This window comes from Triticum urartu, chromosome 6A, assembly GCF_056163025.1.
Source record: "Triticum urartu cultivar PI428250 chromosome 6A, HENAU_Tu73, whole genome shotgun sequence".
In the NCBI taxonomy this organism is placed as follows: domain Eukaryota; kingdom Viridiplantae; phylum Streptophyta; class Magnoliopsida; order Poales; family Poaceae; genus Triticum; species Triticum urartu.
This window is the reverse complement of record NC_141878.1, coordinates 31,153,750-31,225,838: the sequence shown is the minus strand read 5'-3', so window position 1 is coordinate 31,225,838 and position 72,089 is coordinate 31,153,750. Positions and strand designations below refer to the sequence as shown.

The 72,089-nt window shown below is 43.4% G+C and overlaps 2 long non-coding RNA genes across 2 annotated transcripts; both read right to left on the bottom strand.

The window, feature by feature from the left end:
* Positions 1-30,797: 30,797 nt before the first annotated feature.
* On the bottom strand, positions 30,798-31,311 carry LOC147963525 (uncharacterized). Its single transcript, XR_015609387.1, has 2 exons — positions 31,209-31,311; positions 30,798-31,123 (listed from the first exon to the last, which is right to left on the bottom strand). It is a non-coding gene; the product is annotated as an uncharacterized LOC147963525 (long non-coding RNA).
* Positions 31,312-36,574: 5,263 nt separating this feature from the next.
* On the bottom strand, positions 36,575-37,089 carry LOC147963524 (uncharacterized). The gene is made up of 2 exons (XR_015609247.1): positions 36,987-37,089; positions 36,575-36,901 (listed from the first exon to the last, which is right to left on the bottom strand). It is a non-coding gene; the product is annotated as an uncharacterized LOC147963524 (long non-coding RNA).
* Between the last annotated feature and the right edge of the window lie 35,000 nt (positions 37,090-72,089).

Here is a 72,089-nt window from a genome sequence, read left to right as displayed (position 1 = left end):
ATTGGGAAGTAATAAGTAGATGATGGGTTGCTAGAGTGATAGAAGCTTAAACCCTAGTTTATGCGTTGCTTCGTAAGGGGCTGATTTGGATCCATATGTTTCATGCTATGGTTAGGTTTACCTTAATTCTTCTTTCATAGTTGCGGATGTTACGAGGGGGGTTAATCATAAGTGGGATGCTTGTCCAAGGAAGGGCAATACCCAAGCACCGGTCCACCCACATATCAAATTATCAATGTAACGAACGCGAATCATATGAGCATGATGAAAACTAGCTTGACGATTATTCCCATGTGTCCTCGGGGGCGCTTTCCTTTATATAAGAGTTTGTCCAGGCTTGTCCTTTGCTACAAAAAGGATTGGACCACCTTGCTGCACCTTTTTTACTTTTGTTACTTGTTACCCGTTACGAATTACCTTATCACAAAACTATCTATTACTGATAATTTCAGTGCTTGCAGAGAATACCTTACTGAAAACTGCTTGTCATTTCCTTCTGCTCCTCGTTGGGTTCGACACTCATACTTATCGAAAGGATTATGATAGATCCCCTATACTTGTGCGTCATCAAGACTCTTTTCTGGCACCATTTCCGAGGAGTGAAGCCCTTTTGGTAGGTGGAATTTGGTAAGGAAAATTTTATATAGTGTGCTGAAATTTACTATCACTTGTTACTATGGAAAATAATCCTTTGAGGGCCTTGTTCGGGGTATCATCACCCGACCAGTAGAGCAAAGAGTTGCTCCTCAACGTACTGAACCTACTGAAAATGTTTACTTTGAAATTCCTTCTGGTATGATAGAGAAACTGCTAGCTAATCCTTTTACAGGAGATGGAACATTACATCCCCATATGCACCTAATCTATGTGGATGAAGTTTGTGGGTTATTTAAGCTTGCAGGTATGCCTGAGGATGTTATCAAAAAGAAGGTCTTCCCTTTATCTTTGAAGGGAAAGGCACTGACATGGTTTAGGCTATGTGATGATAGTGGATCATGGGACTACAACCGATTGAAATTAGAATTTCATCAGAAGTTTTATCCTATGCATCTGGTTCATCGTGATCATAATTATATATATAATGTTTGGTCTCATGAAGGAGAAAGTATCACCCAAGCTTGGGGGAGGCTTAAGTCAATGTTATATTCATGTCCCAATCATGAGCTCTCAAGAGAAATTATCATTCAAAATTTTTATGCTTAGCTTTCTCTCAATAATCGCTCCATGCTCGATACTTCTTGTACTGGTTCTTTTATGATGAAGACTATTGAATTCAGATGGGATTTATTGGAAAGAATTAAATAGAACTCTAAAGATTGGGAACTCGATGAAGGTGCGGAGTTAGCTATAACACCTAAGTTTGATTGTGTTAAATCTTTTCTGGATACCGATGCTTTTCGTGAATTTAGCACTAAATATGGACTTGACTCTGAGATAGTAGCTTCTTTCTATGAATCATTTGCTAATCATGTTGATCTCCCTAAGGATAAGCGGTTTAAATATCATCCTCCCATTGAAGTAAAAGTAGTCGAACCTATTAATGTTGAAGAAAAGACTATCACTTATTATGTTGATCCTATTGTTCCTACCGCTTATATTGAGAAACCACCTTTCCCTGTTAGAATAAAGGATCATGCTAAAGCTTCAACTGTGGTTCGTAAGAGTAATGCTAGAACACCTACACCCTCTGAGAAAATTAAAGTTGAACCTAGTATTGCTATGGTTAAGGATCTCTTGGTCGATAATATTGATGGGCATGTTATTTACTTCTGTGATGAAGCTGCTAGAATTGCTAGACCCGATACTAAAAATAAACATAGACCTGTTGTTGGCATGCCTGTTGTTTCTGTTAAAATAGGAGATCACTGTTATCATGGCTTATGTGATATGGGTGCTAGTGACGGTGCAATACCTTATACTTTATATAAAGAAATTATGCAAGATATTGCACCTGCAGAGATAAAAGATATTGATGTTACTATTAAGCTTGCCAATAGAGATACTATTTCACCTGTTGGGATTGTTAAAGATGTTGAAGTCTTGTGTGGGAAAATTTAATATCCTACTAATTTTCTTGTTCTTTCTTCCCCACAAGATGACTTTTGTCCCATTATATTTGTTAGACCCTTCTTGAATACTGTTAATGCTAAGATAGCCTGCGAAATGGATATTGTTACTATTGGTTTAGGGGATATGTCTCATGATTTTAATTTTGCTAAATTTCATAGACAAATCCATGATAAAGAATTGCCTAGTAAATAAGAAATTATTGGTCTTGCTTCTATTGCCGTGATTCCTAATGATCCTTTAGAACAATATTTTCTAGACCATGAAAATGATATGTTTATGAATGAAAGAAGGGAAATAGACGAAGTATTCTTTAAACAGGGACCTCTTTTGAAACAGAACTTGCCTGTTGAAATTCTAGGGGATCCTCCTTCACCCAAGGGTGATCCCGTGTTTGAACTTAAACCATTACCTGATACTCTTAAATATGCTTATCTTGATGAAAAGAAGATATATCCTATTATTATTAGTGCTAAACTTTCACAGGAGGAAGAAGAGAAATTATTCAAGACTCTGAAGAAGCACCGTGCTGCTATTGGATATACTCTTGATGATCTTAAGTGCGTTAGTCCCACTCTATGCCAGCACAAAATAAAATTGGAGAAAGATGCTAAACCGGTTGTTGATCACCAATGACGGTTAAATCCTAAGATGAAAGAAGTGGTAACAAATGAAATACTAAAGCTTCAGGAGGCAGGTATAATTTATCCTGTTGCTGATATTCAGTGGGTAAGTCCTCTCCATTGTGTCCCTGAGAAGGGAGGTATTACTGTTGTTCCTAATGATAAAGATGAATTGATCCCACAAAGAATTGTTACTGGTTATAGAATGGTAATTGACTTCCGCAAATGAAATAAAGCTACTAGAGAGGATCATTACCCTTTGCCTTTTATTGATCAAATGCTAGAAAGATTATCCAAACATACACATTTTTCCTTTCTAGACGGTTATTCTGGTTTCTCTCAAATACCTGTGTCGAAAGAGGATTAGGAAAAGACCACTTTTGCTTGCCCTTTCGGTACTTTTGCTTATAGACGTATGACTTATAGTTTATGTAATGCACCTGCTATCTTTCAAAGATGTATGACTGGTATATTCTCTGACTTCTGTGAAAAGATTGTTGAGGATTTCATGGATGATTTCTCCATGTATGGAACTTCTTTTGATGATTGCTTAAGCAACCTTGATCGAGTTTTGCAGAGATGTGAAGAAACTAATCTTGTCTTGAATTGGGAGAAGTGCCACTTTATGGTTAATGAAGGTATTGTCTTGGGGCATAAAATTTCTGAAAAAGGTATTGAAGTTGATAAAGCTAAATTTGATGCTATTGAAAAGATGCCGTGTCCTAAGGACATTAAAGGTATAAGTAGTTTCCTTGGTCATGCCGGTTTTATAGGAGGTTCATTAAAGACTTTTAAAAAATTTCTAGGCATGTGACTAATGTCTTACAAAAAGATGTTCCTTTTGTCTTTGATGATGATTGTGTAGAAGCATTTGAAATACTTAAGAAAGCCTTGATTTCTGCACCTATTGTTGAGCCACCTGATTGGAATTTACCCTTTGAAATTATGTGCGATGCTAATGATTATGCTGTAGGTGCTGTTCTAGGACAAAGAGTTGATAAGAAATTAAATGTTATCCAATATGCTAGTAAAACTCTAGACAATGCCCAGAGAAATTATGCTACTACTGAAAAAGAATTTTTAGCAGTTGTATTTGCTTGTGATAAGTTTAGACCTTATATTGTTGATTCTAAAGTAACTGTTCACATTGATCATGCTGCTCTTAAATATCTTATGGAAAAGAAAGATGCTAAACATAGACTTATTAGATGGGTTCTCTTGCTACAAGAATTTGATTTGCATATTATTGATAGAAAGGGAGCTGAGAACCCCGTTGCAGACAACTTATCTAGGTTAGAGAATGTCCTTGATGACCCACTACCTATTGATGATAGTTTTCCTTATGAAGAATTAGCTGAAATAATTGCTTCTCGTATTGCTCCATGGTATGCTGATTATGCTAATTACATTGTTGCTAAATTTATACCACCTAGTTTCACATGCCTGCAAAAGAAAAAGTTTTTCTATGATTTAAGACATTACTTCTGGGATGACCCACACGTTTATAAAGAAGGAGTAGATGGTGTTATTAGATGTTGTGTACCTGAGCATGAATAGGAACAGATCCTACTCAAGTGTCACTCCGAGTCTTATGGAGGACACCACGCTGGAGATAGAACTGCACATAAGGTATTGCAATCCGGTTTTTATTGGCCTACTGAAGGAAATATACCCTAGAGGCAATAATAAAGTTGTTATTTATATTTCCTTATATCATGATAAATGTTTATTATTCATGCTAGAATTGTATTAACCGGAAATTTAGTACATGTGTGAATACATAGACAAACAGAGTGTTCCTAGTATGCCTCTACTTGACTAGCTCGTTAATCAAAGACGGTTAAGTTTCCTAGCCATGGACATGTGTTGTCATTTGATGAACGGGATCACATCATTAGAGAATGATGTGATGGACAAGACCCATCCGTTAGCTTAGCATAATGATCGTTCAGTTTTATTGCTACTGCTTTCTTCATGACTTATACATGTTCCTCTGACTATGAGATTATGCAACTCCCGAATACCGGAGGAACACCTTGTGTGCCATCAAACATCACAACATAACTGGGTGATTATAAAGATGCTCTACAGGTGTCTCCGATGTTGTTTGTTGAGTTGGCATAGATCGAGATTAGGATTTGTCACTCTGTCTATCAGAGAGGTATCTCTGGGCCCTCTCGGTAATGCACATCACTACAAGACTTGCAAGCAATGTGACTAATGAGTTACTTGCGGGACGATGCATTACAGAATGAGTAAAGAGACTTGCCGGTAATGAGATTGAACTTGGTATTGAGATACCGACGATCGAATCTCGGGCAAGTAACATACCAATGACAAAGGGAACAACATATGTTGTTGTGCAGTTTAACCGATAAAGATCTTCATAGAATATGTAGGAACCAATATGAGCATCCAGGTTCCGCTATTGGTTATTGACCAGAGATGAGTCTCGGTCATGTCTACATAGTTCTCGAACCGGTAGGGTCCGCACGCTTAACGTTCGGTGATGGTCGGTATTATGAGTTTATGTGTTTTGATGTACCGAAGGTAGTTCGGAGTCCCGGATATGATCACTGACATGACGAGGAGTCTCGGAATTGTCGAGACATAAAGATTGATATATTGGATGGCTATATTCAGACAAAATAAGTGTTCCGGGTGATTCGGAGAAAACCGGAGTGCCGGAGGGTTACCGGAACCCCCCTGGGGAACTAGTGGGCCTAGATGGGCCTTAGTGGAGAGAGAGAGGGGCTACCAGGGAGCCCGCGCGCCCCCTCTGAGGGAGTCCTAGACTAAGGGGTCCTCAGGCGTCCGGCCTATTAGCCATGGGCCGGACTGATGGGCTGTGAAGAACACGAAGACCGAAGACTACACCCGTGTCCGGATGGGACTCTCATTGGCGTGGAAGGCAAGATTGGCGACCAATTATGTAGATTCCTTTCTTTGTAACTAACCTTGTGTAACCCTAGATCCTCCCATGTCTATATAAACCGGAGGACTTAGTCCGTAGAGAGAGAGAATCCACATAATGATAGCTTGACTAGACTTTTAGGGTTTAGTCATTACGATCTCGTGGTAGATCAACTCTTGTAATACTCATATTCATCAAGATCAATCAAGCAGGACGTAGGGTATTACCTCTTTAGAGAGGTCCAGAACCTGGGTAAACATCGTGTCCCATGTCTCCTGTTACCATTGACCATAGACGCATAGTTCGGGACCCCCTACCCGAGATCCGCCGGTTTTGACACCGACATTGGTGCTTTCATTGAGAGTTCCACTGTGCCGTCGTCAAGTGGTTCGATGGCTCATCCAATCATCCACAACGATGCTGTCCAAGGGGGAGTCTTCCTCTCCGGACAGATCTTCGTGTTCGGCGGCTTCGCACTGCGGGCCAACTCGCTTGGCCATCTGGAGCAGATCGAAAGCTACGCCCCTGGCCACCAGGTCAGATTTGGGATCTTGAACTATGTTGCGGACATCCGTGGAGACTTGATCTTCACCGGATTCGAGACCGCAGCAACCACTCCTGGTCACCCCGATAGACACAACCTAAATCTGTCATCGGATCACATAGATAGCTCCTGTAACCGCTCTGGCCTTAGATCCGGAGCAGACAGCGCCATCCAAGGACAGGAAGCTCAACCCAGCCACGGAGGCCAAAGATTCCTCGATGTTGGAGCCGCGCATAGACTTGATCTCCCACGATACCTGTGCCACCAGAACTCCGAACTCATCTCCGGTCATAAGTTCCGAACCATGTGAGCCCGCGGACGCCGAACTTGATCGTTTATTGATCTCCGAATTTAGTGCCGCAGACATCTTCCAGCACTCGCCCATGGGCGACATGCTAAAACTCATTAAAAACATGTCCTTGGCGGAGGACTCATAGCTGAACTATATCTGGTTTGAACTAGGGGCTGATAATGGAGAATTTTGCTTCGCACCCGCCACCCACTCCATAGCCATTGTCGAGGCCTTAACCGACATGCTCGATTACGGCTCCGAATACCTCGACAGTATAGACGACGATGCCGATGAGGAGGAGGACCAAAACCCGCCATTTACCGGACTTTGGATGGTCACTTCTTCATACAACGTATACATGGTGGATACACCTAAAGAAACTAACGACGATGACAAAGAAGATCCAGTCAGGGATAAACCTCCTAAGACAAAGCCCAGACACCGGCATCAGCAGCGCCGCTCTAAGTCACGTCATGCAAAAGACAGCAATGCCAGCACCGGAGAAAACAGCACCCCAAACGATGCCGAAGACAATGAAGACCCTGTTGAGGCTACGTCCAAACAAGATGAATGGGAAGACGGGCACGATAGCCTTGATGAACAGGCCATACACGAAGACTTGGAGGACAGTAATTATCTTCCGCTCTCCGAGGATGAGGAGAGCCTCGGTGACCAGGATTTCATCATGCCTAAGGAACCTCTCGAGAAGGAGCACTTTAAACGCCGGCTATTGGCCACTTCAAGGAGCCTGAAAAAGAAGCAGCAGCAACTTCAAGCTGACCAAGACCTGCTCAACGATAGATGGAGAGACATCCTAATAGCCGAAAAATACGGCCTCGAATGCACATTACCCGAAGCGCAGATTGCTACCTCAGTTCGATGAGGAGGCGCCGGAACCTATACCACGCGGTCGGGACAATGTGGCCAACCCACCACCATGCGGTCGGGATAAAGCGGCGGCTCAAGCCAAACAGCAGCCCGCCTCAACCCAAAGAAAAAACAGAGATAAAACAGCTCGGGGTCATACATATGACCCTCAACAGGACTTGGACAGTAGAGCAGAACATACCAGATCGATCTACGGATCGCGAGGACGTGCCTTGACGCGCAACGGCGGCTACCTATTCGGACGTGACAAGTCTAATCATGACCGGACCGAAAACCGCAGACGGACTCCATCTAAGCTATGTCACAACGTGGCCCAATATAGAGGCACCGCACACCCCCTCTGCTTCACTAACGAAGTAATGAAGCATGAATTCCTAGAAGGGTTTAAACCTGTGTATATCGAATCATATGATGGAACAACTGATCCCGCAGTATGGATCGAGGATTTTCTTCTCCATATTCATATGGCTCACGGAGATGACCTCCACGCTATCAAATACCTCCCACTAAAACTCAAAGGACCAGCAAGGTACTGGTTTGTAACACCCCGGATATAACTTTCCCAATTTGTACTCCAACTCTTGCCGTTTCCGGCATTAAGTTATTTTATTTTCTCGGGTTCGGGTCTTTGTCTCCGTGTGTTGTTATCGTTGTCATGCATCTCATATCATGTCATCATGTGCATTGCATTTGCATACGTGTTCGTCTCATGCATCCGAGCATTTTCCCCGTTGTCCGTTTTGCATTCCGGCGTTCGTTCTCCTCCAGTGGTCAATTCTACCTTTCTTTTGTGTGTGGGGATTGAACATTTCTGGATTAGACCGAGACTTGCCAAGCGGCCTTGGTTTACTACCGGTAGACCGCCTGTCAAGTTTCCTACCATTTGGACTTCGTTTGATACTCCAATGGTTAACCGAGGGACCGAAAAGGCCTCGTGTGTGTTGCAGCCCAACACCCCTCCAATTTGGCCCAAAACCCACCTAACGCTGCTCCATCAACTAGAACGTTCGATCACGATCGTGTGGCCGAAAACCGCACCTCATTTGGACTCTCCTAGCTTCCGCTATGCCTATATATAGATCCCTCCAAGAAATCCCGGCTCCCCTTCCCTCCTAACCCTAGATTTTTCCCCTCAGCGCGCCGGACACGTCCGTCCGCGCGCCGGACACCGCCGCCGTCCTCTCTTCCGCCGCCACGTGTCCCGCGGGACCACTTTGCCGCCACCTCGCGCCCCCGGCCCACCAGGCCCAGGGAGGGCCCTCTCCCATGCCGAGCTGGGCCTCCTCACGCCCGCGCTCCCCGCCGCCCAAGTTGCCTCCCCACCGTATCCGGCCGCCGCAGGCCATTGCCGGCCGGCGCCCGAAGCTCCTCGCCGGCCTCGCCGCCTCCGCCCGCCGAACAGCACCAGCCGCCGCCACCGTGCCGCGCCGCCTCGCCCGACCGCGTCGCGCCGCGCCCGCCGACGCCTCACGCCGCACGGCCGCCTCCAACTCCGGCGACCTTGCCCCGCCAGCCGTTTCTTCTCCGGCGACGATCATCTTCGAGAACCGCGCCGCCGGTGAACAGTGCTCTCGCCCGATCCAGATCTGGGGAACAGTAAACCCTAGGTCATTTTTTCCCCCAAGTCCTGAAATTTGCAGATCCATGTGCCCATGTTCTAGGCCTCGTAACTTTGCATCCATAGCTCCGATTCATGCATATATCATATCAAAATGTTCGTCTCAGAGAGTACATCATTTCGTTCCATTGCATCATTTTCATTTGAGTTCATCTTGATGCCCGAAATGCTGTTAGAAGAGGGCTACTTGAGTTAATTGTCAGATTTGCTACTTCATCTTAGACATTTGTCATTTTTGCCATGATTCTTGTGTGGATGATATGCCCATGAGTTCTACATATGTTTTGTTAAGGGTTTTGTCATATTTCCAAAGGTGCAACCCATGTATTTTTGTGATGTGTGTAGTGACTAGTGCAAGCTTGCAAAGTGAGGCACTCGGTAACTCCGTTTTCAGGGACTTAGTAATTTCACCAAGTCCTGGGATTGTTTAGTTCATGATGCCATATGTTCATGTTGTTTCCTAGTGATCCGTGCCTCTTTTGAGGATGATCAGTAAAGGAGTTTTGTTAATATTGTAGTGGTCTATCCATCCATGCCTTTGTTTGCAATTATGGAGCACCCTAGCTTGAGTCAAACGAGCTCTACTTTTGCTTCGTTGTGAATCTGGGCAGATCGTCAACTTGTTTGCGATTTTGCCGATGTTGTTGTAGTTGATCTGTGCATGCTATGCCATTGTTCTTGCCATGTCTAGCTTGCATTTTGTGCCTTCTTAATGGATGTATGCTTGTCTTGCCATGACTGGCACCGTAGTGAGTGCATTGAGCTCGTAAACATGCCTACTTGAGTTATGATTTCAGCATGTCCCAGTTTTTCACCAAGTCTGGAACTGATTATGTTTTTGCTATGTTCACATGCTTGCAAATGTATTTTGTGATCCCTTTTGGCTCAAGGTCACTAAGGGACTTTTGTTAAGCTCTTTGAGTAGCTCCATGCCATGTTTTACTTTGTCATGTTCAGGTCCTGTAGCATGTTGTTTTGTTGCTCCGAAGAGGGCTATATGATCTGAAATTTCAGACAAGTGTTAATTTCACAAAGTCTGAGATCTGTTTACCTTTTGCATTTTTGCCATGCTTGTTTGAACCTGTTAATGGATGAATTGGCCGTGGCTCAGTGCTAGACTTTTGTTAAGCATCTTGAATGCTTCCCTGCCATGTATTTTGATGCCATGTTTGAGTGCTGTAGCATGTTCATCTCATTGCATTTAGATGACTACTTGCTGTAAATCGCAGATCGGTGTCATATTTGAATCGCTTGCCATTTCCAAACCGTAACTCCGATTCCGGTGATCTTTGTATCATTTTCAAGCGATTTCATCTCATCTTTCCAGTGGCACACTTGGTTTTCCAAGTTGAGGCCAGGTTCATGCATTTCCTGTCATATCTTGCATATGCATCCCGCATCGCATCCCGCATAGCATACCATGTTTGCATCTTCTTGTTTGATCCTTGCACATGGTTGATTGTGTTCCTGTTGCTTGTTTGTCTTGTTTGGGTAGAGCCGGGAGACGAGTTCACTAACGAGGAGGCCGTTGAGTTTGCTTTTGAGGATCCAGTCAACTCTGACAACTGTGCAGGCAAGATGATCATACACTCGAAATCACTACTATCTTTGATGTGCTAGTTTGCTCGCTCTTTGCTATGCCAATGCTACGATACCTACCACTTGCTTTCAAGCCTCCCAAATTGCCATGTTCAGCCTCTAACCCACCATTGTCCTAGCAAACCGTTGTTTGGCTATGTGACCACTTTGCTCAGCCTCTCTTATAGCGTTGCTAGTTGCAGGTGAAGATTGGAGACCGTTCCTTGTTGGAACATTTATTTACTTGTTGGGATATCATTATATTGCCATGTTATCTTAATGCATCTATATACTTGGTAAAGGGTGGAAGGCTCGGCATCTCGCCTAGTGTTTTGTTCCACTCTTGCCGCCCTAGTTTCCGTCATATCGGTGTTATGTTCCCGGATTTTTGCGTTGCTTACGCGGTTGGGTTATAATGGGGAACCCCTTGATAGTTCGACTTGATTAAAGCTTTTCCAGCAATGCCCAACCTTGGTTTTACCATTTGCCACCTAGCCTCTTTTTCCCTTGGGTTTCCGGAGCCCGAGGGTCATCTTATTTTGTACCCCCCCCCCCCGGGCCAGTGCTCCTCTGAGTGTTGGTCCGAACTAGAGTCCTGTGCAGCGCCCCCTCGGGGAAACTCGAGGTCTGGTTTTAGTTGTATGGAGCGCTCATCTGAGTGTGCCCTGAGAACGAGATATGTGCAGCTCCTATCGGGATTTGTCGGCACATTCGGGCGGTGTTGCTGGTCTTGTTTTAACCTGTTGAAATGTCTTGAAGAACCGAGGTACCGAGTCTGATCAGAACGTCTCGGGAGGAGGTCTATTCCTTCGTTGACCGTGAGAGCTTGTCATGGGCTAAGTTGGTGAAGGAAATATGCCCTAGAGGCAATAATAAAGTTATTATTTATTTCCTTATATCATGATAAATGTTTATTATTCATGCTAGAATTGTATTAACCGGAAACATAATACATGTGTGAATACATAGACAAACAGAGTGTCACTAGTATGCCTCTACTTGACTAGCTCGTTAATCAAAGATGGTTATGTTTCCTAACCATGAACAAAGAGTTGTTATTTGATTAACGAGGTCACATCATTAGTTGAATGATCTGATTGACATGACCCATTTCATTAGCATTAGCACCCGATCGTTTAGTATGTTGCTATTGCTTTCTTCATGACTTATACATGTTCCTATGACTATGAGATTATGCAACTCCCGTTTACCGGAGGAACACTCTGGGTACTACCAAACGTCACAACGCAACTGGGTGATTATAAAGGAGTACTACAGGTGGCTCCAAAGGTAGATGTTGGGTTGGCGTATTTCGAGATTAGGATTTGTCACTCCGATTGTCGGAGAGGTATCTCTGGGCCCTCTCTGTAATGCACATCACTTAAAGCCTTGCAAGCATTGCAACTAATGAGTTAGTTGCGGGATGATGTATTACGGAACGAGTAAAGAGACTTGCCGGTAACGAGATTGAACTAGGTATTGGATACCGACGATCGAATCTCGGGCAAGTAACATACCGATGACAAAGGGAACAACGTATGTTGTTATGCGGTCTGACCGATAAAGATCTTCGTAGAATATGTAGGAGCCAATATGGACATCCAGGTCCCGCTATTGGTTATTGACCGGAGACGTGTCTCGGTCATGTCTACATTGTTCTCGAACCGTAGGGTCCGCACGCTTAACGTTACGATGACAGTTATTGTGAGTTTATGCATTTTGATGTACCGAAGGTTGTTCGGAGTCCCGGATGTGATCACGGACATGACGAGGAGTCTCGAAATGGTCGAGACGTAAAGATTGATATATTGGAAGCCTATGTTTGGACATCGGAAGTGTTCCGGGTAAAATCATCGGGATTTTACCGGATTACCGGGAGGGTTACCGGAACCCCCCGGGAGCCAAATGGGCCAACATGGGCCTTGGTGGAAAGTTGAAAGGGCAGCCCACATAGGGCTGTGCGCCTCCCCCCTCTCTCTAGTCCTATTAGGACTAGGAGAAGGTGGCCGGCCCCCCTCTCTCCCTTTCCCACTTGGGAATCCTAGTTGGACTAGGATTGGAGGGGGAATCCTACTCCCAGTGGGAGTAGGACTCTCCTGCGCCTCCTCTCCTGGCCGGCCAGCCCTCCCCCTCTCATCCTTTATATACGGGGGCAGGGGACACCTCTAGACACACAAGTTGATCCACGTGATCTATTCCTTAGCCGTGTGCGGTGCCCCCTGCCACCATATTCCTCGATAATACTGTAGTGGAGTTTAGGCGAAACCCTGCTGCTATAGTTCATCAAGATCGTCACCACGCCGTCGTGCTGACGGAACTCTTCCTCAACGCTTTGCTGGATCGGAGCCCGAGGATCGTCATCGAGCTGAACGTGTGCTAAGAACTCGGAGGTGCCGGAGTAACGGTGCTTGGATCGGTCGGATCGGGAAGAAGACGTACGACTACTTCCTCTACGTTGTGTCAACGCTTCCGTTGCGATCTACAAGGGTACGTAGATCAGACTCTGCCCTCGTTGCTATGCATCACCATGATCTTGCGTGTGCGTAGGAAAATTTTCGAAATTACTACGTTCCCCAACAGTTGGGACTCCCCTGCAGGGATTTGAACTTTCGAAAGCCGTGCCCACGGTTATGGGCAGATGGGAATTTGTTAATGTCCAGTTGTAGATAACTTGAACCCTAATTTATTTAAAATGAATCAACCGTGTGTGTTACCGTGATGGCCTCTTCTCGGCGGAGTCCGGGAAGTGGACACGGTGTTGGAGTAATGCTTGCGCAGGTTGTCCTCTAGTTTCTCGCTCGCACTTTGCCTCCTCTTCTCGCTCTCTTTTGCAAATAAGTGAGCCACCATATATGCTAGTCGCTTGCTGCAGCTCCACATATATTTACCTTACCCTACCTATTAAGCTTAAATAGTCTTGATCGCGAGGGTGCGAGATTGCTGAGTCCCTGTGGCTCACAGATTACTATTACACCAGATGCAGGGCCAAATGATACAGCTCTAGATGGCGCGCTTGAGCTCAAGTAGGAGTACGACGAGGACTCTCAGCGATACTATGTTTCTTTTCCTGATGATCAGTAGTGGTGCCCAGTTGGAGTGATCGGGACCATGTCGCTTGTTGGGTTGTCTTTTATTTTGGCGCCGTAGTCGGGCCATGAGTGTTTGGATGATGTATGTTATTTATGTACTTGATTGACGTGGCGAGTGTAAGACAACTATGTTATCCCTTTTATTCATCTATATTACATGGGATGTTTGTGATGATTGCCTGACTTGCGACATATGCCTTCCATGCGATTATGCCTCTAAGTCGTGCCTCGACACGTGCGAGATATAGTCGCGTCGAGGGTGTTACATGGTTAAACAGTCTACATGAAAACTCTATCGACAGCTAGGAGGATTTGGAAGATGCCTTCCGTGACAACTTCCAAGGTACATATGTCCGGCCACCAGATGTCGAGGACTTAAGTCACATCGTCCAGCAGCCAGGAAGCTCTGGACTAGGTTCTTAGTTAAGACGAACCAAATCATAGACTGTCCGGACACGGAAGCCCTAGCTGCCTTTAAACACAGTTTTCGGGACGAGTGGCTCGCCCGCCACCTCGGTTAGGAGAAACCAAAATCCATGTCATCCCTCACCGCTCCGATAACCCGCTTTTGCGCGGGAGAAGACAGCTGGCACGCTCGTAGAAGCAGCAGCGCCAGTGACCCGGGCACCTCTGAAGTTCGAGACGGCAACGGGAAACCACGACGCAATAAACACAAACATGGCAATAGTAATGGGGGAACGCTTGACACAACGGTTAACACCGGATTCAGCGGCCCCAAACCCGATCAACGTAAAGCCATTTATGGCAAATAGAGACGGACCATCCAATTTAGATAAGATATTGGATATGCCCTGCCAGATTCATGGCCACCCCAATAAACCATCTAATCACACTAACAGAAGATGTTGGGTCTTCAAACAGTCCGGCAATTCAAATGCCGAACACAAGGGGAAGTGGCCGCCCGGCGACAGCGATGACGAAGTAACCCGCCAACCAAACGCCGGGGGTCAGAAGCAGTTTCCCCCCGAAGTAAAGATAGTGAACATGGTATACGTGACACACTCCCCTACAGGGGAACGCACGGAGCGCTCCCGCCGCACTGAGGACCATACTACGGCTACCTCATCCGAACTACACAGCGGGGAACTAGCAGTTCGGCTCCCGCCGCTTACCAAATATACCTGCGAAGTCTGTACTGCGCATACATAATTATACACTTAAAATATCCTGGGCGTCCGCGGACCTGCATGTTCTCCCATAACCTCCCCTTTTTTCTAATTACTTTTTCTTCTTCCTTTTTCTCTTTCCTCTCCACGGGTGGCTCAACGGCTGGCCACGGACTCTATCGGAGTTCGGGTGCATACACTCACCCAGGGGCTATTTCTGTCAAGGAGTCCCTTCACCGAGGACAAGCGGCGCAGACGTGCGACAGGAGGTCCAAAATAACTTTTTGTAGACCGCATTCTCTATTTCGAGCCTATAAAGTGCCTTTTCCCCCCGCCTTCGACCCTAGCATGTCAAATAGACGGGGTTGCGCCTTTCCTATCTCTATAAACGATTGGCACATCACTTAGATCCCAGTAAAAATAATCCACTCTTTTCTAAAGAACCGAGTTTTCCCCCTACGGTTGTTTTAAACATACAGGTCGGCTTAACTTGCCAGGGGCGCAGCATGGGAACAAACGAGTTGCCGACAAGTCCGAACAGCTCTATAGCGTACTTCGGCGTCGCGAGTTTGGCCTTATATGCATCAGCTCCGAATCATGTCTTGGGTCAATAGTTAGGTTTCCTGGCTCCTGTGCTTGCTATCCTATGTTCCGCTCTATCGGCTAGGGTAGTAAAGGGATAACTACAGCGATTGTGATTCCGGTTCACCTGGTTAAGCACCTTAGTAGAGAAAGCCAAAAACTGGCTATCGTGATGCGGTGAGAGCTCGTCGACCACTCGATGACTTATTGGAATCTTTCGCGATTCCCTCTGTGTCACAGGAAGGACCTCTTTCCGATCAAATATGTAAATGCATCTTATGAATAAGCCGCATACATACAAGGGGCTATATCGTAGACACACCATAAAACTCCTATGGCTAAGTGAAAGTGTTAACGCCCTATAGTCCGATTGCTTGGTTCACCGCATTGACATCTCCTTTATGGACCAAGATGTTGGGTCCAGAGTGATCAGATGTTTTTCCGAACACCCTCGTATTTCCTACGAGGGGGCGGAAGCCGATGACTGGAAAACTTTCATATTATATACAAACGGCCGCACAGGAGGAACAACAGCCTTTAGGCAAAACTAAAATATATACTGATTATAAAAATTGTCTTTTACAATTCGTACATAATTCATTCGAATATTATGCCTTTCGAGCATTGACCCTCTATCAAGCGGGCAGCCTCCAAGACGTCCTCAAAATAATGCTCTGGTGAGTGATGGTCCTTGCCCTTGGGTGGACCCTTCGCTGCAATATTGATGGCCTTCATCTTCCCCCAGTATGTCTTGACTCGGGCAAAGGCCATCCGTGCACCTTCAATGCACGCCGACCGCTTCACTGTGTCGATTCATGGCACCGCTTGAGTAAGTCGCTGCACCAAGCCGAAGTAGTTATTCGGAATAAGCTCAGTCGGCCATAGCCGGAGTATGACGTTCTTCATGGCAGCGCCAGACATCCTGTGAAGCTCCGCCCATTGGGAGATCTGTTCATTCAGCAGCAGAGGGCGTTTTGATGCACTAAACTGTGACCAGAAAAGCTTCTCCGTTGCATATCCCTCTTGCGCCTGGTAAAATTGCGCCACGTCAGAAGAACTCTTCGGCAGGTCCAAAAACACGTTTGGAGAGCTCCACACTTTGTTAAGCTGAGCATATATAATTCGGATCGCCGAACTTAGTCTGTAATAAAAAGGGCTTACCAGCCGCAATCTCCCCAGCTTGCCGGATCTCCTCATGGGCCGCTCTAGATTCGGACTGCGCTTCTTTTGCCTCTCGCAAGGCCTCGTCAAGATCAGCCGTTTTTCCTTTATTCGCCTTCTCAAGGAATTCACAACGGCTAGTAGCATTCTTTAGTTCGAGCACCATCGCGGATATTTTCCCCGCATCTTGGTGCTGAGCAACTCGTTCGGCCTTTAACGCGGCCGATGCCTTTTCGGCAGACGCATTACTAAACCGGGCCTGCTCCTTGGCCTGGGCCAGCTCCGCCCGAAGAATCTCAACGGCGGCAGCACCATATGCAGCCATATATATCCCAGTATGCAATTTTCTGCGTCACACTTATATTACAAACACGTATGTGTAAGGACTGCTCCGAATACATACCTTGCGACTCGTCAAGACGCCTATTGATTAACGCAATGTCATCCCCTGCCACATCGGGCTTCCACTGCAACTCGACAATATCTGTAGTCCGGGTAGTCGTCAGGGGAGAAACAGCCTGGTTCCAATTAATCAGGTCAGTCCCTAGGCATTTCTTTTGATCCTCTGATTGCCTCCCTTGGGAAGCCAATCAGAATCTCAGGGGCTATTAACTATACACAGGTGCAATTCGTGAATAAAACACAATTGAACATATTATAGTACAAACCTCAAAACCTCTTAGTAGGCCCATAAAAGCCTCATTCAATTTGCGCTTCACGGACAGGACCTTTTTAACCACCGTGTCCATCAAGGTACGATGTTCCTCTGAGACGGTCGCCTACTGCAGCATGTTAGTCAGTATATCTGGCGCCTCTGGATCTCCGGAGGCTGCTGTAGGAGTACGGCCACCCTTTGAAGGGATCCGTTTATTCGTATCCTGCTGTAGACCAGATTGTTCGGGGCCTTCATTATTGGTCCCCGGACCTTGGGCCACCGAAGTATCACCTTCGGGTAATATCTTCATCATCCCTCGCACCGTCTGTTGGTCGGGGAAGACCCTCCGCGATGACACCTCGAAGTCGTTCGCCCTATGGGGCGGAGAGGCCGGTGGAGGCGTCTTGCTTTCCATCATCTCTGTGAGAAGGTCCCCCGAGGAAGAGGATTGTTGAAGAAGACTGCGTGCCAAACTGTAAAAAATATATATTCTAGGCATTACAAGAAAAAGAACGAGACATGTCTAAAACATCCTTGTTTACTTACGATTTGGCCTGAGGCTTGTCCTCGTCATGAGACTACGCGTCGATGTCCTCCAAGCCAGAGCCGCCCGATAGAGGAGTCTTGCCTCTCTTAGGAGCCTTTTCATCCCAATCTTCAGAGGCGACCCTTTTCTTTCCATGGGGGGAAGAGGCGTTCACCTCCCCCTCATTTTTTTCTTCCGACAATGGGATCTTAATTCCTCTGGGCACAATGTTTGATGCACCTTCAGGATGGAGGCCATCTTTGGTCCTCTCCGCCTTACCCCCCTTCACAGGCATCTGGTATGGTACCAGGGCCAGCATCCTTGTTAAAACAGGATTCGATGGGCCTTCGAGCAGGGGGGCCGAGCACATGATTAGTTTCGCTTTCTTTATCCAACCCTTGAAGAAGATAGTTTGCTCAGTACCATATAACAGTATGCGTAACTACAAAGTGTTCGGAAGACAAGCGCTTACCGGGGTATCCGGACGGTTGTAGTCAAGGGTAGCGTCCTCAGTAGTGTCCGGCCAATGTTTTCGCTTCCTGAAAAATAGCTTCCACATCCCTTCATGCTTAGTGCCGAAGAAGTGTTGGAGGGTTTGTGGTCCTTCTGGACTAAACTACCACATGCGGCGAAACCTGCGCTGGCATGGCAGGATTCGGCGAACTAGCATCACTTAAATCATGTTGACAAGATCGATGTCTCTCTCAAGGAGGGTTCGGATGTGGCTCTGTAGAGTTTGCACTTCGTCAACTGATCCCCGGTCCAGCCCCTTGTTAATCCATGATGCAAGCTGTGGCGGAGGGTAGGAATGGAAAGCGGGTATAGGTGCCCACTTGGTGCTACGGGGTTCCGTGACATAAAACCACTCTCGCTGCCATTGGTTGGAGGTTTTAGTGAAAAAGCCTTTTAGCCAGAGAGTGTTGTTAAGCTTGCTCACTACAGCACCACCGCACTCCGCCTGTTCCCCATCGACTACCTTCGGCTTCACACTAAAAGTCTTGAGCCATAAGCCGAAGTGTGGGGGGATTCGGAGGAAGGCTTCGCATATAATGATAAAAATCGAGACGTGGAGGAAAGAGTCCGGAGATACATCATGAAAATCTAGTCCGTATTAAAACATTAGCCCCCGGACGAAGGGGTGAAGAGCAAACCCTGGCCCTCGAAGGAAGTGGGAGATGAATACGACCCTCTCACTAGATCTGGGGGTCGGAATAACCTATCCTTGAGCAGGAAGCCTATGGTGGATCTCCGCGGTCAAGTATTTGGCCTCCCGAAACTTCGCAAAATCCTCCTCTGTGACGGAGGAAGCCACCCATCGGCCTTGAGGGCTGGGTCCGGACATGATGGGGAGGCTTGAAGCAATGTAGTCGAACCTTGGGTGCTAGAACTCGAGGTTGGGAAGGCTGAGGAGAGGTTTGGCATAAAAAAATACGGCCCTTGGTTCCTCTATAAAGGCAGCTGGTATCGAACACCTTCTCCTAAGCCTGATAACCTGCCTATTCCTAAGGAATCTTTCTCGCGGGAAGGTTGGGTTACCCACGCTCGTATTGATGAGAATCCCACGATAAGGGGACACGATCTCTGCTTCGACGGGATGTGCCAACAAAATCCACGCCCCGAAACGTGGAACGGCGGGACGGGAAACAGTTCGAAACAATGACCGGGCAAGCGTGACATCACGTTACTAAAATAGTCAGCAGATTGGATTCATGAAATATTATACTCTCTACGGTTGTGTGTTGCGGATCCGGACACGTTTGTTTCGTCCGAAGACTATCTTGGAGTCCGGAAGGGGGAACCCGCCTTGCAATGCCGAAGACAGATCTACGCGCCGGATACCTTGTCATTGAAGCCAGGTTCAGGGGCTACTGAGAGAGTCCTGGACTAAGGGGTCCTCGGGCGTCCGGCCTGTTAGCCATGGGCCGGACTGATGGGCTGTGAAGAACATGAAGACCGAAGACTGCACCCGTGTCCGGATGGGACTCTCCTTGGAATGGAAGGCAAGCTTGCCGACCAAATATGTAGATTCCTTTCTTTGTAACTGACCTTGTGTAACCCTAGATCCTCCCGGTGTCTATATAAAGCGGAGGACTTAGTCGGTAGAGAGAGAGAATCCTCATAATCATAGCCAGACTAGACTTTTAGGGTTTAGTCATTACGATCTTGTGGTAGATCAACTCCTGTAATAGTCATATTCATAAAGATCAATCAAGCAGGACATAGGGTATTACCTCTTTAGAGAGGGCCCGAACCTGGGTAAACATCGTGTCCCATGTCTCCTGTTACCATCGACCTTAGACGCACAGTTCGGGACCCCCTACCCGAGATCCGCCGGTTTTGACACCGACACCCTCCCCCTTAGGTCCGAATTGGACTAGGAGGGGGGTGGCGCCCCCCCCCTTTCCTTCCCCTCTCCCACTCCTTCCTTCCCCCTCCTAGTAGGACTAGGAAAGGATGAATCCTACTCCTACTAGGAGGAGGATTCCTCCTCTCCTTGGGCGCACCAAGGGCTGGCTGGCCTCCCCCCTTGTTTCCGGCCTTGTTCGGTGCCCCCCTCCACCATAATCCACCTCGGTCATATCGGATAGTGCCTAGGCAAAGCACTGCGCCGGTAACATCATCATCACCGTCATCTTGCCGTCGTGCTGACGAAACTCTCCCTCGACACTCAGCTGGATCAAGATTTCGTGGGACGTCACCGAGCTAAACGTGTGCAGATCGCGGAGATGCCGTACTTTCGGTACTAGGATCGGTCGGCTCGTGAAGACGTATGACTACATCAACCGCGTTGTCATAACGCTTCCGCTTTCGGTCTACGAGGGTACGTGGACACTCTTCCCTATCGTTGCTATGCATCACCATGATCTTGCGTGTGCGTAGGAAATTTTTGAAATTACTGCGTTCCCCAACACCTACTCTTTTCAAAGATGCCCGTAAGTTTGTCTTGTCTTGTGATGAATGGCCAATAATTGGTAATATTAGTAGACGTCAAGAAATGCCTATGAACTATTCACTTGTTATTGAACCGTTTGATGTTTGGGGCTTTGATTATATGAGACCGTTTCCTTCCTCTAATGGGTATACACATATTTTAGTTGTTGTTGATTACATTACTAAGTGGGTAGAAGCTATTCCAACTAGTAGTGCTGATCATAACACCTCTATTAAGATGCTTAAAGAAGTTATTTTTCCGAGGTTTGGAGTCCCTAGATACTTAATGACTGATGGTGGTTCACATTTTATTCATGATGCTTTTCATAAAATGCTTGCTAAGTATGATGTTAATCATAGAATTGCATCTCCATACCACCCACAGTCTAGTGGTCAAGTAGAACTGAGTAATAGACAGATTAAATTAATTTTGCAAAAGGCTGTTAATAGATCTAGAAAGAATTGGTCCAAGAAACTTGATGATGCATTATGGGCCTATAGAACTGCATATAAAAATCCTATGAGCATGTCTCTGTATAAAATGGTTTATGGAAAAGCATGTCACTTACCTCTCGAACTAGAACATAAGGCATATTGGGCCATTAAAGAGCTCAATTATGATTTCAAACTTGGCGGTGAGAAGAGACTATTTGACATTAGCTCACTTGATGAGTGGAGAACCCAGGCCTATGAGAATGGCAAACTGTTTAAAGACAAAGTTAAAAGATGGCATGACAAAAGGATACCAAAGCATGAGTTTAATGTATGTGAGTATGGTTTGTTATACAACTCTCGTTTAAGATTTTTTGCAGGAAAACTTCTCTCTAAATGGGAAGGTCCTTACGTTATCGAGGAAGTCTTTTGTTCCGGTGCCATAAAAATCAACAACTTCGAAAGCACAAATCCGAAGGTGGTGAATGGTCAAAGAATCAAATATTATATCTTAGGTAATTCCATAAATGTTGAAACCAATGTTATTGACACCGTAACCCCGGAGGAGTACATAAGGGACACTTTCCAGAACGTTTTAGACTCAAAAGAGGAATAGGTATGTGATACGGTAAGTAAACCGACTCCAAAACAGTTCTAATAGCAATTTTTCTCCGTTTTGGAATATTTAAGAAAATAGGAAAATACTAGTAAGAAAGCCCGTGTGTTGCAACGGGAGAAAAAAAAACATACCCCTAGCCTAATAAGCATGGCTTAATGGCTCAAGGGCAACCCTTTCCGCGCGCAACTCCGTGTTCTCTATTTGAACATGGCATCCCATTCGTATCGCCAATCCTCATTTCCGCCCTCGATGACGATAGCCGCGGTGTCTATTTGATCACAATGCATAATCAATCCCAAGATGATGATCTTTACTCTCTTTTTTGCGTACCCATTTCAATAATCCATTTGTGTTAACCAAGTGGACTATTTCGGATTTGGATCCGAAGAATCCCCAAAGGAATTGTTAATGTTTTAATTGAACTAATGCTTTATTAGAATTTCTATTATTTGCTGTATAGGACATTGGTTTTGCAACTCAATGCACTTCATCCATTTTTTTCTCAACGCCTGGACAGTTACCACAAAATATTATATTACCCTACTAAAATAAGTCGTAGTTTAATCGGTGGACAAAGAAACAAACATGGGATTGGGTAGGGGCAAGTTGACTGAATATTTGATTTGGGTCAGTCGATCTGTTTTCAACCGTTAGATTCGAAATGAACGGTCAGATTGATTTCCTCAACCTTCAGCTCGATCTACTGTTCATCTTCTTCCCTGTGACCGCCGCACGTACCACCAGCCTAGCCGCCGACCTCCGCCACCCGCGGCCGGCGGCGCTCCCGTGCCAGCCCGGCTGCCCCACCCTCCCCTAAACCGCCGCCCACCGCCGTGCTTCCGCCGCCCCGGGCCATCCCTCTAGCCCCCCCCCCCCCCCCCACGAGCTTTTCTCCGGCGAAGCCACACTGCCACCCCAACCCCCCCCCCCCCCACTGCCGCCGTCTACCACCGCCCCCACCCGAAACCCTAAGATAGATACTGGGGTAGCCTGCCCATCGACCTTCTTCTTCCCCTCCGACGAGTTTCTTCCTCCCCGTGCTTGTTTCTTCCTTCAACCAAAATCGACTGACTCAATATTTGGAAGTCAGGCGATTGATATGTAGCTATTATGAACAAACATATATACCGGACCTGAGTATGTTGTTGTATTTGTAGCAGGCACCCTGAAAGAAGAAAACAAAGCGCCCGCGTATGTCTCTTTCTCATAAACCACATTCGTCATCACAGCCTGCAGCACGAACATACACAAAGATTTAGCTAGGCAAAACATGGTGTGAGAAGCCCAACAAAAAATTAGCTAACGCATAAAGCGGGGTGCACTACAAACAACAGCAATCTTGGTCGTCAGCACCTGCACAAAGCTTCTCCGCCGTATAAAAAATATCTGAAACACATGTAGACAACAGGGAACTTGGAGTTGCAGTTTGAAGATGGATAACCACACATCTTATATATAAAGGGTATAAGATAATACGCCGTGCCTTTGGGCTGGAATAGCACTTAACATGAGGAACAAAACAATTAAAACTAGCAAGAACACAATGAAACACCTTTGAGAAGGCAAGGCGACAACCATGATGGATAGGGATAGGGAGCGCTTCTCCCCCATTGTTACTGCTCTCCCTTGTTCCTCCTGCTCAATTCCTCAAAAAACAAATAGTCTTATGCTCTCCCTCGTGTGCAATTCTTGCCTGTTGTTCCCATATGCGAGCTGTCCTGCTAGCCATGCTGTACCAACTCCTGCGCAGCTTCCGTCGTCTTCACCTTGCCTATACGCAGCCGCCGTCGACCATCGACCAAAAGTTGTCCTACTCGGATTCTGTCCAACGGGAGATCCGATGTCGAGTTGGAGCTACCTCGGCTGCCAATTCCTCCGCGTATCCCTTTGCTTAGTTACAATGGGGAATCACACTCACACTAATTAAAAAAACTGTCAGTGGTTTAGTGAATTAAGAGTTGACTAACAGAACATGTATACACACCTACACTACATGTACATAGAGTCATCGACATGAACTGGGGCTGATGGATAGACAAAAATTATCACGAACTTGCTGAGTAAGTAGCGTCAGATCAGATCACTGGAGAATGATATTACTATGGACTGTATGAAGACGTATTACCCTGGCAACTAACAACCTCACACTATTTGCCAAACATAGTTCATCAACATATTAGCGAACCCATGATAAACAACGGATATTGCTTGATCAAAGTCACACAAATAGTTTGAGCCTTTCGGCATCAAAGTTTTTATATTTTCCTTGAAAGAGTGGCATAGTAAATGTCCTACCTGAAGAAGACTTCTTGAAAATGTTGATCATGTCAGGGGTTGCTGTGGTCAGGACGCAGGACTTAGGTTATTCAATATGTACTACTCAAAATATATTCCATCCGGTTGCTGCCATTCCTGTTCGAAATAAGATACCTTCTACACCTTTTTCCTAGGCTAATTTAAGCAGCTCCTGAAAGAAATATGGTGTGCCCCGACGTGGAACAGTAGAAGATCCAGTAGCGTGCTCCCCAACTACTGATCTCTCTCTCTCTCTCTCTCTCTCTCTCACCCGTGTACTATCTCTCTCTTCTCAATCCTCAATCTCTCCTCTATACTCTAGCCCTCACAGCACAGACCAAGCGGACGGGCTAATCTACGGCGCCACACACCTCCTCCACTACATCTCGCCGTCAGATGCATCACATCTGCCCAACCTCTCTCGGTGTCTCTCTCTCTCTCTCTCCACCGCGCCCTGACTTTCACTCTACCTCATCGCGTGCCACCCAGCCAAGAGAAGCCCCATTAGGCAAGGTCGCAAGAGGCCAACCAAGCTCGAGCATGCCCGCTGGCAACCCAGCCCCACCACACGCGCCCGCATCCCCAACACATGATCTTCTTCCTGCTTGCGCCTCAGCTCTGGCCGCCGGAACCGGAGTTCGTCCCTGTGAGCGCATCCCTGTGATCCTTCCGACCACTCGCTCGACGCCGTCTCTCGTTGCTCGGTGGCGGGGCTGGGTTCATGGGGCGCCTCCTGAGCTGGCTCGCTAACAAACCGGAGGGCATCGACAGGAGCGACGGCCACGGAAGAGAGGGGAAGAGAGATTGGAGGGGATCCCCTCTCTGGGCTGACGTATCCCTGACGGCGGCGGTGGGGTTGAATCGATTGTGGGTGCTGCATACGGGAGGGGAGCATGGGCGCCGAGAGGAAATCACAGAGACGGACCAAGTCAAAGTCACCGACCTTTGTCAATCTGATGAGTGAGGTAGGCGAGGAATTGTTCGAAGCCCGCCGGCGTAGGTGAGCTGGGCGAGGATTCGCGCGAAGCCGAAAGTGGAAGGCGAACGACAGAGGTGCGTGGGAGGATCCGCATCATTGACGTAAAAAAAGGCGAACAACGCAGGTGGGCAATCTTTTTTGGGATCGATCTCTCCTAGCTTTTTTTTTTTTTGAAAAGAATCGATCTCTCCTAGCTGATCGTGCCTGTTCGGGTTGATTCCAAAGAGTTAAATCTCACACATCGATCTGTTGTGATTAACATAAAATCAATGGTTATGAATAATGACGTATGAAGAACTATGAAAGCCTCCGCCTTTTTAATATTAAGTATAGATATAGATATAGATATAGAAGAAGTAGTCCGAAAGGGACACGAGGCATTTACGAGGGTGGAGGGCGCGCCCTACCCCCATGGGCATCTCGTGTGCCCTCCGTACTTCGTTTTCTTGTAAGATACTTCTTTTGGTCGGCAAAAAAGCATTATATAATCTCCTGAAGGTTTTGACCATCGTACCATGACACAATCCTTTGTTTTTGTTTCGAGCTATTTCTGCAGCATATTTAGAGCATGATGTCTTCTCAAGAGTCAGTCAGAGAGAGTCGGGTGTCTCATCCGACACCGGGGCCAGGAACAAACAGTGATGCTGACCACTTTGGGCCATCAATGGAGGAAGGGATGGAGGCTGACTTGAAAAGGATAGATGCCATGGACGAGGATTAAGAAGTTACCTCTCGCCTCCTAGCCAGATTCACGATGGAGGAACTTCAGAGCTCAACAATTCCCAACTCAATATGAAAAAGAGTGTTACTTCTCCTCCCGCAACTATGCAACATCCATGGGTAAAAAGAGCTTTAGCCGTCACGGGTAAGCTCCGTAGGGAAATAATGGATCTCAAGCAGCAAGTCAATAAGCTCGAGGAAGAAAATCTTATCCTAAGGGGCATCATCGCCAAGAATATCACATCACCACCCCCGAAGAAAGAGACATAAATACATGGGTATGGGCACTCCCTTTGGCAACTGCCAAGCTTGGGTGAGGTGCCCCGGTATAGTATCACCATCACAGTTCTATCTTTACCGTTTCTCTTTGTTCGATCCTTTTGATTATATCTTAATCTAGTAGAATAAAGTTTAGTATGATCTAGCTTTGAGGATTTGTGTTCATCCTTATCTATGTAATCGAATCCGTGAGCTATATATAATAAAGATTAGTCTTGAGTCCAGGGCTTGGTTATCTTGCTATGATCTTGAGAGAAAAAAAAGAAAAAAAAGAAAGAATAAAAAGAAATAAAGAGATCATATTGATCTTATGGAGAGTAATGACTTCACATATAAAGAGTATGATGAATAAAAGTTGTTGAGAGTTGACAAACATAGTTTTGGTCATCGTTGCAATTAATAGGAATTAATAAAGAAAGAGATGTTTTCACATATAAATATACTATCTTAGACATCTTTTATGATTGTGAGCACTCATTAAAATATGACATGCTAAAAAGTTGATGTTGGACAAGGAAGACAATGTAATGGGTTATGTTTTCTTATATCCGAAATAAATTATATTTTTACGGATCATCCAACATGTTGAGCTTGTCTTTCCCCCGTTTGCTAGCCAAATTCTTTGCACCAAGTAGACATACTACTTGTGCTTCCAAATATCCTTAAACCTAGTTTTGCCATGAGAGTGCATATCTACCTATGGATTTAATAGGTGTATGATCTATTACTGTGGAGAAAATAAGCTCTATACGAGCTTGTGATACGGAAGAAATAAAAACGACGGACTGCATAATAAAGGTCCCTATCACAAGTGGCAATATAATGTGACTTTTTTTGCATTAAGATTTTGTGCATCAAACCATAAAAGAACATGACAACCTCTGCTTCCCTCTGCGAAGGATCTATCTTTTATTTTTGTCTTATACCTTATACAAGAGTCACGGTGATCTTCACCTTTCCTTTTTAAACTTTATCCTTTGGCAAGCACTATGTGTTGGAAAGATCCTGATATATATATATATATATATATATATATATATATATATAATTGGATATGGGTTTTCATAAAGCATTATTGTTGACTTTACCCTTGACGTAAAAGGTTAGGAGGCAAAACTATAAGTATCTATCTTTCTCTGTGTCCGATTAAAACTTCATACCCATAAGTATTATGTGAGTGTTAGCAATTGTTAAAGACTAAATGATAGTTGAGTATGTGAACTTGCTGAAAAGCTCTATATATTGACTCTTTCCGATGTTATGATAAATTGCAATTGTTTCAATAACTGAGATTATAGTTTGCTAGTTTTTCAATAAGTTTCTGATTCATACTTGACATTATGAATAGATTGTTACTTTAGCATAAGAAAATCACATGACTATATATATATATATATATATATATATATATATATATATATATATATATATATATATATATATATATATAGGAAAATGGTTGTACTCCTGGGAGTACATACTCCCGCTTCTCATATACCACATTGATGAATCTTTTATACCACTTTATTATTTTTAATATACTTTATTAGTAATTATTAGATACCCAAAAATGAGTTCCATGAAAAAATTCATGTGAGTCTACATATTTTTAAATGTTTACATATATACTGATGTGTTTGTACGTGAAAAATGTATATTACAAAAAGTACATCGCAGGTGATATTTTTTCAACAAAACTCGTATTAGGGTATATTAGAATATTTAATGAAGTATATTGAGAATAATAAAGAGGTATAAATAATGCGTATACGAGGTATATTGAGAATGGGAGTACATACTTCCAGAAGTACAAAAGAGGAGTCATATATATATATATATATATATATATATATATATATATATATATATATATATATATATACATATTGCTATTCTAAGAATTATCATGATGCTTTCATGTTCGTATTTTATTTTATCGACACCTTTATCTCTAAACATGTGAACATATTTTTCGATATCGGCTTCCGCTTGAGGACAAGCGAGGTCTAAGCTTGGGGGAGTTGATACGTCCATTTTGCATCATGTTTTTATGTCGATATTTATTGCATTATGGGCTGTTATTACATATTATGTCACAATACTTATGCATTTTCTCTTATTTTACAAGGTTTACATGAAGAGGGAGAATGTCGGCAGCTAGAATTCTGGGCTGGAAAAGGAGCAAATATTAGATACCTATTCTACACAACTCCAAAAGTCCTGAAACTCCACAAAAGTGAGTTTCAAAATATATAAAAAATATTGGGCGAAGGAAGCACTAGAGGTGGGCTACCCACTGTCCACGAGGGTGGAGGGCGCGCCCCCTGCCTCGTGGGCCACTTGGAAGCCCCCCGATGCCCATCTTCTGGTATAAGGTGTCTTTTGCCATGGAAAAAATCAGAAGGAAGCTTTCGGGACGAAGCGCCGCCGTCTCGAGGCAGAACCTTGACGGAACCAATCTAGGGCTCCGGCGGAGCTGTTCTGCCGGGGAAACATCCCTTCCGGAGGGGGAAATCGTCACCATCGATCCTCTCATCGGGAGGGGGTCAATCTTCGTCAATGTGTTCACCAGCACCATCTCCTCTCAAACCCTAGTTCATCTCTTGTATCCGATCTTTGTCTCAAAACCTCAGATTGTTACTTGTGGGTTGCTAGTAGTGTTGATTACTCCTTATAGTTGATGCTAGTTGGTTTATTCGGTGGAGGATTATATGTTCAAATCCTTTACGTACATTAAGACCCCTTTGATTATGAAAATGAATATGATTTGTGAGTAGTTACGTTTGATCCTGAGGACATGGGAGAAGTCTTGTTATAAGTAGTCATGTGAATTTGGTATTCGTTCGATATTTTGATGAGATGTATGTTGTCTTTCCTCTAGTGGTGTTATGTGAACGTCAACTACATGATACTTCACAATTGTTTGGGTCTAGGGGAAGGCATTGGGAAGTAATAAGTAGATGATGGGTTGCTAGAGTGACAGAAACTTAAACCCTAGTTTATGTTTTGCTTCGTAAGGGGCTGATTTGGATCCATATGTTTCATGCTATGGTTAGGTTTACCTTAATTCTTCTTTCGTAGTTGCGGATGCTTGCGAGGGGGTTAATCATAAGTGGGATGCTTGTCCAAGGAAGGGTAGTACCCAAGCACCGGTCCACCCACGTATCAAATTTTCAAATTAACGAATGTGAATCATATGAGCATGATGAAACTAGCTTGACGATAATTCTCATGTGTCCTCGGGAGTGCTTTCCTTTATATAAGAGTTTGTCCGGGCTTGTCCTTTGCTACAAAAAGGACTGGGCCACCTTGCTATACCTTGTTTACTTTTGCTACTTGTTACCCATTACGAATTACCTTATCACAAAACTATCTATTACCGATAATATCAGTGTTTGCAGAGAATACCTTACTGAAAACTGATTGTCATTTCCTTCTGCTCCTCGTTGGGTTCGACAGTCTTACTTATCGAAAGGACTATGATAGATCCCCTATTCTTGTGGGTCATCAGGCCGGAGAAGCGACGCCGCCGCGGGTGGTGCCGGCGGCGAGGGCGGTGTGCTGGACCCGCTGCTTCAGCTTCGTCATCCGACGCTCATGAAGTTTGAGGACCCGCTGCTTCGCTACTATTAGTCATAGTTCTTTTAGATGAGTTGGAAATTTATTATCGAAAAACAGTCTGATGCACTGATAATTCATAGATGATGCTTCCGCTTTAGTACATTTTTATTTGCTATCACATGTATAAAATATAGTTGTTATTTTTTCCTTGCATTTTCTTGCTCACATTTCCCGCCGCAACACACGGGGTACCTTCTAGTTTAATAATTAAAAAATGCCAATATTGACTTACTGTACTATCTTGGCATTGGGGACATTAAAAACAATTGACCATAAAATATTCCCTACCATTCCGAATTAATTGACACAGGTTTAGACCAAATATTGCCTAAATGTGTGTAGATCTAGTGAATTGCATGAATTAATTTGGACTTGAACAAAACATGTGTCAATTTTTACACACTTATCCCAGTTCCTCCAAGTATGTCCATGTTACTGCCATTTGGATGCTAGTTCTCATATAGGTCTTTGGAGACAGTATACCTCAACCACCTACACCCTTTCATTGAGATTTGGCACTTTTTACCATCTGATCTACCTCTTCAACGCTCAAGATCATCTTCGATTGACCGAAACATCTCCCGTACCGATTTCCCGTCCTCAATTCGCGTTAATCAGGCTGGCCCACTGTTACAGGGCTGCTAATCCTCAGGTCGAGCTGGGCGTCTTGTTGCAAATTGGGCTGAGAATAATACAAATGGACCACTCTTGCTATCCTAACAATGCTGGCCAGATTTTCGCCACGTGCACGTTCGCCTCCTCTTCGTTGTACTGTCCCATGTGGAGGGCCGCTTCTTCCTGAGGTCGCTGACCGCCCACCAATTTTGCAGCCTCCTATTCAATATGATATGGGTTGAGGACGCAAATGAGAGAATCAAGAACGTTCGTTTGGCATCTGACATTAACGATGTCAATGAGTGAGATGCCTTGGATTCGGCCTCTGGAATAGCTTTCGCAGGACATCCGGCTCAGTATCAGCCCACACCAGAAAAAAAATCTTTGATGGCCAACCACATCCGAGATGCGTGATCCAACGGCCAAAAATGGTGGGGGCATGAGAGAGCATGGAAAGGGTTCGGTTTTACTGCCCTTAATAGTCATATTATGACGAGATTGAGAGATATTAGAACACATATATAATTGAAACAAATCTACAACCCTACAAGACAAAAGCCGGTTGCTGCACATGTATTATTTGCATCTTGGTGCTCGGAGATACTAGGAGAAAAAATTAAGTCGATTGGAAACTCTTCGTCGTAACTCATCGGAAACAAATACTTGCTAAAGCACATTCACATACATTGCCAATTTATTCTGATACAACAAAAAAGCAATCTTCCTAGGAGCTCTAATCTTTCCATGGTGGTGATGTATCTTTATGGCTCCCCTAGCGATGGAATAGTCCGATGATCATTAACATGTATAGCAGAAGCATTGTCCAATAGAACACATACCACCCCTGTACTTTGGTGGCTCAAATCTAATACAAGCAATTCGACAATTCTCGTCATAAGGGCTCTCGCAGCTACCATGATAGTAAGGATTAACCTTGTACAGGCATCGTGGGTCAGCTTCGGCAGTACCTGATGTAAATCCCAAAACCGTCCCATTAGAATTATATAGAGTACAACTTTCCATAAAACCGCAAAACCAGGATTATTTACTTACCAAGGCAGAGGAAGAATGCTAACACAGATAGAGACAAGACTACTAGTGCTATCTTGCAGGCCATTGTGAAAGCTTGAATTGAATAATCTGAGGTGTGGTAAGCCAAAAGGTCTACAGCCTTATCTATTTATAGTGCTTGGGATGAACCTTCTATCGTTAATATCCCCTCCATTGTTAATTGACACACATTTATCTAGATACGCATGTATTTAGACGCGTTTTACTGTGCAGATATATATGTATCTAAACAAATCTGCGTCAATTAGTTTGGAATGGAGAAGTACTTATTTACAATAGGAATTAGTATATTTGATATCTGTTAGGAAATATATACCTGACACCAAATTCCTACATATGAAAGGATCGCCCATTAATTCAGCAGCTTAATATCTCGTACTATAGTCGTCGATAAGATTGATATCCGCTGTGATCGTAATCCATGTATGCATACGCAATCGAGAGCAATAATGGTGGTAGATATGTTTTCTAGTCTAATAATTAATAAATTTCAATATTGACTTCCTATCTTGGCATTGGGGACATTTAAAACAATTGACCACCTCTCTTTCCAAATTAATTGACGCAGATTTAAACAAAATATTGCCTAAATCGGTCTAGATTTAGTGAATCTACGTGAATTAATTTGGACCTGAGGGCTGAATTTAACAAAACTTTTGTCAATTTTTACACACTTAGCCGTGTTCCTTGACATTGCACTAGTAGAAACAGGGCATTACTCCCAGTTCCAGAGGGCCTTTAGTCCCGATTCGGGAACCGGGACAAAAAGGTCGGGACTAAAATGCAAAACCTTTAGTCCCGGTTTGCTTACGAACCGGGACAGAAGGGGACTAGTAGAAAACAGGTCTTTGGTTCAGGCCTAGCCAGCCCATTAGTCCCGGTCCAGTCACGAACGAGGACCAATTGGGGCATACGTCCCGGTTCGTGAGCCCAGGGGGCTGGCCGGGCCTCATGGGGCATTGGTCCCGGTTCGTCTGGACCCTTTTGTCCCGATTCCAGGCACGAGCCGGGACCAATGGTCCTCGCTCTTGGCCCACATCCATTGGTCTCGGTTCATGGCTGGAACCGGGACCAAAGGGTGGCCTTTAGTCCCGGTTCCAGCCACGAAACTCGACCAATGAGTTGGCTGTATATACCCCTCGCCCGCGAGCAGAGCACTCCACTGCTCTGTTTTTCTGGCCGGCGAGGGGAGAGCTTTGTGGTGCTCTAACTCACCTCCTATGCACATGAGGTGTTTGATGAAATGCCCGAGCCACACTAGTTAAGCTTTCTCCTCTCGAAGCTCGACCTCCAAGCTCCATTTTCCTTGAGATTTGTCTAGGTTTAGTGGTCCGTCAAGTCTCGTCCCAGTCTTCACCGCCGTTGATCGCCCGTGTCGATCTCGTCGCCGGCACCACCGTGGTGAGCCTCTTGTTCTTATCTTCTTTCTAAAAGAAAAAAAATCTTACTTGTATGATTAGATAGATACTTGTCTAATTTTCTTGCTTTTATTCTTGCTTGTTATTATATAGTGCGATGGTTTTGGTATCCGCCCCCGTCGGCCCTCGTCCTGTCTATGATTTGGATGTGGTATATATTATCTTTTATAACTATTTGGTTTATTTATTGTTTATGGCAATTATGCCGACCAACGTGACATAGATTTTATTTATCTAGGAGGTATGTGAACCAGAAATTCCAACCGACCCTATTGTCAAAAGGTTAAATTTAGTTGAAGAAGAAAACAATTACTTGAAGGAAAAAATTATAAAATTGAGGAGGAGAAGATGATATTGGAGTTGCATGTTGCGGGTGTCGTCGATGATCACAGGATCAAGATGGATGCAATGTGTTTGAAGATTAGAAAGATTAGAAAATATGCCATTCATACCGAGGCTTGGTATCATTATGCCGTTGGATCAATTTTTACCTTGGTTGTGATTATGATCGCATTTGTTGTTGCATTGAAATGTTTTACATAGTTTTAATGTAAGGTTTAATTAGATGCTCTGGAGAGCAATATGTTGTTCAATCAGAACTAAGTATGAACTTCTATTAATTTGGTCACTTATCTATTCATGATTTTTTGTAATGGTTCTTGACATACTTAATTATATATAATGCAGGCAGATGATCCGGCAATGGATGTACGGTGATAGACACACCTCCGAGTACATTAAGGGCGTGCATAATTTTCTTGAAGTGGCTGAGGCAAACAAGAAGAATGGTTTTATGTGTTGTCCGTGCCCTATATGTGGGAATACGATGTCTTACTCTGACGGGAAAATCCTTCACACCCACCTGCTTTATAAGGGTTTCATGCCACACTATAATGTTTGGACCAAACACGGAGAAATAGGGTTATGATGGAAGACAACGAAGAAAAAGAGGATGATGACGACTATGTGCCCCCTGAATACGGTGATGCTCCAACGGGGGAAGCTGGAGATCAAGAGGAACCAGACGATGTGCCCGATGAGGATCTCCGCCGGGTCATTGTTGATGCAAGGAGACAGTGCGAAAGTCAAAAGGAGAAGCTGAAGTTTGATCGCATGTTAGAGGATCACAAAAAATGGTTGTACCCCAATTGCGAAGTTGGTAACACAAAGCTTGGTACCGTACTGGAATTGCTGCAGTGAAAGGCAGAGAATGATGTGCCTGACAAAGGATTTGAGAAGCTGCTGAAAATATTGAAGAAGAAGCTTTCAAAGGATAACGAATTGCCCGACAATACATATGCAACAAAGAAGGTCATATGCCCTCTAGGATTGGAGGTGCAGAAGATACATGCATGCCCTAATGACTACATCCTCTACTCTGGTGCGTATGAGGATTTGAACACATGCCCGGTATGCGGTGCATTGTGGTATAAGATCAGACAAGACGACCCTGGTGATATTGACTGCGAGGCCCCCAGGAAGAAAGTTCCTGTGAAGGTGATGTGGTATGCTCCTATAATACCACGGTTGAAACGTCTGTTCAGAAACAAAGAGCATGCCAAGTTGCTGCAATGGCACAGAGAGGACCGTAAGAAAGACATGAAGTTGAGAGCCCCCGCTGACGGGTCGCAGTGAAGAAAAATCGAGAGAAAGTACTGGGCTGAGTTTGCAGGTAACCCAAGGAACGTATGGTTTGGTTTAAGTGCAGATGGCATTAATCCTCAACTATAATGATGATGTATTGATTGGGTGTTGATGCACGTATATATAATTACAGGAACGCCTCTACCTCAACTATATAAGACTAAAAGGTGGGCCACAACTCCAATACATATGCAACACAAAATACATACTCAATAGTTTTGAGTGTCGATCCCATTTCCCCCAAACATTTGGTGATAGCATTTTACTTCTCAGTTTTATATGACATCCATCTGGTTTTTTTTCAGGCAGCGGTTATACTGAATTGGAGAGTGAGAATAAACTTGATATACCAATTAATTTTTGCCATTTGACGGTTTCATGTATGTCATTCAAGTTTGGAAGCTGCTAACAGTACATGGGGAGTAACATTTTGTGACGGCCAGAATCTACTAATACATGTTTATAAACAGTTGTAACACACTCAATTTATTATTATGTGATGCAAGAAATTGTGAATATGTTCTACAGTGTACAAACTTTTGCGTACACTTTAAAATTTAAACTTTTTAGCCTAACCTGAAGTATGAGCATGAAAGGTTCGCTACTATTAGTCATAGTTCTTTTAGATGAGTTGGAAATTTATTATCGAAAAACAGTCTGATGCACTGATAATTCATAGATGATGCTTCCGCTTCAGTACATTTTTATTTGCTATCACATGTATAAAATATAGTTGTTATTTTTTCCTTGCATTTTTTTGCTCACATTTCCCGCCGCAACACACGGGGTACCTTCTAGTTTAATAATTAAAAAATGCCAATATTGACTTACTGTACTATCTTGGCATTGGGGACATTAAAAATAATTGACCATAAAATATTCCCTACCATTCCGAATTAATTGACACAGGCTTAGACCAAATATTGCCTAAATGTGTGTAGATCTAGTGAATTGCATGAATTAATTTGGACTTGAACAAAACATGTGTCAATTTTTACACACTTATCCCAGTTCCTCCAAGTATGTCCATGTTACTGCCATTTGGATGCTAGTTCTCATATAGGTCTTTGGAGACAGTATACCTCAACCACCTACACCCTTTCATTGAGATTTGGCACTTTTTACCATCTGATCTACCTCTTCAACGCTCAAGATCATCTTCGATCGACCGAAACATCTCCCGTACCGATTTCCTATCCTCAATTCACGTTAATCAGGCTGGCCCACTGTTACAGGGCTGCTAATCCTCAGGTCGAGCTGGGCATCTTGTTGCAAATTGGGCTGAGAATAATACAAATGGACCACTCTTGCTATCCTAACAATGCTGGCCAGATTTTCGCCACGTGCACGTTCGCCTCCTCTTCGTTGTACTGTCCCGTGTGGAGGGCCGCTTCTTCCTGAGGTCGCTGACCGCCCACCAATTTTGCAGCCTCCTATTCAATATGATATGGGTTGAGGACGCAAATGAGAGAATCAAGAACGTTCGTTTGGCATCTGACATTAACGATGTCAATGAGTGAGATGCCTTGGATTCGGCCTCTGGAATAGCTTCCCCAGGACATTCGGCTCAGTATCAGCCCACACCAGAAAAAAAATATTTGATGGCCAACCACATCCGAGATGCGTGATCCAACGGCCAAAAATGGTGGGGGCATGAGAGAGCGTGGAAAGGGTTCGGTTTTACTGCCCTTAATGACTCCACAACTCCGTGGTACCGTAGCAACGGTGAGCGGTCGGGCAGCCGCCTCGATACAGCAACGACAGGTCGATCTGGTTGTTTATGTGGGGTGACGATCCGACGGGCATTCTCCTGCGTCTCGCTGCGGCGACGGCCAGCAACGCTGCGCGGTTGTCCTAGCCTAGGTCGGGAGAGATATGGGTTGAGGACGCAAATGAGAGAATCAAGAACGTTCGTTTGGCATCTGACATTAACGATGTCAATGAGTGAGATGCCTTGGATTCGGCCTCTGGAATAGCTTCCCCAGGACATCCGGCTCAGTATCAGCCCACACCAGAAAAAAAAAATCTTTGATGGCCAACCACATCCGAGATGCGTGATCCAACGGCCAAAAATGGTGGGGGCATGAGAGAGCGTGGAAAGGGTTCGGTTTTACTGCCCTTAATAGTCATATTATGACGAGATTGAGAGATATTAGAACACATATATAATTGAAACAAATCTACAACCCTACAAGACAAAAGCCGGTTGCTGCACATGTATTATTTGCATCTTGGTGCTCGGAGATACTAGGAGAAAAAATTAAGTCGAGTGGAAACTCTTCGTCGTAACTCATCGGAAACAGATACTTGCTAAAGCACAGTCACATACATTGCCAATTTATTCTGATACAACAAAAAAAGCAATCTTCCTAGGAGCTCTAATCTTTCCATGGTGGTGATGTATCTTTATGGCTCCCCTAGCGATGGAATAGTCCGATGATCATTAACATGTATAGCAGAAGCATTGTCCAATAGGACACATACCACCCCTGTACTTTGGTGGCTCAAATCTAATACAAGCAATTCGACAATTCTCGTCATAAGGGTTCTCGCAGCTACCATGATAGTAAGGATTAACCTTGTACAGGCATCGTGGGTCAGCTTCGGCAGTACCTGATGTAAATCCCAAAACCGTCCCATTAGAATTATATAGAGTACAACTTTCCATAAAACTGCAAAACCAGGATTATTTACTTACCAAGGCAGAGGAAGAATGCTAACACAGATAGAGACAAGACTACTAGTGCTATCTTGCAGGCCATTGTGAAAGCTTGAATTGAATAATCTGAGGTGTGGTAAGCCAAAAGGTCTACAGCCTTATCTATTTATAGTGCTTGGGATGAACCTTCTATCGTTAATATCCCCTCCATTGTTAATTGACACACATTTATCTAGATACGCATGTATTTAGACGCGTTTTACTGTGCAGATATATATGTATCTAAACAAATCTGCGTCAATTAGTTTGGAATGGAGAAGTACTTATTTACAATAGGAATTAGTATATTTGATATCTGTTAGGAAATATATACCTGACACCAAATTCCTACATATGAAAGGATCGCCCATTAATTCAGCAGCTTAATATCTCGTACTATAGTCGTCCATAAGATTGATATCCGCTGTGATCGTAATCCATGTATGCATACGCAATCGAGAGCAATAATGGTGGTAGATATGTTTTCTAGTCTAATAATTAATAAATTTCAATATTGACTTCCTATCTTGGCATTGGGGACATTTAAAACAATTGACCACCTCTCTTTCCAAATTAATTAACGCAGATTTAAACAAAATATTGCCTAAATCGGTCTAGATTTAGTGAATCTACGTGAATTAATTTGGACCTGAGGGCCGAATTTAACAAAACTTTTGTCAATTTTTACACACTTAGCCGTGTTCCTTGACATTGCACTAGTAGAAACAGGGCATTACTCCCAGTTCCAGAGGGCCTTTAGTCCCGATTCGGGAACCGGGACAAAAAGGTCGGGACTAAAATGCAAAACCTGTAGTCCCGGTTTGCTTACGAACCGGGACAGAAGGGGACTAGTATAAAACAGGTGTTTGGTTCAGGCCTAGCCAGCCCATTAGTCCCGGTTCAGTCACGAATGAGGACCAATTGGGGCATACGTCCGGGTTCGTGAGCCCAGGGGGCTGGCCGGGCCTCATGGGGCATTGGTCCCGGTTCGTCTGGACCCTTTTGTCCCGATTCCAGGCACGAGCCGGGACCAATGGTCCTCGCTCTTGGCCCACATCCATTGGTCTCGGTTCATGTCTGGAACCGGGAGCAAAGGGTGGCCTTTAGTCCCGGTTCCAGCCACGAAACTGGACCAATGAGTTGGCTGTATATACCCCTCGCCCGCGAGCAGAGCACTCCACTGCTCTGTTTTTCTGGCCGGCGAGGGGAGAGCTTTGTGGTGCTCTAGCTCACCTCCTATGCACATGAGGTGTTTGATGAAATTCCCGAGCCACACTAGTTAAGCTTTCTCCTCTCGAAGCTCGACCTCCAAGCTTCATTTTCCTCGAGATTGGTCTAGGTTTAGTGGTCCGTCAAGTCTCGTCCCAGTCTTCACCGCCGTTGATCGCCCGTGTCGATCTCGTCGCCGGCACCACCATGGTGAGCCTCTTGTTCTTATCTTCTTTCTAAAAGAAAAAAAATCTTACTTGTATGATTAGATAGATACTTGTCTAATTTTCTTGCTTTTATTCTTGGTTGTTATTATATAGTGCGATGGTTTTGGTATCCGCCCCCGTCGGCCCTCGCCCTGTCTATGATTTGGATGTGGTATATACTATCTTTTATAACTATTTGGTTTATTTATTGTTTATGACAATTATGCCGACCAACGTGACATAGATTTTATTTATCTAGGAGGTATGTGAACCAGAAATTCCAACCGACCCTATTGTCAAAAGGTTAAATTTAGTTGAAGAAGAAAACAATTACTTGAAGGAAAAAATTATAAAATTGAGGAGGAGAAGATGATATTGGAGTTGCATGTTGCGGGTGTCGTCGATGATCACAAGATCAAGATGGATGCAATGTGTTTGAAGATTAGAAAGATTAGAAAATATGCCATTCATACCAAGGCTTGGTATCATTATGTCGTTAGATCAATTTTTACCTTGGTTGTGATTATGATCGCATTTGTTGTTGCATTGAAATGTTTTACATAGTTTCAATGTAAGGTTTAATTAGATGCTCTGGAGAGCAATATGTTGTTCAATCAGAACTAAGTATGAACTTCTATTAATTTGGTCACTTATCTATTCATGATTTTTTGTAATGGTTCTTGACATACTTAATTATATATAATGCAGGCAGATGATCCGGCAATGGATGTACGGTGACAGACACACCTCCGAGTACATTAAGGGCGTGCATAATTTTCTCGAAGTGGCTGAGGCAAACAAGAAGAATGGTTTTATGTGTTGTCAATGCCCTATATGTGGGAATACGATGTCTTACTCTGACGGGAAAATCCTTCACACCCACCTGCTTTATAAGGGTTTCATGCCACACTATAATGTTTGGACCAAGCACGGAGAAATAGGGGTTATGATGGAAGACAACGAAGAAGAAGAGGATGATGACGACTATGTGCCCCCTGAATACGGTGATGCTCCAACGGGGGAAGCTGGAGATCAAGAGGAACCAGACGATGTGCCCGATGATGATCTCCGCCGGGTCATTGTTGATGCAAGGAGACAGTGCGAAAGTCAAAAGGAGAAGCTGAAGTTTGATCGCTTGTTAGAGGATCGAAAAAAATGGTTGTACCCCAATTGCGAAGATGGTAACACAAAGCTTGGTACCGTACTGGAATTGCTGCAGTGAAAGGCAGAGAATGATGTGCCTGGCAAAGGATTTGAGAAGCTACTGAAAATATTGAAGAAGAAGCTTTCAAAGGATAACGAATTGCCCGACAATACATACGCAACAAAGAAGGTCATATGCCCTCTAGGATTGGAGGTGCAGAAGATAGATGCATGCCCTAATGACTACATCCTCTACTCTGGTGCGTATGAGGATTTGAACACATGCCCGGTATGCGGTGCATTGTGGTATAAGATCAGACAAGACGACCCTGGTGATATTGACTGTGAGGCCCCCAGGAAGAGAGTTCCTGTGAAGGTGATGTGGTATGCTCCTATAATACCATGGTTGAAATGTCTGTTCAGAAACAAAGAGCATGCCAAGTTGATGCAATGGCACAGAGAGGACCGTAAGAAAGACATGAAGTTGAGAGCCCCCGTGACGGGTCACAGTGGAGAAAAATCGAGAGAAAGTACTGGGCTGAGTTTGCAGGTAACCCAAGGAATGTATGGTTTGGTTTAAGTGCAGATGGCATTAATCCTTTAAGGGAGCATAAACGCAATCACAACACCTGGCCCATGACTCTATGTATGTATAACCTTCCTCCTTGGATGTGCATGAGGCGGAAGTTCATTATGATGCCAGTGCTCATCCAAGGCCCTAAGCAACCCGGCAACGACATTGATGTGTACCTAAGGCCATTAGTTGAAGAACTTTTACAGCTGTGGAATGGAAATGGTGTACGCGTGTGTGATGAGCACAAATAGGAGGAATTTAACCTGCATGTGTTGCTGTTTGTAACCATCAATGATTGGCCTGCTCTCAGTAACCTTTTAGGACAGACAAACAAGGGATACCATGCATGCACGCATTATTTAGCTGACACCGAAAGTATATACCTAGACAAATGCAGGAAGAATGTGTACCTGGGCATCATCGATTTCTACCGACCAACCATCAATGTCAAAAGAAAGGCAATTGTTTCAAAGGCGAGGCAGATCACCGGAAGAAGCCCACCATGCGTATCGGTGATCACGTACTTGCTATGGTCAATGATTTACACGTAATCTTTGGAAAGGGTCCCGACGGACTATCTGTTCCAAATGAAGCTGAGGGACGCGCACCCATGTGGAAGAAGAAATCTATGTTTTGGGACCTACCCTACTGGAAAGACCTGGAGGTCAGCTCTTCAATCGACGTGATGCACGTGACGAAGAACCTTTGTGTGAAGCTACTAGGATTCTTGGGCATGTATGGGAAGACAAAAGATACACCGGAGGCATGGGAGGACCTGCAACGTTTGCACGAAAAAGACGGCATGCCTCCAAAGCAGTATGAAGGTCCTGCCAGCTACGCTCCTACCAAAGAAGAGAAGGAAATCTTCTTTGAATGCCTGCTCAGTATGAAGGTCCCGTCTGGCTTCTCGTCGAACATAAAGGGAATAATAAATATGACCGAGAAAAAGTTTCAGAACCTAAAGTCTCATGACTTCCATGTGATTATGACGCATGCAACTGCTTCCGGTTGCATTGAGGGGGCTGCTACCTCTTGAGCACTGCGTTAGTTTTCCCTTGAAGAGGAAAGGGTGATGCAGCATAGCAGCGTAAGTATTTCCCTCAGTTTTTGAGAACCAAGGTATCAATCCAGTAGGAGGCCACGCACGAGTCCCTCGCACCTACACAAACAAATAAACTCCTCGCAACCAATGCGATAAAGGGGTTGTCAATCCCTTCATGGTCACCTACGAGAGTGAGATCTGATAGATATGATAAGATAATATTTTTGGTATTTTCATGATAAAGAGAAATAAAGATGCAAGTAAAATAAATGACAAAGGAAATAACTAAGTATTGGAAGATTAATATGATGGAAAATAGACCCGGGGGCCATAGGTTTCACTAGAGGCTTCTCTCGAGAGCATAAGTATTACGGTGGGTGAACAAATTACTGTTGAGCAATTGATAGAATTGAGCATAGTTATGAGAATATCTAGGGATGATCATGTATATAGGCATCACGTCTGAGACAAGTAGACCGACTCATGCCTGCATCTACTAATATTATTCCACACATCGACCGCTATCTAGCATGCATCTAGAGTATTAAGTTCAAGAGAACAGAGTAACGCTGTAAGCAAGATGACATGATGTAGAGGGATAAACTCATGCAATATGATATAAACCCCATCTTCTTATCCTCGATGGCAAAAATACAATACTTGCCTTGCTGCCACTACTGTCACTGAGAAAGGGCACCGCAAGATTAAACCCAAAGCTAAGCACTTCTCCCATTGCAAGAAAGATCAATCTAGTAGGCCAAACCAAACTGATAATTTGAAGAGACTTGCAAAGATAACCAATCATACATAAAAGAATTTAGAGAAGATTCAAATATTGTTCATAGATAAACTTGATCATAAACCCACAATTCATCGGTCTCAACATACACACCGCAAAGGAAGATTACATCGAATAGATCTCCACAAGAGAGGGGGAGAACTTTGTATTGAGATCCAAAAAGAGAGAAGAAGCCATCTAGCTAATAACTATGGACCCGTAGGTCTGAAGTAAACTACTTACACTTCATCGGAGAGGCTATGGTGTTGATGTAGAAGCCCTCCGTGATTGATACCCCCTCTAGCGGAGCTCCGGAAAACGCCCCAAGATGGGATTTCGTTGCTACCTCTTGAGCACTGCGTTGGTTTTCCCCGAAGAGGAAGGGATGGTGCAGCAAAGTAGCGTAAATATTTCCCTCAGTTTTTGAGAGAACCAAGGTATCAATCTAGTAGGAGGCTACGCGCGAGTCCCTCGTACCTGCACAAAACAAATAAATCCTCGCAACCAACGCGTTAAGGGGTTGTCAATCCCTACACAGCCACTTACGAGAGTGAGATCTGACAGATATGATAAGATAATATTTTTGGTATTTTTATAATAAAAATGCAAAGTAAAAGAAAAAGAAAATAACTAAGTATTGGTAGATTAATATGATGAAGATAGACCCGGAGGCCATAGGTTTCACTAGTGGCTTCTCTCGAGAGCATAAGTATTCTACGGTGGGTGAACAAATTACTATTGAGCAATTGATAGAATTGAGCATAGTTATGAGTAGGGTTTGGCATAAAAACCGACGAACCGAAGACCGAACCGATGCCGAAACCGAATAAACCAAATTTTCGGTTTTTTGTACTGCCACAGAAAAATTCGGTTTTGATGTTCACTTACCGAACACTATTTGTTCAGTTCGGTTTTAATCCCTGTTAACCGAAGAAAAACCGAATAGACGTGAGCTAGCATATAAAGCAGTGCAAAGTCAGCCAGAAACTAGCGCCCGTGTCGCTAGCACCAAGAAACTAGCGCGCTGTAGCCTGCGCATGTGATAGGACGTGGGCCCTAATCCAACACATGCAAAATTATGGAAGGGCCAGCTCCACGTGAGCTTTTTTGTGAAGTCTGTTCCTATGCATACGAGCATGCAACAGCCAGCGGGGGGACGTCTCGTTACATTAGTCCCACCTCGCCCAACTGACGAGTTGAGGGTGGGATTTTGGGCTATATAGTAGGTTGCTGCTCCTAGAGTTTGATCGCAATTAAGTTGATGTGGTCATTATGGTATAAACCGAAGATCGAACCGAATTGGTTGCTTAACCGAAATTTCGGTTAGCTGTTTTAAGCAACCATATTTGGTTTATAAGTTTCCTAACCGAATTTCAAAAAACATCGAACGGTAGAAACCGAACTTTTAGTTTATACCGAACGCCCACCCCTAGTTATGAGAATATCTAGGTATGATCATGTATATAGGCATCACGTCCGAGAGAAGTAGACCGACTCCTGCCTGAATCTACTACTATTAAGCCACTCATCAACCGCTATCTCGCATGCATCTAGAGTATTAAGTTAATGAAAACAGAGTAACTCCTTAAGCAAGATGACATGATGTAGAGGGATAAACTCATGCAATATGATGAAAACACCATCTTATTATCCTCGATGGCAACAATACAATATGTGCCTTGCTGCCCCTACTGTCACTTGGAAAGGACACCGCAATATTGAACCCAAAGCTAAGCACTTCTCCCATTGCAAGAAAGATCAATCTAGTAGGCCAAACCAAACTGATAATTCGAAGAGACTTGCAAAGATAACTAATCATACATAAAAGAATTCAAAGAATATTCAAATATTGTTCATAGGTAGACTTGATCATAAACCCACAATTCATCGGTCTCAACAAACACACCGCAAAAAGAAGATTACATTGAATAGATCTCCACAAGAGAGGGGGAGAACATTGTATTGAGATCCAAAAAGAGAGAATAAGCCATCTAGCTACTAACTATGGACCTGTAGGTCTGAGGTAAACTACTCACACTTCATCGGAGGGGCTATGGTGTTGATGTAGAAGCCCTCTGTCATCGATGCCCCCTCCTGCGGAGCTCCGGAACATGCCGCAAGATGGGATCTCGTGGATACACAAAGTTGTGGCGGTGGAATTAGGGTTTTGGCTCCGTATCCGATTGTTTGGGGGTACGTATGTATATATAGGAGGAAGGAGTACGTCGGTGGAGCAATAGGGGGCCCACGAGGGTGGAGGGCGCGCCTGGGGGGGTAGGCACGCCCCCTACCTCGTGGCCTCCTCTTTTGTGTCTTGACATAGGGTCCAATCTCCTGGGTCTTGTTCGTTGAGAAAATCACGTTCCCGAAGGTTTCATTCCGTTTGGACTCCGTTTGATATTCCTTTTCTTCGAAACCCTGAAATAGGCAAAAAACAACAATTCTGGGCTGGGCCTCCGGTTAATAGGTTAGTCCCAAAAATAATATAAAAATGGATAATAAAGCCCAATAATGTCCAAAACAGTAGATAATATAGCATGGAGCAATCAAAAAATTATAGATACGTTGGAGACGTATCAAGCATCCCCAAGCTTAATTCCTTCTCGTCCTCGACTAGGTAAATGATAAAAACAGAATTTTTGATGCGGAGTGCTACTTGGCATAATTTTGATGTAATTCTTCTTAATTGTGGCATGAATATTCTGATCCGAAAGATTCAAGACAAAAGTTCATACTGACATAAAAATAATAATACTTCAAGCATACTAACTAAGCAATTATGTCTTCTCAAAATAACATGGCCAAAGAAAGTTCATCCCTACAAAATCATATAGTTTAGTCATGTTTTATTTTCGTCACACAAGAATGCTCTCATCATGCACAACCCCGATGACAAGCCAAGCAATTGTTTCATACATTAGTAATCTCAAACCTATAAACTTTCACGCAATATATGAGTGCGAGCCATGGACATAGCACTATGGGTGGAATAGAATATAATGAGCGTGTTATGTGGAGAAGACAAAAAAGGAGAAAGTCTCACATCAACGAGGCTAATCAATGAGCTATGGAGATGCCCATCGATTGATGTTAATGCAAGGAGTAGGGATCGCCATGCAACGGATGCACTAGAGCTATAAATGTATGAAAGCTCAACGAAAGAAACTAAGTGGGTGTGCATCCAACTTGCTTGCTCACGAATACCTAGGGAACTTGAGGAGTTCCATTGTTGGAATATACAAGCCATGTTCTATAATGAAGAATTCCCACTAGTATATGAAAGTGACAAAACAAGAGACTCTTTATCATGAAGATTACGGTGTTACTTTGAAGCACAAGTGTGGCAAAGGATAGTAACATTGTCCCTTCTCTATTTTTCTCTCATTATTTTTTTAGTTGGTCTTTCTATTTTTTATATGGCCTTTCTCTCCTTTTTTTATAATTCCTCACTTGGGGCAATGCTCTAGAAAATGATGATCATCACACTTCTATTTATTTACAACTCAATGATTAGAACTCGATACTAGAACAAAAGATGACTCTATATGAATGCCTCCGGCGGTGTACCGGGATATGCAATGGACCAAGAGTGACATGTATGAAAGAATTATGAACGGTGGCTTTGCCACAAATACTATGTCAACTACATAATCATGCTAGGCAATGTGACAATGATGAATGTGTCATGATGAATAGAATAGTGGAAAGTTGCATGGCAATATATCTCGGAATGGCTATGGAAATGCCATAATAGGTAGGTATGGTGGCTGTTTTGAGGGAGATATAAGGAGGTTTATGTGTGAAAGAGCATATCATATCACGGGGTTTGGATGCACCGGCGAAGTTTTTACCAACTCTCAATGTGATAAAGGGCAATGCACGGTACCGAAGAAGCTAGCAAGGATGGAAGGGTGAGAGTGCGTATAATACATGGACTCAACATTAGTCATAAAGATCTCATATAATTATTGCAAAAATCTACAAGTCATCAAAAACCTCGGCACTACGCGTATGCTCCTAGGGGGGTAGATTGGTAGGAAAAGACCATCGCTCGTCCCCGACCGCCACTCATAAGGAAGACAATCAAATAACACCTCATGTTTCAAATTTGTTATATAACGTTTACCATACGTGCATGCTACGAGACTTGCAAACTTCAACACAAGTATTTCTCAGTTTCACAACTACTCAACTAGCATGACTTTGATATTATTACCTCCATATCTCAAAACAATCATCAAGCATCCAACTTCTCTTAGTATTCAAAACACTCATAAGGAAATTTTACTAATCTTGAATACCTAGCATATTAGGATTTTAAGCAAATTACCATGATATTTAAGACTCTCAAAATAATCTAAGTGAAGCATGAGAGATCAATAGTTTCTATAAAACAAATCCATCACTGTGCTCTAAAAGATATAAGTGAAGTACTAGAGCAAACTATATAACTCAAAAGATATAAGCGAAGCACATAGAGTATTCTAAAAAATTCCAAATCATGTATGACTCTCTCAAAATGTGTGTAAAGCAAGGATGATTGTGGTAAATCAAAAAGCAAAGACTCAAATAATACAAGACGCTCCAAGCAAAACACATATCATGTTGTGAATAAAAATATAGCTGCAAGTAAAGTTGCCGATAGAAGTAGACGAAAGAGGGGATGCCTTCCAGGGCATCCCCAAGCTTTGGCTTTTAGGTGTCCTTAGATTATCTTGGGGGTGCCATGGGCATCCCCAAGCTTAGGCTCTTTCCACTCCTTGTTCCATAATCCATCAAATCTTTACCCAAAACTTGAAAACTTCACAACCCAAAACTCAAAGTAGAAAATCTCGTGAGCTCCGTTAGCGAATGAAAACAAAAGACCACTTCAAGGTACTGTAATGAACTCATTATTTATTTATATTGGTGTTAAACCTACTGTATTCCAACTTCTCTATGGTTTATAAACTATTTTACTAGCCATGGATTCATCAAAATAAGCAAACAACATACGAAAAACAGAATCTGTCAAAAACCGAACAGTCTGTAGTAATCTGTAGCTAGCGCAAGATCTGGAACCCCAAAAATTCTAAAATAAATTTCTGGAAGTGAAGAATTTATCTATTTATCATCTTCAAAAAGAATTAACTAAATACCACTTTCCAAATAAAAATGACATCAGTTCTCGTGAGCGCTAACGTTTCTGTTTTTTACAGCAAGTTTAACAAGACTTTCCCCAAGTCTTCCCAACGGTTCTACTTGGCACAAACACTAATTAAACACAAAAAAACCACAAAAAAGAGGCTAGAAAAATTATTTATTAGTAAACAGGAGCAAAAGGAAATGAATGAAAATAAAATTGGGTTGCCTCCCAACAAGCGCTATCATTTAACGCCCCTAGCTAGGCATAACAAGCAAGGATAGATCTAGGTATTGACATCTTTGGTAGGCAATCCATAAGTGGCTCTCATAATAGATTCATAAGGTAATTTAATTTAATTTCTAGGAAAGTGCTCCATGCCTTTCCTTAACGGAAATTGGAATCTAATATTTCCTTCCTTCATATCAATAATTGCACCAATCGTTCTAAGGAAAGGTCTACCAAGAATAATAGGACATGAAGGATTGCAATCTATGTCAAGAAAAATAAAATCTACGGGCACATAATTCCTATTTGCAACAGTAAGAACATCATTAATTCTTCCCATAGGTTTCTTAATAGTGGAATCCGCAAGGTGCAAGTTTAAGGAGCAATCATCAAAATCACGGAAACCTAACAAATGACACAAAGTCTTTGGAATCGTGGAAGAACTAGCAACCAAATCACATAAAGCATAGCATTCATGATCTTTTATTTTAATTTTAATAGTTGGTTCCCACTCATCATAAAATTTTCTAGGGATAGAAACTTCCAATTCAAGTTTTTCTTCATAAGATTGCATCAAGGCATCAACGATATGTTTAGTGAACGCTTTATTTTGACTATAACGTGAGGAGAATTTAGCACGGATTGTAACAAGGAAATACAATCAATCAAAGAGCAATTTTCATAATTAAATTACTTGAAATCCAAGATAGGTGGTTTAGCAACATCTAGGGTTTTAAATTCGTCAATCCCACTTTTATCAATTTTAGCATCAAGATCAAAAAATTCTGAATTCTTCGAACGCCTCTAGGTAAAGGTGGATCATATTCAGTCCCATCATTATCAAGATTCATATTGCAAGACAAAGATTTAATAGGGGACACATCAATAACTTTTAGATCTTCATCTTTATTTTCATAGCAACTAGAAGGACACGCTCTTATAAAGGCATCTTTCTCAGCACGCATCCTAGCGGTTTTTTATTTGCACTCATCAATGGAAATTCTCATGCCTTTGAGAGACTCATTGATATCATGCTTAGGTGGAATAATCTAAGTTTCAAAGAATCAACATCAATCTTAAGCAATTATTTTTCAATCAAAGCATTAAAATTCTTTTGCGAAGTAATAAATTCTTTAATATTAGATTCAAAATCAAAGGGCATCTTATTATAATATCCATAAGAATTGTTGTAGGAATTACCATAATTATTAGAGGGATTACTAGGATAAGGCCTAGGGTTGAAATTTCCTCTATACGCGTTGTTACCAAAATTGTTCCTACCAACAAAATTCACATCCATAGATTCATTATTATTCTCAATCAAAGTATATAGGGGCATATCATTAGGATCAGAAGAAACACTCTTATGAGCAAATAATTTCATAAGTTTATCCATCTTTCCACTCAAAACATTAATTTCTTCTATCGCATGCACCTTTTTATTAGTACATCTTTCAGTATGCCATTGAGAATAATTAACCATAATATTATCTAGGAGTTTAGTAGCTTCTCCTAAAGTGATTTCCATAAAAGTGCCTCCTGCGGCCGAATCTAAAAGATTTCTAGAAGCAAAATTCAATCTGGCATAAATTTTTTGTATAATCATCCACAAATTTAAACCATGAGCAGGGCAATTACGTATCATTAGTTTCATTCTCTCCCAAGCTTTTGCAATATGTTCATGATCAAGTTGCTTAAAATTCATAATATCGTTTCTAAGAGAGATGATCTTAGCGGGAGGAAAATACTTAGAGATAAAAGTATCTTTGCATTTGTTCCATGAATCAATACTATTTTTAGGCAAAGACGAAAACCAAGCTTTAGCATGATCTCTAAGCGAAAACGGAAATAGCTTCAATTTAACAATATGATTATCCACATCTTTCTTCTTTTGCATATCAAACAAATCAACGAAGCTATTTAGATGGGTAGCGGCATCTTCACTAGGAAGGACGGAAAACGGATCTTCCATGAAAAGATTCAGCAAAGCAGTATTAATTTCACAAGATTCAGCATTGGTAAGAGGAGCAATCGGAGTGCTAATAAAATCATTGTTGTTGGTATTGGTAAAGTCATACAATTTAGTATTATCTTGATCCATCGTGACAAGCAAGCAATGTAACACACAAGCAAACAAAAAAACAAGCGGGCAAAAATGGCAAACGGGAAAGAGAGAGAGGATAGAGAGAGAGGGTGAATAAAACGGCAAGGGTGAAGTGGAGGAGAGGAAAACGAGAGGCAAATGGCAAATAATGTAATGCGGGAGATAAGGGTATGTGATGGGTACTTGGTATGTTGACTTTTGCATAGACCTCCCCGGCAACGGCGCGAGAAATCCTTCTTGCTACCTCTGGAGCACTGCGTTGGTTTTCCCCGAAGAGGAAGGGATGATGCAGCAAAGTAGCGTAAGTATTTCCCTCAATTTTTGGGAACCAAGGTATCAATCCAGTAGGAGGCTACGCGGGAGTCCCTCGTACCTGCACAAAACAAATAACTCCTCACAACCAACGCGAATAGGTGTTGTCAATCCCTACACAGCCACTTACGAGAGTGAGATCTGATAGATATGATAAGATAATATTTTTGGTATTTTTGTGATAAAGATGCAAAGTAAAATAAAGGCAAAGTAAAAAAGCAAAGGAAATAACTAAGTAGTAGGAGATTAATATGATGAAGATAGACAGTGGCTTCTCTCGAGAGCATAAGTATTCTACGGTGGGTGAACAAATTACGGTTGAGCAATTGACAGAATTGAGCATAGTTATGAGAATATCTAGGTATGATCATGTATATAGGCATCACGTCCGAGACAAGTAGACCTACTCCTGCCGGCATCTACTACTATTACTCCACTTATCGACCGCTATCCAGCATGCATCTAGAGTATTAAGTTAAAAACAGAGTAACGCCTTAAGCAAGATGACATGATGTACAGGGATAGACTCATGCAATATGATGAAAACCCCATCTTGTTATCCTCGATGGCAACAATACAATACGTGCCTTGCTGCCCCTACTGTCACTGGGAAAGGACACCGCAAGATTGAACCCAAAGCTAAGCACTTCTCCCATTGCAAGAAAGATCAATCCAGTAGACCAAACCAACCTGATAATTCGAAGAGACTTGCAAAGATAACCAATCATACATAAAAGAATTCAGAGGAGATTCAAATATTGTTCATAGATAAACTTGATCATAAACCCACAATTCATCGGTCTCAACAAACACACCGCAAAAAGAAGATTACATCGAATAGTTATGCACAAGAGAGGGGGAGAACATTGTATTGAGATCCAAAAAGAGAGAAGAAGCCATCTAGCTCGTAACTATGGATCCGTAGGTCTGAGGTAAACTACTGACACTTCATCGGAGGGGCTATGGTGTTGATGTAGAAGCCCTCCATGATCGATGCCCCCTCCGGCGGAGCTCCGAAACAGGCCCCAAGATGGGATCTCGTGGATACAGAAAGTTGCGGCGGTGGAATTAGGATTTTGGCTCCGTATCTGATCGTTTGGGGGTACGTAGGTATATATAGGAGGAAGGAGTACGTCGGTCGAGCAATAGGGGGCCCACGAGGGTGGAGGGCGCACCCCCTACCTCGTGGCCTCCTATTTTGTGTCTTGACGTAGGGTCCAAGTCTCCCGGGTCTTGTTCATTGAGAAAATCACGTTCCCGAAGGTTTCATTCCGTTTGGACTCCGTTTGATATTCCTTTTCTTCGAATACCTAAAACAGGCAAAAAACAACAATTCTGGGCTGGGCCTCTGGTTAATAGGTTAGTCCCAAAAATAATATAAAAGTGGATAATAAAGCCCAATAATGTCCAAAACAGTAGATAATATAGCATGGAGCAATCAAAATTATAGATACATTGGAGACGTATCAAGCATCCCCAAGCTTAATTCCTGCTCGTCCTCGAGTAAGTTAAAAAAAATGAAATCCCTTTGTAACAGATGAGTTTTCGTCCGAAACTCTAATACTTCGAAAAAGATTATCCATTTTGTACACGAAGTGCATCCAGCTTTTGCCATAACCCTCTCAAATTTTTAGCACATGCTATGTGGGTGAAATGATCATACCATGCCAATTTGCAACCTCTTCATAGTTCATCTGAAGTGCTTTTCAATTTCAGGGTCATTTAGCTAAAAAATCAGTAAATGCATGAAAAATAACAAATGAGGTCACAATGGGTTGAAAGTTGATGATGTGGATTTGAATGGTTCTTTTTGAACACACAAAATGTCTGGAGTTCAAATAAGTTCAAAAAAAATGAAATCCCTTGGTAACAGATGAGTTTTCGTCCGAAACCCTGATACTTCGAAAGACATTGTCCATTTTGTGCACAAAGTGCATCCAGTTTTTGCCATAACCGTCTCAACTTTTTAGCACATGCTACGTGGATGAAATGATGATACCATGCCAATTTTCAACCTGTCCAGAGTTCATTTGAAGTGCTTTTTAATTTCAGGGTCATTTAGCTCAAATAATGAACTAATACAAACAAGAATGAGCTGGAAAACTTTTATGAAACTCTAATAGCAAAAATAATAAACTAGAAAACTTTAATGAAACACTAATAGAAAAAAGAATGAACTTGAAAACTTTAATGAAACTCTAATAGCAAAAGGAATCAACTAAAAAGCTTTTATAAACCACTAATATTATTGAAACTGAAATTATATAAAATTTATGCAACTAAAATTATCAAAGTATTTTCTTTTTAAAACATTGTAAGAAAAAAGAATTTTCATAAAATAAATTAGAAAAGCAAAAAAATAAATTAAAATAAATAAGCAGAAACAAAATAAAATAAATAAGTAGAAACAAAATAAACTTTAACAAATAAGCAGAAACAAAATAGAATAAAATATCCTTTAATAAAATAATTAAGTAGAAAAAATAAAATAAAATGAACTTTAATAAAATGAACTGCAATAAAATAAACTTTAATAAAATAAATAAAAATAGCAACAGTAAGTATTTTGTTGTAAGTAGAAACAAAATAAAATAAATAAAGCAAAACAGAAAACAAAAAACTGGAAACAAAATAAAAAAATGCCACCTATTGGGCCACCACGGCCTGAATATGACTAGAAACCCAACCATGGGCCAGGATTCAGGCCCGCAGAAGGCCCAGTAGGCCCATAGGCAGCATAGTGTGTTTTTTGGCCCAGTGAGCCTGCATTTGAGAGGAGCTCAAGAGGGCAGCCACAGTGGGGCTTATAAACCACTCTGAGCTCCTCTCAACTAGCGAGGTGGGACTGAACATTTGGGCGCGGGTTAAGACAAGGCCTTTGGTCCCGGTTGGTAGCACCAACCGGGACGAAAGGGGGGCATTGGTACCGGTTCGTGGCACCAACTGGGACCAATGCCACCATTTAGTCCCGGTTGGTGCCGCCAACCGGGACCAAAGGCCTCTGCTTCCCACCCTTTGGGCTGCTAACAAGAGACCTTTGGTCCCGGTTGGTGGCACCAAACGGGACTAAAGGGGGGCATTGGTCCCGGTTTGTGCCATGAACCGGGACAAAAGGCTTTTTTATATAACCCAACACTTGGCGTTTTTCAGATTTCATCTCTCAGTTGCCTCCCCCCCCCACGACGCCGCCAGGCTGCCCGATCGAGCTCTCGTCATCGACGTCGTTGCCGCCCTCTACCCCGTCGACGCGCTGATACGTCTCCAACGTATCTATAATTTGTGATTGCTCCATGCTATATTATCTACAGTTTTGGACATTACTGGGCTTTATTATCCACTTTTATACTATTTTTGGGACTAACCTATTAACCGGAGGCCCAGCCCAGAATTGCTGTTTTTTGCCTGTTTTAGGGTTTCGAAGAAAAGGAATATCAAACGGAGTCCAAACAGAATGAAACCTTCGGGAATGTGACTTTCTGAACAAACAAGACCTGGGAGACTTGGACCCTACGTCAAGAAAAAAGAGAGGAGGCCATGAGGTAGGGGGCGCGCCCACCCCCACCAGGCGCGCCCTCCACCCTCGTGGGCCCCCTGTTGCTCCACCGACGTACTCATTGCTCCTATATATACCGACATACCCCCAAACGATCAAATACGGAGCCAAAACCCTAATTCCACCGCCGCAACTTTCTGTATCCACGAGATCCCATCTTGGGGCCTGTTCCGGAGCTCCGCCGGAGGGGGCGTCGATCACGGAGGGCTTCTACATCAACACCATAGCCCCTCCGATGAAGTGTGAGTAGTTTACCTCAGACCTATGGGTCCATAGTTAGTAGCTAGATGGCTTATTCTCTCTTTTTGGATCTCAATACAATGTTCTCCCCTATCTTGTGGAGATCTATTCGATGTAATCTTCTTTTTGCGGTGTGTTTGTAGAGACCGATGAATTGTGGGTTTATGATCAAGTCTATCTATGAATAATATTTGAATCTTCTCTGAATTCTTTTATGTATGATTGGTTATCTTTGCAAGTCTCTTCGAATTATTAGTTTGGTTTGGCCTACTAGATTGATCTTTCTTGCAATGGGAGAAGTGCTTAGCTTTGGGTTCAATCTTGCGGTGTGCTTTCCTGGTGACAGTAAGGGCAGCAAGGCATGTATTGTATTGTTGCCATCGAGGATAACAAGATGGGGTTTTCTTCATATTGCATGAGTCTATCCCTCTACATCATGTCATCTTGCTTAAGGCGTTACTTTGTTTTTAACTTAATACTCTAGATGCATGCTGGATAGTGGTCGATGACTGGAGTAATAGTAGTAGATGCAAGCAGGAGTCGATCTACTTGCCTCGGACGTGATGCCTATATGCATGATCATACCTAGATATTCTCATAACTATGCTCAATTCTGTCAATTGCTCATCAGTAATTTGTTCACCCACCGTAGAATACTTATGCTCTTGAGAGAAGCCACTAGTGAAACATATGGCCCCCGGGTCTATCTTTATCATATTAATCTCCTACTACTTTGTGATTTACTTTGCTATTTACTTTGCCTTTATTTTACTTTGCATCTTTATCATAAAAATACCAAAAATATTATCTTATCATATCTATCAGATCTCACTCTCGTAAGTGTCCTTATAGGGATTGACAACCCCTATTTGCGTTGGTTGCGAGGATTTATTTGTTTTGTGCAGGTGCGAGGGACTCGCATGTAGCCTCCTACTGGATTGATACCTTGGTTCTCAAAAACTGAGGGAAATACTTACTCTAATTTGCTGCATCATCCCTTCCTCTTCGGGGAAAACCAACGCAATGCTCAAGAGGTAGCAAGAAGGATTTCTGGCGCCGTTGCCGGGAAGGTCTATGCAAAAGTCAACATACCAAGTACCCATCATATACCCTTATCTCCCTCATTATATTATTTGCCATTTGCCTCTCATTTTCCTTTCCCCCACTTCACCCTTGCCGTTTTATTTGCCCTCTCTCTCTATCCTCCCTCTCTTTCTCTATTTTCCTCCTTTTGCCCGCTTGCTTTTTGATTGCTTGTGTGTTAGTATCTTTGCTTGTCATTATGGCTAGTCCTTTACCTTCTGCCTCAATCTCTGAAATTGGGGAAACAATTGTCAATAATAATTTTGATGCTCCTACTAAAGAACCCTGATCTCACATATGAAAAGATTCCGTGTTGCTAGTGGTAATATTATTGGAAAAGATTTATTCAAGATTTCTTTACTTGTGTCGGTGCTTTACCCTCTATGGGTAGTTCTATACTTCATAGAACTAGTAGTCTTGCGGACGCTATTGCCATGCTTATAGTTGAACTTGAAAGACAATTCATGCACATGCATCCTTCCATACAAAGGATGTTCCTAGAATTTTCTAATATTGAGCATTCTTCTGTTAAGCGTGTCGTTACTATCTTTTTGGCTCATGAGTTTAGATTCATAATAAAAGAGGCCAAAGAAATCTTTGCGCATTATAGGGTGGACGCTTGCCGTCCTCCCATAGAGGCCATCCTCTTTTATCACGAAGAAATAATGCGTTTTCAATCTCTAGACTATGTTGCTTTCAATGAAAATCTTAGAAAAAGGGTTCCTACCAATGTTTTAGTTGATAGGATTTCTGAATTTAATGATGATTTGGCTATTCGAAATAATGAAATAGGATATTCTCCTGAATATAGGCTCAAAGTTCTGTCAAAAGGATGCTTATAATGATGAATTGGGTGCTAGTGTTTCCACGATTCCAAAGACTTTGTGATTTGTTAGGTTTCTGTAATCTTGATGATTGTTCTCTAAACTTGCACGTTGCGGATTCCACTATTAAGAAACCTATGGGAAGAATTAATGATGTTCTTATTTTTGCAAATAGGAATTATGTGCCCGTAGATTTTATTGTTCTTGACATAGATTGCAATCCTTCATGTCCTATTATTCTTAGTAGACCTTTCCTTAGAACGATTGGTGCAATTGTTGATATGAAGGAAGGAAATATTAGATTCCAATTTACATAAAGGAAAAGAATGGAACACTTTCCTAGAAATAAAATTAAATTACCTTACGAATCTATTATGAGAGCCACTTATGGATTGCCTACCAAAGATGGCAATACCTAGATCTATTATTGCTTGTTATGCCTAGCTAGGGGCGTTAAATGATAGCGCTTGTTGGGAGGCAACCCAATTTTATTTTTATTCCTTGCTTTTTGCTCCTATTTAGTTATAAATAAATTATCTAGCCTATGTTTTTTTATGTTTAATTAGTGTTTGTGCCAAGTAGAACAGTTGGGAAGACTTGGGGAAAGTCTTGTTGAACTTGCTGTAAAAAAACAGAAACTTTAGCGCTCACGAGAACTGCTATCATTTTTATTTGGAAAGTGCTATTTAGTTAATTATTTTTTCAGATGATTAAATGATAAATTCCTCACGTCCAGCAATTTATTTTAGAATTTTTGGGGTTCCATATCTTGCTCTATATACAGATTACTACAGACTATTCTGTTTTTGACAGATTCTGTTTTTCGTGTGTTGTTTGCTTATTTTGATGAATCTATGTCTATTAAAATAGTTTTTAAACCGTAGAGAAGTTGGAAGAAAGTAGGTATAACACCAATATAAATAAATAATGAGTTCATTACAGTACCTTGAAGTGGTCTTTCACTGGTAGAAAAAGGGCCTATAGTCCCGGTTCGTAAGGGCCTTTAGTCCCGGTTCCTGAACCGGGACTAAAGTGTCGGTACTAATGCCCCGACCCTTTAGTCCCGGTTCAATACAGAACCGGGACTGATGGGCCTCCATGGGCAGTGTCGGCAGCCCAGGCAGGGGGGCCTTTGGTCCCGGTTGATGACATAAACCGGGACCAATAGGCTTCCACGCGTCAGCATCTGGCTGGAGCTGAGGTTTTTCTTTCTTTTTTAAAAAAAGTGGCTGTTTTAGGGGTTTAGGGGGTTATTTTTAGGTTGTTATTAGCTAGCTAATAGAGAGAAGTGTCCTCTCTTATATCTGCATCCTTGGTTTACCTACGCTACTGCTATGTTCATTTCACCTGCAGATATATATATAATAACTCATGCATGCTCGCATCATACATCATCATATATAATAACAAGTCCTACTAATTAATCAAGCATCATCATACAACTTCTACTCGTTATTAATAATAAGTCATACGATCATCATCCTCATAGTCATCGAACCCAACCCTACATAATTGTTCTTAGCACATGATCATCAGTATCAGGTAGGACCTAAACAAACTTAAGGTAAAATAGCATAAAACAATATAGACCCTTACTCTCCATTATGAAGAATGGAGATCATCCTGTCTCCAATTCTTGCGCCTCGCTTCCTTTTGCTCCCAAGAAGCTCCTTACGACTGTCCATACATTTTTTCCATCCTTTGATTGTCATGTCTCCACTTCTTTTAGAAATCTGGTATGGACAGTTGAGATTCGTAGGATGACCTGGATATATGTTCAAAACACGAAGGCTGCCGCCATTCTAATACATCAAATGAGGCACACAATCCTCTGGGATTCTCTGTTGAAAAACATAGTAATAACTTCGTAGTTAGCAATGATGTACTAGTTTTAGAAGTATGCAAAAAGATGCACGGATGTCGTAATAGTAAAAAAACTTACCAGGGTATCTCCATGGTAGTTACCGTTGTTCAACACATGCACTAGTGGCACGTATTGACCATAATGTTGAGGAGTTCGATTGTAGATATTGTAATTCTCAAGATCATTACAAAATCCAACCAGATGAGTTTTCTCCTTGTAAGTTAACTCAGAGCCATTGCTGTAGTAAGTTCTATCTACCATCTTCTGCACATTCTTTGATACTTCAAAATAAGCTGTCAATGAAAATAAGCTGTCAACTATTTTGAAATGAACAATATAAATTAGTTAATAATTAACTATGTTTGAGAAACTCACATAGCGGTAGAACTGGAGGAGTATCAACAAGGACCCAAATGTCCATATTGTCATGCTCGATTTCAGGATCACCAAGATCCATGGTGACAAGCATACCCTCATCAAAACCATACAATTTGCAAAATGCTTCCCAATTTTTGCAACCAAAATGAGTTACGCTCTCAGCATTATACAACTTTACTTCAAAATCCACATCATGATGGGTCCTTAGGTGAATTTTCTTTGTTTCAAAATTTCCATGGTCTTCAAAATCCATCCTCTCCAAGACATAGCGTCTTGCATGGCATGGGATAAACTATACTCGAATTGTAAAAGATGAAAATTACATGTTGAAATAGTTGAAGTCATGCTTAATTATGAAAAAAACACTTGTCGTCGTTGCGTACCGTTTCAACTTCGAAGGTCTCCTCGAGCTTAATGCTGAAGCGCCGACCATCGTCCAGGTGAGGCCTGTCGCACTCACCTCGATCATCGTGGCACCAGTCACACTCCCCCGGGAGACTTTCGTCGTCCGATGATGACATTTCCTATACATTCATAATTCAAAGACTAAATTAGATCATTATTATTCAACTAATCATATGCATATGCCTTGCATAGTGCTCTCCAATTTGAGCATTCAATAAGAAAAATCAAATCGCAAAATAAAGTAGTATTCAAATTAGGATGCCTTCAATTATAAGAAAAACTACATCATCTCCATGTGTCCGTACATCGAATATTATCACTAATACACGTCGAATACTATATATCATACGTATCGCCAGTACAGCTAGAACCGTAGCGCCCGACGGGTATCGGCGCGGGCGGTGGACACCCAAAGGGAAGGAACCATCACAGGATCGCTCCAGTGAGATCCCTGAAGAACCTGCCAGGTATTGTCGAACCTGCCCTCCAACGCAACCATGTAGCGACGGACGTGCTCGTCCTCCTCACTAACACGGTGACGTACCACCGTTGCGGTGTCCGGAAGTCTCGGCACCGTCACTGGCCCACGCGACTGCCACCAAACAAGGATCGGGTCAACGACGGGCTGGCTCCTCACCAACCTACGCCCTCGGAAGGTAGCACATCCCTCGAACATGCCCTCCAACGCAACCATGTAGCGACGGACGTGCTCGTCCTCCTCGCTGACACGGTGATGTACCACCTCCGCGGTGCCCGGAAGCCTCGGCACCGTCATTGGCCCACGCGACCGCCACCAAACAAGGATCGGGTCAACGACGGGCTGGCTCCTCACCAAGCTACGCCCCCCGGAAGGTAGCGCCTCCCAGTACCACCCCAGCGGAGCCCAGTCTCGGACATGGCCCATCTGGTCAAGCAGGTGTCGTCCGCCGCCGACTTGACGACGAGGATGCGGGATAGGCATCGTCCACATCGATGCGGGAATAATTGCTTTAACTAAAAAAATAAACTAGTTCTATTAATTTTCTTGCTAAAAATAAACTACTTCTATAGTAAAATAAACCAGTTTTATTAAATCAACTAGTTCAACTACTAAGCACTTACTATAAATAGAATAATGTAGTACTTACTAAAAATAAACAAGTTTACCTAGTTCTAACTAATTCCATTAAACTCTTTCTAAGTAGTACTAATTACTAAAAGTTAATTATCGGGGAGGGGGGGTATGTCGACAACGACATACCCGATAACAAAAAAGAAGAAGATGAAGAAGAAGAAAAAAAAGAGGAGAAGAAGAAAGGAAAAGGAGAAGAAAAAAAGAAAAAAAAGGAGAAGAAGAAGGAATAATAGAGGAGGAGAAGAAGAATTCGTCTTCTTCTCCTCTATTCCTTCTTCTTCTCTTCTTTTTTTTTTCTTCTTTTTCATCTTCTTATTTATTTCTCCTATTATTTCTCTCCACTTCTTCTCCTTCTTCCTCTTCTTATTTTCCTTTTTTCTCTCCTTCTTTTTCTTCTAAATATGAACATATACATAAATGACTTTGATCATACATAACGTTCAGATTCCTACACAATATGAACAAAATTACAACAGAAAAAATAATAAAAATTTTATGAACAAAATTACAACAAAAAAATCATAAAAATTCTATGAAAAAATTTACATATTATTTGCATATATATGAACACACAAACTTTTGCATATGCAACAATAATATCACCAAAAAAATGTATGAACAGAAAAAAATTCTAACTTTTGCATCTAAACTATACATATAAATTAAGTACAACTAAATTAACTATACATCCTAACTATACAACTAAATTAACTATACATTCTAAATTAGGAAATTACGCAAGCCGGGGCGGCGATCGACGAGGAGGGGCACGGCGTCGGCGGCGAGGAGGTAGGGGGGCACGGGGCGGCGACGGCGACGGCGCGGTCGGGGGCGACGGCAGGGGCGGCGGACAGCAAAGGTTAGGGGCACGGCGTCGGCGGCGAGGAGGCAGGGGCACGGGGCGGCGACGGCGACGGCGAGGCACGGGCGACGGCGACGGCGCGGTCGGGGGCGACGGCAGGGGCGGCGGACGGCGTTGGGGCAGCCTGGCGGCGTCGATGTGCTCGGCGTCGTCGGGGGCAACTGCGAGGGAAATGTGAAAATTTCCCAAGTCTTTGCTTATATAGCAAAGCCATTGGTACCGGTTCGTGGCACAAACCGGGACCAATGCACCCCTTTCGTCCCGGTTTGTGCCACGAACCCGGACCAAAGGCCACTTTTCGGCAGCCCAAAGGGCGGGAAGCGGCGGCCTTTAGTCCCGGTTGGTGCCACAAACCGGGACCAGAGGCTCCATTTCATCCCGGTTGGTGCCACCAACCGGGACCAAAGGTCGTGTACTGGAACTGCCGCATGCGTTGGGATGTTTAGTCCCACCTCGCTAGCCGAGAGGGGCTCGGAGTGGTTTATAAGCCCTGTGGAGCCGACCACTTCGAGCTCCTCTCTACTGCAGGCTTACGGGCCTAAATCCATTATCTGTGCCTGTGGGCCTACTGGGCCTACTGTGGGCCTGCATCCTGGCCCAACTAGCGGGTTACTAGTCGTATGCAAGCTGTGTTGGCCCAGTAGGCGGCATTTTTTAAAAAAAAATCCAGTTTTTTGTTTTTTAATAACAGGAAAATACTTACTAGTTTTTCAGTTATTATTTTTGGTTTTAGGTAATAAAAAATATAAACTTTCTGTTAGTGCCATTAATTTTCCAATTTGAATTATTTAAATTTGAATTCTTTGAAATTTATGTGAATCACTAGTTTGTAACAAAAGAAATATTTATGATAATTCTTTTTTCTATTAAAGTTTCTTTTTGCTTATAATGTTTTGAACAGAAAATACTTAGATAATTTATTCTTTGTTGCTTTATTTTTTTTATTTTTTTCTACTTATAACAAAATACTTATTGTTAATATAAGTAATTTTTTCCAGATTTGTTGTTTTGTTTTCCGCATTATTCATTTTCTTTTGTGTTTTGCTTTATTTTTTATTTTAGGTCACAAAATTTGTTTATGAATAGTTAAAATTTGAATAGTTTACTTTAATTTGCTAGTGCCATTAGTTTTCAAATTAGAATAGTTAAAATTTGAATTCTTTGAAATTTGTGTGAATCTCAAGTTTGTGATTAACTTTGGTAGTGCCACTAGTTTTCAAATTAGAAATTAAAATTTGAATTCTTTGAAATTTGTGTGAATCTCAAGTTTGTGATTAACTTTGCTAGTGCCATTAGTTTTCAAATTAGAATAGTTAAAATTTGAATTATTTGAAATTTGTGTGAATCTCAAGTTTGCGATTAACTTTACTAGTGCCATTAGTTTTCAAATTAGAATAGTTAAAATTTGAATTGTTTGAAATTTGTGTGAATCTCAAGTTTGTGATTAACTTTACTAGTGCCATTAGTTTTCAAATTAGAATAGTTAATTTGAATTCTTTGAAATTTGTGTGAATCTCAAGTTTGTGATTAACTTTGCTAGTGCCATTAGTTTTGAAATTAGAATAGTTAAAATTTGAATTCTTTGAAATTTGTGTGAATCTCAAGTTTGTGATTAACTTTACTAGTGCCATTAGTTTTCAAATTAGAATAGTTAAAATTTGAATTCTTTGAAATTTGTGTGAACCTCAAGTTTGTGATTAAAATTACTAAAAAAATGAACATAGATGCGCCTATAGAGAAAATTTAACCTAAATTCATAATCAATCTCCATGAAATTCAGAGAAATTCATTATGAATTTAGGTCAAATTTCCTGTATAGGGGCATCTATTTTCATTTTGAGAGGAGCTCGACAATGCATAGAGGGACAGGCTTATAAACCAGTGTGGGCGCCCTTCGGTTGGCGAGGTGGGACTAAACTGTGAATCGCAACGAGGACCGACCATTTAGTCCCGGTTGGTGGCATGAACCAGGACTAAAGGGGAGCCTTTGGTCCCGGTTCAAGCCACCAACCGGGACCAATGGTGGTGGGCCAAGAGCGAGGCCCATTGGTCCCGGTTCGTCCCACCAACCGGGACCAAAAGGTTCAGATGAACCGGGACCAATGGCCCACGTGGCCCGGCCGGCCCCCTGGGCTCACGAACCGGGACTAATGCCCACATTGGTCCCGGTTCTAGACTGAACCGGGACTAATGGGCTGACCCGCCCTGGACCAAAGCCATGTTTTCTACTAGTGTTTTATTCTCTTTCGCTAACGGAGCTCACGAGATTTTCTACTTTAAGTTTTGTGTTGTGAAGTTTTCAAGTTTTGGGTAAAGATTTGATGGATTATGGAACAAGGAGGGGCAAGAGCCTAAGCTTGGGGATGCCCATGCCACCCCCAAGATAATATAAGTACACCTAAAAGCCAAAGCTTGGGGATGCCCCGGAAGGCATCCCCTCTTTTGTCTACTTCTATCGGTAACTTTACTTGGAGCTATATTTTTATTCTCCACATGATATGTGTTTTGCTTGGAGCGTCTTGTATGATTTGAGTCTTTGCTTGTTAGTCTCCCACAATCATCCTTGCTTTACACACCTTTTGAGAGAGCCATACATGATTTGGAATTTGTTAGAATACTCTATGTGCTTCGCTTATATCTTTTGAGTTATATAGTTTTGCTCTAGTACTTCACTTATATCTTTTAGAGCACGGTGGTGGATTTGTTTTATACAAACTATTGATCTCTCATGCTTCACTTAGATTATTTTGAGAGTCTTGATAGCATGGTAATTTGCTTAAAATCCTAATATGCTAGGTATTCAAGATTAGTAAAACTTTCTTAAGAGTGTTTTGAATACTAAGAGAAGTTTGATGCTTGATGATTGTTCTGAGATATGGAGGTAATAATATCAAAGTCGTGCTAGTTGAGTAGTTGTGAAATTGAGAAATACTTGTGTTGAAGTTTGCAAGTCCCGTAGCATGCACATATGGTAAACATTTTGCAACAAATTTGAAACATGAGGTGTTATTTGATTGTCTTCCTTATGAGTGGCGGTCGGGGATGAGCGATGGTCTTTTCCTACCAATCTATCCCCCTAGGAGCATGCGCGTAGTGCCGAGGTTTTTGATGACTTGTAGATTTTTTCAATAAGTATGTGAGTTCTTTATGACTAATGTTGAGTTCATGGATTATACGCACTCTCACCCTTCCATCCTTGCTAGCCTCTTCGGTACTGTGCATTGCCCTTTCTCACATTGAGAGTTGGCGCAAACTTCGCCGGTGCATCCAAACCCCGTGATATGATACACTCTTTCACACATAAACCTCCTTATATCTTCCTCAAAACAGCCACCATACCTACCTATTATGGCATTTCCATAGCCATTCCGAGATATATTGACATGCAACTTTCCATCATTCTGTTCATCATGACACATTCATCATTGTCATATTGCTTAGCATGATCATGTAGTTGACATAGTATTTGTGGCAAAGCCACCGTTCATAATTCTTTCATACATGTCAGTCTTGGTCCATTGCATATCCCGGTACACCGCCGGAGGCATTCATATAGATTCATCTTTTGTTCTAGTATCGAGTTGTAATCATTGAGTTGTAAATAAATAGAAGTGTGATGATCAACATTTTCTAGAGCATTGTCCCAAGTGAGGAATAAAAAAAGAGAAAGGTCTTAAAAAAGAAGAGAAAAGGCCCAAAAAAGAAAAAAGGAAAAAAAACGAGAGAAAAAGAGAGAAGGGACAATGTTACTATCACTACAGGAAATAGATAATTTTTCGTCTGTGGATCACAGACGGCAAAGACCTAAATCCAGACGGCAAAGATTTTGCCATCAGGAAGCACACGCCAAGCTCAGACGGCAAAGGATAAGTCAGCAAATAATACTTTGCCGTCAGCTTTTTATCGGGAAGACGACAAAGATTTTGCCGTCAGCCAATCTTAGTAACAGACGTCAAAGAAACATCTTCGCCGTCAACCAAAACACAATCTTTGCCATCAGCCGAACTACTTTACAGACGACAAAATATTTTTTTAATTTAAAAAATTCATAGGACAACTAAACATCAAAACATTTTCCATGGCATTCTTTGTAGACCGATTTACACAACAAAATTATCATATCGATTCACAGGACAGCTGACCATCAAAAATGCGCATCTACAACATTTTTTATAGATCAATTTACAGAACTCAACATCAACAATTTTCATAATCGATTTACACATCGATGCTACAGCGAAAGAGGGCTCGAGAACTCTGGCGTCCTACTGCAGACTGCACCGGGCGTGGGCCAGCGCCCGTCGGCAGCCGCGCGGGCCATGGAGCTGCTCGGCATCCTACACCCGATGGGGGCGAGCGCAGAGACCCTCCACATCCGGTGCTGCTCCCTGCGACGGCCGGTAGGGCGACCGGCGGCAGCGGCAGGAGGCGCGGGCGGAGGTGGGCTCCAGCGGGTACACGTGGGCGGAGGCGGGCGCTAGCTGGTCGCGCAGGCGGCTGTGGGCTCCGGTAGGCAGATGCGGGCGGAGGCGTACTCCGTCGGAGACGCGGGAGGAGGTAGGGGCGCGCGGCAGCGTCCGTACGCGGGCGGAGGCGGGAGGCGCCCGGTGGCGCTCGGATGCGGGTGGAGGCGGCGCTAGCCGGCCGCGCAGGCGGAGGTGGGCTCCAGCGGGAACACGCGGGCGGAGGTAGGAGGCAGGTGCTGGCCGGTCGCGCAGGCGGCTGTGAGCTCCGGTAGGTAGACGCAGGCCTGAGGCGTGCTCCGTCAGAGACGCGGGAGGAGGAAGGGGCGCGCGGAGGCGGCCGTACCCGGGCGGCGCTCGCCGTGAGAAAGAGGGACGGGTGGTCGTGGTGCATTGCGAGAGGGAGTGGGGTGGGCAGAGGATAAGACGTGGTGGAGTGAGTGGTGGGCCAGCCGGGGTGGGTTGTTTGCGCGTGGTGAGAAAGAGAGAGAGGCGGGTGTGGGCGCCGCAGATTGGTGCCATGTCATTGATCCGTGGGATCAATCCGTGGGCTGTGTTTTCTGTTTGCCGTCTCACATTTTTTTACAAACGGCAAAGAGCTCACTTTGCCGTCTGTAGATAAAAACACAGACGGCAAATTTTGCCGTCTGTGTTTTTATCTACAGACGGCAAAGTGAGCTCTTTGCCGTCTGTAAAAAAATGCAGACGGCAAAGATTCTTTGCCGTTTGTTTTTTTCTATAGACGGCAAAGTATGTCTTTGCCGTCAGCCGTTCTTTGTCATCAGCCGCTGTCGGCAAAATTTGTCTTTGCCGTCTACCCCGATGAAATGCTGACGGCAAAGACCAGTATTGACGGCAAATCTCCTGTTTCATGTAGTGTATCCTTTGCCACATTTGTGCTTCAAAGTAGCACCATGATCTACATAGTAGAGAGTCTCTCATGTTATCACTTTCATATACTAGTGGGAATTTTTCATTATAAAACTTGGCTTGTATATTCCAACAATGGGCCTCCTCAAGTGCCCTAGGTCTTCGTGAGTAAGCAAGTTGGATGCACACCCACTAGTGTCTTTTGTTGAGCTTTCATACATTTATAGCTCTAGTGCATCCGTTGCATGGCAATCCCTACTCCTTGTATTAACATCAATCGGTGCGCATCCCCATAGCCCATTGATTAGCCTCGTTGATGTGAGACTTTCTCCTTTTTTGTCTTCTCCACATAACCCCCCTCATTATATTCTATTCCACCCATAGTGCTATGTCCATGGCTCGCGCTCATATATTGCGTGAAAGTTTATAGGTTTGAGATTACTAAAGTATGAAACAATTGCTTGGCTTATCATCGGGGTTATGCATGATGAGAGCATTCTTGTGTGACGAAAATGAAACATGACTAAACTATATGATTTTGTAGGGATGAACATTCTTTGGCCATGTTATTTTGAGAAGCCATAATTGCTTAGTTAGTATGCTTGAAGTATTATCATTTTTATGTCAATATGAAATTTTATCTTGAATCTTTCGGATCTGAATATTCATACCACAATTAAGAAGAATTACATTAAAATTATGCCAAGTAGCACTCCGCATCAAAAATTCTATTTTTATCATTTACCTACTCCAGGACGAGCAGGAATTAAGCTTGGGGATGCTTGATACGGCTCCAACGTATCTATAATTTGTGATTGCTCCATGCTATATTACCTACTGTTTTGGACATTATTGGCTTTATTATCCACTTTTATATTATTTTTGGGACTAACCTATTAACCGGAAGCCCGGCCCAGAATTGTTGTTTTTTTCCTGTTTTAGGGTTTCGAAGAAAAGGAATATCAAACGGAGTCCAAACGGAATGAAACCTTCGGGAACGTGATTTTCTCAACAAACAAGACCCTCGAGACTTGGACCCTACGTCAAGAAACAAGAGAGTAGGCCACGAGGTAGGGGGGCGCGCCCACCCCCACCAGGCGTGCCCTCCACCCTCGTGGGCCCCCTGTTGCTCCACCGACGTACTCCTTCCTCCTATATATACCTACGTACCCCCAAACGATCAGATACGGAGCCAAAACTCTAATTCCACCAGCGCAACTTTCTGTATCCACGACATCCCATCTTGGGGCCTGTTCCGGAGCTCCGCCGGAGGGGGCATCGATCACGGAGGGCTTCTATATCAACACCATAGCCTCTCCGATGAAGTGTGAGTAGTTTACCTCAGACCTCCGGGTCCATAGTTAGTAGCTAGATGGCTTCTTCTCTCTTTTTGGATCTCAATACAATGTTCTCGCCCTCTCTTGTGGAGATCTATTTGATGTAATCTTCTTTTTGCGTTGTGTTTGTTGAGATCGATGAATTTTTGGTTTATGATCAAGTCTATCTATGAATAATATTTGAATCTTCTCTAAATTCTTGTATGTATGATTGGTTATCTTTGCAAGTCTCTTTGAATTATCAGTTTGGTTTGGCCTACTAGATTGATCTTTCTTGCAATGGGAGAAGTGCTTAGCTTTGGGTTCAATCTTGCGATGTCCTTTCCTGGTGACAGTAAGGGCAGCCAGGCACGTATTGTATTGTTGCCATCGAGGATAACAAGATGGGGTTTTCTTCATATTGCATGAGTCTATCCCTCTACATCATGTCATCTTGCTTAAGGCGTTACTCTGTTTTTAACTTAATACTCTAGATGCATGCTGGATAGCAGTCGATGAGTGGAGTAATAGTAGTAGATGCAGGCAGGAGTCGGTCAACTTGTCTCGGATGTGATGCCTATATACATGATCATACCTAGATATTCTCATAACCATGCTCAATTCTGTCAATTGCTCATCAGTAATTTGTTCACCCATCGTAGAATACTTATGCTCTTGAGAGAAGCCACTAGTGAAACCTATGGCCCCCGGGTCTATCTTTATCATATTAATCTCCTACTACTTAGTTATTTACTTTGCTATTTACTTTGCCTTTATTTTACTTTGCATCTTTATCATAAAAATACCAAAAATATTATCTTATATATCTATCAGATCTCACTCTCATAAGTGGCCTTATAGGGATTGACAACCCCTATTTGCGTTGGTTGCGAGGATTTATTTGTTTTGTGCAGGTGCGAGGGACTCGCGCGTAGCCTCCTACTGGATTGATACCTTGGTTTTCAGAAACTGAGGGAAATACTTACGCTACTTTGCTGCATCATCCCTTCCTCTTCGGGGAAAACCAACGCATTGCTCAAGAGGTAGCACGCCCTCTGCCCCGACCACGCACGTCGACGCCCTCTGCCCCGCCCTTTGCCCCGACCTTGCCAGCGCCGCCCTCTACCCCGACCTCGCCGTCGCCGCCCAGTGAGCCCTCCCGTCCCCCGCGTCGCCGCCCCTACCTCTCTGCTTGCCGCGCGCCACCATCGCCGCCCCGGCCTGCTCTGCTTGCCGCGCGGCGCCGCCGCCGCCCTAGCCCGCTCTGCTTGCCGCGCGCCACCGCCGCCCCGGCCTGTTCATTGATGTATATATATGGATGTTGTGTATATGTATATGCATATGTATGTGTGATCAATGGATACGTATGCATTGATGTATGATTTATTTTTGTTCATAGATTTTTTTATCAATTGATGTATATGTTCATATATATGTGCATTTTTAGACAAAAAAAATTGCATATGTATGTTCATATATGTAAAAGTTACATTTTAGGTTAGTGGAGAGGAAAAAGGAAAATAAGGAAAAAGAAGAAAAGAGGAAGAAGGAAGAAGGAAGAAGAAGAAAAATAAGGAGAGGAAAAAGGAAAATAAGAAGAGGAGGAAGGAGAAGAAGAAGGAGAAGAAGAGAGGAAGAAGAGGAGAAAAAATAAGAAGAGGAAAAAGAAGAAAGAAAAAGAGGAGAAGAACAAGGAATAGAGGAGAAGAAGAAAAAAATAGTGTACTATTTTTTTCCTTCCTCTCCTCTATTCCTTCTTCTTCTCCTTTTCTTTTTCTTCTTCTCCTCTTTTTTTTCATCTTCTTCCTCTACTTAATTTTTATCGGGAACGAGGGTGTCGAGGATCGCCAAGGGTTCGATGGTTAGGAACTAGGGTAGAGGGTCGAGGGTCGTCGAGGGGTCAAGGGTCGGGAACTAGGGTAGAGGGTCGAGGGTCACCGAGGGGTCGAGGTTCGCCGAGGGTTCGTGGGTCGCCGAGTGTTCGAGGGACGCAGAGGGTTCGAGGGTCGCCGAGGGTTCGAGGGTCGAGGGTTGTCGAGGGGTCAAGGGTCGGGGAATGCCGAGGGGTCGAGAGGTTTCCTTGAGTCAAAGTATTGAAGAAATCCATGGCTTCATCATTAGCCGGAAGTAACCGTGGCATGATGGTACGAAGTTCTCCAAAGTTATTTTGGAACGGAGTCCCGAATAGGATAATTCACCTTTTGGTACGAATTTCAGCAAAGGCCTTCCAAATAGCGATATTCGGAAGGCTCTTGTCGAACTTTGTACCAAAAAGAGAATTATCCTATCCTCGACTCCGTTCCAAAATAATTTTGGAGAGCTTCGTACCATCATGCGCCTGTTACTTTCGCCTAAGGATGAAGACATGGTTTTGTTGAATCCTTTGACACTAGACAAATGTGACATGAGGGGGTCGAGGGTCGGGAACTAGGGTAGAGGGTCGTGGATCGCCGAGCGGTCGAGGGTCGTGAACTAGTATAGAGGGTCGAGGGTCGCCGAGCGGTCGAGGCTCGAGGGTCGTCCAGGGGTCGAGGGTCCATATTTATCAAGAATGCCCCCATTATGGATGTGCACAAGTTGATCCATTTTTTTCTGATCTCATCCATATATATATTCTTCTATATGTCACGTTGTCTATCAAAGTATTGCAGAAATCCATGGCTTCATCATTAGCTGGAAGTAAGAGGCGTATGATGCTACGAAGCTCTTCAAAGTTGTTTTGGAACGGAGTTCCTGATAGAATAATTCGCCTTTTGGTACGAATTTCAGCAAAGGCCTTCCAAATAGCGATATTCGGAAGGCTCTTGCAGAACTTTGTACCAAAAAGTGAATTACTCTATCGGGAACTCTGTTCCAAAACAACTTTGAAGAGCTTCGTACCATTATGCGCTTGTCATTTCTGGCTAATGATGAAGTCATGGTTTTCTTGAATGACACTAGACAACATGACATATAGAAGGTTAGATGATATTAGGAAAAATATGGACCATTTTCTGCACATCCAGAATGGCGCCATTTTGTTAAATCCCTTGTTGGCCCGGACGTCGGACAATCATGAGAGAGGCGGTCTGGCCCAAACCCTAGAAGCGTTATCGAGGCCACCCAAATTTACCAAGTTAAAAGAGCGTTGTCGTCTAGGCCACTAATATGATTCCTTGTTGTGATTAGCTAGCTAGGTCTACATTTGCCACTAATATATCCATCTGTCATGTTTGTATATTAATTGTCATGTTGTAATATTTGCAGAAACTATGGAGCACCGAGACTTGGCAGCAGAACAGCTGTTGGTGGACATAATCCTCGTCGGAGGTGATGTCTTGTTGTATCTCAACGACACCGATGGTCTGCAAGGAGAGGGTGAAGCAAGCTCCGGTGATCGAACAATGGAGGAGGAAGGACATGATCATGATGGCTCCCGTGACCGAATGCCGTTGGAAGAAGGAGACCGTGATGACGGCCCCGGTGACCGAACGGAGTCCGGCCAGGTATATATATTAATTAAGCCTGTGCTGACTAGCTAATTGATGCATTCATTGTTTTGGTATGTACACATATTAACTCTCTTCTTTCTTCTTTTCTAGCCCTCCAGATCGAGCCAAACTTCGGTAACGAGATGAGGCCCGAAGAAAAAGTTGTGCCAGGATGAAAGGTTCACGATCACAGCAATCGCGGACGATGGCCAACCGATTGAACCCAACCAGACCAAGGAATCATTTTCTGCTTAGTGTGGGGTTCTTGTTAGGGACATGATCCCGATCAGCATCCACCAATGGTATAAGCCTAAGAACGAAGACCCTGAAGTGTCTTATGTCAACGATAGGCCGAAAGATGATCTTTGGACCGCGCTGAAGGCAAATTTCACCCTACCGCCAGAGGAGGATCCGGAGAAGCCAGTTATAGAGCCATTTGTCAAGGCTCATGCTCTTAAGAAGATGGCAAGTCTATTCAGGAGGTGGAAGAATGAGTTGAAATCAAAGTTTGTCGACGAAGAGAAGACTCCAGAATTCACCGGCCGATTTGAGAAGATAAGAGATCACTGGCCCGCATTTGTGGCCCATAAGACATCGGACAAGAGTAAGAAGATGTCAGTGAAAAACAAGATAAATGCTGCAAAGAAGGAGCTTCATCATTGCACGGGGTCAGGTGGCTACCTCAAAGCTCGACTGTTGTGGGACAAGGCTAAGAATGACCTGCATGATAAAGGGGTCGAACCAGATACATTGAACTGGCCAGACCGTTCAAGGACATGGTTCTTCAGGGTTGGGGCAACCTTGGACCCTGAAATAGGGAAGTGCGTTTGAACGAACCAGCAACCAGAAATACCCGTCAAGAAGCTTCAGCAGTATATTGCCGCAACGCAGCAAGGGATGTTCGTTCCCGAAAGAGAGAACGACGAGCTCACACAGGCCCTCGGGAATCCTGAGCACCCTGGACGAACACGAGGCATGCCAGGCTCCGTTTCATGGAAGGTTGGGTTTCCCGGAGCAGGCGGTTACATAACTCGGGAGAGGAAGAGGAAAGTGGAGCAGACCGAACTGCAGGAGCTGAATGCAAGGGTACGAGCGCAAGAGGAACAAGCAGTTCATAGACAGAGACCTGCGGGAGCTACCACAGAAGCTACCCCGCCATCTCAGCGGAGAAGCAGCATGGCTTCCACCGAGCTCCTTCAGCAGCCTGACTTCACGGCTCCTGCTAGCTACCCCGTGGATGCTATCACGGAGGCTCAAGATTGCCACCTTATGACGCAATGGCAGAACTTCAAAGTCAAGACTGCTGTCGGCTCTGTTGCAGCTCTTGAACCCAGCGCAACTTTTCACTACCTTCGGACTCCAGAAGGATATGCTGTTGTCATGGTGGATGAAACAACGGAGGGATTTGATAAGCTTGAGCTTGACCACCCTACTGGTTAAGGGGAGACTCGGCTGGGTCTTGCTCTGAAGACTCCATGTCTATGGCAGAAGGAGCTCGTCAACCTTCTGAACTGGACGCCTCTACCTCCTCCTCCTCCTCCTCCTCCTCCTCCTCCTGCGGCGAGTGATTAGGGCACTCCGCCTCCCTCTCCGGCTATTCCGGCGCGTGGCGGCACTCCGCCTCCTTCTCCTCCTCATCCGACACGTCCGAGCAGCTCGCCTCCTCCTCCGCCTCATCAGCAACAGTGGAAGACAGCCGCCGCCGCTCCAGCTGCTCCGACGCATCGTAGCATGCCGCCTCCTTCTCCGCCTCGTAAGCAATGAAGGAAGACAGCCGCCGCCGCTTCGGCTGCTTCGGCTTCTAGCAGTACAGCCAGAGGCGGGAGGCAATATAGATTCGGTCCATCTCTCAAGCCTACAGAGAAGTCACCATACAAGATGACCGAGAAGGAAAACGCGGAGATCTTTCAAGCTCAAGTGAGGGATGTCTTTGAAATGCGAAG